General features: G+C 39.3%; 1 long non-coding RNA gene across 1 annotated transcript; it reads right to left on the bottom strand.

Annotated features, from left to right (window-relative positions):
- Positions 1–55,645: 55,645 nt before the first annotated feature.
- Positions 55,646–70,982, bottom strand: LOC125933685 (uncharacterized). Its single transcript, XR_007461068.1, has 2 exons — positions 70,551–70,982; positions 55,646–56,679 (listed from the first exon to the last, which is right to left on the bottom strand). It is a non-coding gene; the product is annotated as an uncharacterized LOC125933685 (long non-coding RNA).
- Between the last annotated feature and the right edge of the window lie 1,107 nt (positions 70,983–72,089).

Raw genomic sequence — 72,089 nt, 5'->3', positions numbered from 1 at the left:
TCTATGTACCTATTTTTCCATTATTCAAGAACAACTGGAGTGAAACAAAAGAGAGGACAAGAGACTTAAATTGCTATTTATGAAATTTATGAAATTACTAGAGGAGTGGGACTCTAGATATCTCCCTTTGCTTTCTGTCCTTCAGAAGAACATCTCCTGTTTCCCTCTCTTCACCTTATGAAAATTTTCCTTGGGTATCTTCAAAACAGTACCAGAATAAGATTTATAAAGAAATGTAATTACAGCCTAAAACACTAAAGCTATTTTCCCCTTCCTTCTTGCTTCCATCCTTCCCTTTCTTCTTCCCTCCCGTCTTTCCTTTTCTCCTTCTCCTCTCTCCCCATTTTTACCTTTCTAAAATTGACACTTATGTTTTTCAATTAAAATTTTTTTTTTATTTTAAAGAGAGAGCATGAGGTGGGGAGAGGGGCAGAGGGAGAGAGACAGAGTCTTAAGCAGACTGCACGCACAGCGTGGAGCTTGATGCAGGGCTCGATCCCATGACCCTGGGATCATGGTGTGAGCTGAAATCAAGAGTTGGATGCTCAGCCAACTGAGCCACCAGGATGCTCTACACTTATTTTTTTTATTTTACTTTTTTTTTTCTTTTAGCAACTACCAAATAAAGTATGAGAGTTGTGCATTCATCTCTGGTGACGGAGGAGAAAATCCAACACAGTAATACAATATGGAAATAAAATGTGAAATTTATTGTTTTATTGTATCTGAAATGTTTCTGAAGTAGAAAAAAGTTTCCAAAAGTGATTTTAAAACTAGTTGCAATGTAAGTTCAAGTATGCTGTCAGTTTAAGGACTTTTTTTTTTTAAAAAGGGAAATTTTAAATAGAAATAGGAAAATAAAAAGAAGGAAATATGAGAAGAAAGAAATGAAAACAGAATGATGGTACACATGGTCGACTTATGGGTAATTTTAAATAAATATTAACTCTAAAAATAATCATAATATTGATGAACAGGCATTACAAACAAGACGGAATTAAATCAGAGCATCAGTAATGTGAGGAAATACCGAAGCTAAAACAGTCAAGAGTCTTGCATTGTTTAGGGCAAGGGCAGAGGTGTTGAGCGTTTCATAGAATCCCAGATGCAGAGGAAAGAGAAACACCAATCATCTCTGAGACTGGGCGTCCAGACGGAGCTAAGAGTGGAGATGATAAATCTGTATCAGGAGCAGTTAACTCCTCATATTTCCTTCTTTCTCTCCCACAGCTAGGGAACTACCCTTTTCTAGTCTGACAGAAGACTGGAGATTACTCTCTGAAGAGACTGAACCAGAGGTACACTAACCTTGGGGACATGAGACCCATTAAGTGCAGAAGTACTATGTGGCAGTAAGAAGAAAAGCAAAGTGTACATACTAACCAGGAAAACCCTCGGTTACCTCACCTCAAGCCCACTCTCGGGCAAGAAATTCAAGATCTACTTTCAGGGCAAACTGACCAAGAAAATAGACCTACCAATAACTGATACTTGACCCAGTGGTCCCCTAAGGAAAACCTTTAGTTCACCACTCTCAACGTCCCTGCCCATAAACACGAAACAGGAAGCCACTTGGTAAGCACTTTAACAGTTACTTAAAATGTTAAACATAAACTTTTCATATAATCCAGCAATTTCACACCTAAATACCTACCTAAGACAAAAGAAAACCTGTGTCAAAGACTCAAATGCAAGTGTTCATACGGCATTAGTATTCATAAGAGCCATGAACTGAAGACAATCCAAATGTCTATCAACTGATGAATGAAAAAACAAAATGCAGTGTATATCCATTCAATGGAATACCATTAAGGAATAAAAAGGAATCAACTACTAGCTAAAACATGAATTAACCTCAAAAACATGCTGGTGAAAGAAACTTAATGCAAAAGACTACATATTAGATGATTCCGTTATGTGAAATGCCTAGAAAATGCAAATCTTTAAAGACAGAAAGTAGATTAATTGGGAATGAGGATGAGAGCAGAGGTTGACTAAAAATGGGCACAAGAGATCTTTCTGAGGTGATGGTAATGTTCTAAAACTGGATTGCGGTGATTATACAACCCGATAAATTTGCTAAAAATCATTGAGTTGTACACTTAAATTGTACAGATTTTACGGTATGTACATTTTGCCTTGATAAAGATGTTTAGAGAAAGAACATACGCCATTCATTAAATGAGAACAGGGCACTATGAGGTAGAAACAATAAAAAAGAACTCTTAGAAAGTAAACATGATTTTGAAAATAACTTTTTTAATGTAATAGATGTTTGAAATTGAAGTCCAGGTAATCTCCGAGAATACGGAACTGAAAGCCTGAGATATGAAAGGTGAAGAACCTAATCTAGGAATTACAACTTCTGACCAACAGGTGTTCTGGATACAGAACGAAAAACATAGGGAAAATTGTAAAATAAAGAAGCGTGAAAGTTTTTCCAGGACTGAAAAGAAGCATGAGTCCTTCACATTTTAAGAGTCTACAGAGACCCAAGAAGAAGGAATGAAAAAACAAACCACTCTCCCTAGACAAATTACCATGACATTTCAAAACATTAAGGAAAGGGTATTAAAATTTCCACAGTGCGAAACACAGAAAATGAGAAACAGATGGGCATTGGTTGTTTCATCAACACTAACTGCCATCAATGAAATAATGGCATATAAGTTCTGGGAGAAAATTATTTGAAACCTGGACTACTAGATCTCCCCAAGTTTCCAACGAGAGGACAAACAAAAGCCTTTTTAGCTATCAAGCGGCTCAGGACATTATCTCCCCTACAACCTTTCTGAAAGGAAGGAAGGTAAAGAGTGAGAAAGTCATGGGATATGAGAAATCATCAACATGACTGAGGAGCTCAATGAACATGTTCCCCAGCATGACAGTTATACAGAATGTCTAGTAAGCAAAGGATTCAAAGTAAAGAGGGAAGCCACTGGACTGAAAGAAGAAAATAATTCTTATATTATTAAGAAATGATGAAAATAAAAACAGAAATGTTTCTACTCTCAAGAGGTGAGTAAAATAATTACAACAGCTAAGAAAGCTATAAAATATGTAAGGAAGACGTGTCAAAATACGTTTCAAAGTAAGCTATGGCACGATTTTGAACAACAGAAGTGAAGGAAAGAAATTCCACTTAGCTTGGATGCTTTGAATTGTTTCCTTCAAGTGACATCGCAGTCAGGACATTGTACCCACCGATATATATAATGTATAATGCTAGCCCTCTATTTTGCATATAGTTATAATTTTGCAAATACTATTATTTTTTTCAATCTTAAGAGAGAATTCATTGAAAAAAACTGCAAGTGTCTGACGTAGTTATGAAACAGTATAAACTTCATTAACCTTGAGTATACAAAAAGAAAAGAGGAAAGGAGAAAGGAAGTAGATACTACTGTCCTCATCTAACATTGTGGGAAGCTGAGATACTATATTTAAAGTTGGTGGAACAAGAAATGTAAGTTTAAACATGACATGTAAAGTTACAGAGAAAAGCAACAGGACTGAAACACTAAGTATCAAAAATTGCAACAAGGAGATAGAAACTTGGATAAGTAACGGAGGCAAATCCTCATCTTTCACAATGAGGAGTTATGTGTTGAATGTAAAATCACGCAATAGTGATTTCTTATTTGGAATATAGGAAGATAACCCCCTTAAAATGTTAAAAGTGTTTCTCTTGATTATGCAATCCCAATTAAAATCCCACAAAGTTATTTAGGGGATATTGAAAAACTTTGTCTAAGGTTTATACGGAGAGGCAAGAGACTCAGGATAGGCAACACAATATTGAAGCAGAACAAAGTTGCAGGACTGACCCTAGACGACATCAAGATTTACTATAAAGTGACAATAATCAAGACAGTATGGTATTTGCGAAAGAGACAAACAGATCAATGAAACACAATAGAGAGCCCAGAAATAAACCCACATTAATATATTCAATTGATCTTTGACAAAAGGAGCAAAGACAATACAATGAAGCAAACATCTTTTAAACAAATGGCTGGGCCAACTGACCATCCATTTGCAATAAAAAATAAATCTAGACACATACCTTACATCCTTCACAAAAATTAGCTCAAACTGGATCATAAATCTAAATGCAAAACACAAAAGTATTAGACTCGTAGAAAATAACATAGGAGAAAACCTAGACGATTTTGAGTACAGCAGTGATGTTTTTGACACAACCCCAAAGGCATAATCCATGAAAGAAATAACTGATGAGCTGGGTCCCATTAAAATTTAAAACCTCTGTTCTGTGAAAGACAATGTCAAGAGAACAAGAATATAAGCCACCACCTGGCAGAAAATATTGCAAAAGACACATCGACTAGAGCACTGTTTTCCAAAATATACAACGCACTCTTAAAACTCGACAGTAACAAAATAAACAACCCCATTTTAAAATGAGCCAAAGACCTTAACAGACACCTCACCAAAGTAGACATACAGGTGGCCAGTCGGCCTAGGAAAAAGGCTTCACATCATATGTCATCAGAGAAATGCAAATTAAAGCAACAAAGAGATACAAATACACACCTCTTAAATGGCCAAGTCCAGAAGACTGACAATGCCAGATGTTGGTGAGGATGTGGAACAACAGGAACTCTCACCAGTTGCCAGTGGGAATACAAAATGCGACAGCCACTTTGGAAGCCGGTTGGTGGTTTCTCACAGAACTCATGCTCTTGCCATAAAATCTGCCAATTGCAGTCCTTGAAATTACCTAAAGGAGTTGAAAACATATCCACATAAAAATCTGCACATTGATGTTTATAGCAACTTTACTAATTATTGTGAAAACTTGGAAGCAACCATCATATTCTTCAGTAAGTGAACAGATAAAACTGTGGTACATCCAGACGATGAAATATTAGCACCAGAAGAAAATGAGATCGCAAGCCATGAAAAGACATGAAGGAATCTGAAATGTATGTTACTAAATGAAAGAAACCAATCTGAAGAGGTCACGTACTTTCTGATTCCAACTACATGAATCAAGACAGTAAAAATAAATTAAATAAATTAAATAAATTAAAATAAAATAAAATAAAATAAAATAAAATAAAATAAAATAAAATAAAATAAAAATCAGTGGCCACTAGGGATGTGGAGTGAGGAGTGGAAAGGGGAAGGAGAAAATAGTGGTGCACAGAGGATTTTTAAGGCAGTGAAAATATACTATATAATATCATAACGATGGACATATGTCATTCTACTTTATCCAAACCCATAGAATGTGCAACACAAAAAGTGAACTGTAATATAACCTATGAGCTTTGGGTGTTTATGATATGTCAGTGTATTTTCATTAATTGTAATAAATGTATCATTCTGGTGGTAAGGCTATGCATGGGGATATTGTGGGAAATCTCGGTGCCTTCTCAATTTTGCTGTGAACCTAAAACTTCTCCACTGAAATTAAGTCATAAAAAATAGATTTTTTTTAAAAAAAGTGCATGTCTTTGACAACTAAAATTAGGACTAGGGCTAAGGAAGGGCTTCTAATTCTTTAATACGTGGATTCATTCAACAGAACCTTATTGAGTACCAACTATGTGCTCAGCCTCATTTATTATTTTAGTTTAACATTGTGAATATATTACCTTAAGAAACATTAAAAATTGGAAAAGCTAAATAAAATAAAAAATGAAAACAAGTGGCCACTGTAATTTAGCATTCATAGTATGAAAACCTCTTCTATAACTGGAAATGTTTTGAAGATCCATCTTTATGTCGTTTCATAATGTATAACTTTGATTCTAGCTAAATTACTACTCAAATTGCTTTGTCTCTGACCGGAAAGCTGCAAACTAGAGCATTCACGTTTAACCATACTTTGCACTCTTTGTCACTTTCTTTGTTCACTTAACACTTAAACCTATTCAAGTGTTTCCGAAACCCAGAGCCTAGATCAAGAGCGGGAAGTCTTACGGTCTAAGATTTGGATGGGGTATTTGTGGATTATTTATACAATCATTTACTTCTAAAAATAAGTGAAGGAATTTTATAACTATAGAATGAGATTGTTGACAGAGAGGAAAGAGGAAGTAGAAATTATCTAGAAGAGGCAGTTTTTAAAATACCCACAGAACAGCGCCCTGCCGTGTTTGGCTTGCGGCAGTGCAGGTTCTGATAGGTCACAGGGCAAATCCAGCTTTTTGAACGATGGCTACTTGGAGAAAGGATCCATGCAACGTGCTCTCCGTATACATCCAGGAAATGCACAGCCAGGAAGACATTTTCGACGGTATGCGTTAAGAAAGACATCTGGGGAATTCTTCCACGAGGAACAAGATGGATTGGATCTTACCTCAGGCTTCCTCGTGTCCCACCTTTCCCAATTTCTTCCATGTTTATATCGCGAAGTTCCAAGAAGGGCATGAGATACCATGACAATAAACAGTCTGCACAGCAGAATCCCTCCCCCGTAGCAGTGAATAAAATGAAATGTATCTCTATGAGGTCTGTTTATGCAGTTTTCCTCAGACGTTTCGTTGGCAGAACTGAAGTGTAGCTTGCCTTTTCATAACTTAGGCTCTCCTGTAAAAATTATCTTCAATATACACTCCTTTGTATCTCTACTCCTTTGTATGTATGCATTCGATACATCCTCCTTTGTATCTGTAAACCATGATTCACTAAAAAACCAAACCTCTCCCCCAAACCCCCACCATGGACTCTCCTCCCCAGTCACCTGAGCACTTCATGTTCACTTTATTCTTCTCTTTGTCTTGTAGCTGAAGAAAAAAAATATGAAGTTCTATTTGTAGGAAGTTCAAAATGATGTAAAACATCAAAGTCCAAGTAAGAAAACTTCGTCTAGGGCCGGAGATAGATGCATTGCATAGATAGTAATAAAGCAGGAGGTGCTCACTTTATGCAATAGAGTTGTATTATACCGTTTATTTCAATGGTTTTAGAGAAAATACGCTGCTCCATATCAGGTGCAGGGGAATCTGCAATTACCTTATGGAAATAAAAGTCCGAATTAAGCTTAGATGACGAAATGAATATTTGAGCCATTAAGCGAATAGATACAGTTACTAGCTATAGTAGAAAGAGATAGAGTAGAAATAGAGAAGCAAGTATTTTTTTTTTAAATCAATGGGTTGATATTCTTATGTATAATTGACACACAATATCCTATTACTTTCAGGTGTATATCCTAGTGATGCAATACTTAGATACATTATGATATGATCCTCATAAGTCTGGTTGCCATCTGTCACCATACAAACCTATTATGATATTATTCATCTATATTTCTTACGCTGTATGTTACATCCCCGTGGCTTCTTTGTTTTATAACTGGAAGTTTGTATCTCTTCATCCTTCTCACCTATTTTATCTGCTGTTGTCTAGTAATCAACATTTTGTTTCCTGTGACCATGAGTTTGTTTCTGTTTTGTTTGTTTCGTTTTAGATTCCACATATAAGTAAAAACATATGGTATTTTTCTTTCTTTGTCTGACCTGTTTCACTTAGCATAATGCCCTTGAGGCCCACCTGTATTTCACAAATGGCTGAGTAATATTCCAGCATGTGTGTGTGTGTGGGGGGGGGGGTGCGGGGGGTACACATATACCACAACTTCTTTATTCATCCATTCATCCCTCTTTGGATGCCTAGGCTGTTTCCATATCTTAGCTATTGTAAATCATTCTGCAATGAATGCAGGGGTGCATCTATTTCTTCAAACTGGTATTTTCATTTTCACTGGAGACATTCCCAAAAGTGGATAGTCCCACCCACATGCTGGATCATATGGTAGTTCTATTTTTAATTTTTTGAAGAACCTCCGTCCCGTTTTCCACAGATGCTGCACCGGTTCACATTCCCAATCAGAATATATGAAGGTTCCCTTTTCTTCACATCCTCACCAACACGTTATTTCCTATCTGTTTTACACATGTAGCCACTATGACAGCTGTGAGGTGAAATCTCATTGTGGTTTTGATTTGTACTTCTCTGCTGATTCGTGATGTTGAGCATCTTTTCATGTGTCTGTTGGCAATCTGTGTGTCTTCTTTGGGGAAAAAAAATGTCTATTGAATCTTCTGTCCATTTCTTTTTAAACAGGTTGTTTCTTTTTTTTTCTTTTTTTCTTTTTTTTGACATTAAGGGATGGAAGCTGTATATATTTAGATATTGACCCCTTATCAGATGTATAATTGGTAAATATTTTCCTTCATTCAGTAGGTGGCTTTTTCATTGTGTTAATGTTTTTCTCCACTGTGCAAAAGTTTTGGGGGTGGATATAATCCCATTTATTTATTTTAGTTTTTCTTATCCTTGCCCAAAGAGATTGGTTCAAAAAAATATTGCTGAGACTGATGTCAGAGAGCTTACTGTCTCTGTTTTCTTTCAGGAGTTTTATGGTTTCAGGTCTTACATTCAAGTCTTTAATCCATTTTGAATTTGTTTTTGTATATGATGTAAGATAGTAGCCCAGTTTCATTCTTTTACATGTCCAGTTTTCCCAAAACCATTTATTGAAGAGACTGTCTTTTCCCCATTGTATAGTCTTACCTTTCTTATCATAAATTAACTAGTCATATATGTGTGGGCTTATCTGGGGGCTCTCTATTCTTATGCATTGATATACGTGTCTGTTTTCATGTCAGTACCACACTGTTTTGATTACTGTAGCTTTACAGCATAGTTTGGAATCAGGGAGTGTGAGAATTCCAGCTTTGTTCTTTATCAAGATTGCTTTGACTACTTGGGGCCTTTTGCAGTTCCATAAAAAATTTAGGATTCTTTGTTCTAGTTCTGTGAAAAAAAAATGCCTTTGATATTTTGCTAGGGATTGCATTAAATCTATAGATGGCTTTGGCTAGTATGGAAAGTTTAACATTAGTCTTTTCAATCCATGAGCATAACATATCTTTCAATTTACTTGTGTTATCTTGTTTCTTTTATCAGTGTCTTATAGTTTTCAGAGTATGAGTCTTTCACCTTGGTAACGTTTCATTCCTGAGTATTTTATTCTCTTTGGTGCAATTGTAAATGGAATGATTTTCTTAGTTCTTGTTTCTGATAACTCATTAGTAATGTACAGAAATGCAACTGATTTCTAGATGTTAATTTCGTATCCTACAACTTTACTGAATTCATTTATTACTTTTGATAGTTTTGGGTGGAGTCTTAAAGGGTTTACAGATATAGTACCATGTCATTTGCAAATAATGATTTTATTTTTTCCTTTCCAATTTGATTGCCTCTTTTTTTTCTTTTTGTTGTCTGATTGCTGTGGCTAGGACTTCCAGTACTATATAGAATAAAAGTGGTGAGAGTGAATATCCTTGTTTTGTTCCTGATATTAGAGAGGAAGCGTTTAGCTTTTCGACATTGGGTATGATGTTAGCTGTGGACTTGTCATGTATGGCCTTTATTATGTTGAGGTCCCTTGTATCCATACCCACTTTCTGAGAGTGTTTATCGTATATGGATGTTGAATTTTTTCAAATATTTTTTCTGCATCTATTGAGATGATAATATTTTATCCTTTGATTTATTAATGTTGTATATCACATTGATTGATTTGGGAATGATGAACCGTCCTTGCATCCTGGAATAAACCCCATTGGATCATGGTGTGTGATCCTATTAAAGTATTTTTGAGATCAGTTTTCTAATATTTTCTTGAGGGTATTTGCATCTATATTCATGAGGGGTCTTGGTCTGTAGTGTGTGTGTGTGTGTGTGTGTGTGTGTGTGTGTGTGTGGTGTCTTTGTCCAGTTTTGATATAAAACTCAAAAAATGCATTTGAAAGTATTCCATCCTCTTCAATTTTTTTGGAATAATGTGAGAAAAATAGGAACTGACTCTTCTTTAAATATTTGATTATTTGGTAGAATTCACCTATGAAGCTGGCTCATCCTAGATTTTTGTTTGGAGAGTTTTAGTCCTAGATTTTTGTTCTGGAGAATTTTTTAATTAGTAATTCCATTTCATTACTTGTAGCTGGTCTGTTTAGATTTTCTATTTCTTCATGATTCAGTCTTCAAAGGTTGTGTGTTTGTAGGAATTTAACCATTTCTTCCAGGTTGTCCAATTTGTTTGTGTGTAATTATTCATGATAGTTTTTTATGATCCTTTGTGTTTTTCTGGTGTCAGTTGTAACTTCTCTTTCATTTCTGATTTTATTTATTGGTCTCTCTCTCTTGATGAGTCTAACTAGAGGTTCAATGATTTTGTTTATCTTTTCAATGAACCAGCTTTTAGTTTTATTGATCTCTTCTATTGTTTTTGAGTATTTCAGTTATTTTCACTTTGGTCTTTATTATTTCCTTTATTCTACTCACTTGGGTTTTTGTAGTGTTTGTTTATTTATTTATTTATTTAGAGAGAGAGCAGGGGAGGGCCAGAGAGAGAGGAAGAGAGAGAATCCCAAGCAGACTCTGCACTGTCAGTGCAGAGCCCAACACAGGGCTCGATCTCATGAACCGTGAGATCATGACCTGAGCTGAAATCAAGAGTCAGAGTTGGACACTTAACTGACTCAGCCACCCAGGCGCCTCTCCTTTCTTCTACTGATTTTGGACTTTGTTCTTCTTTTGCTAGCTCATTTAGGTATACAATTATATTGTTTATTTGGGATGTTTTTTGTTTCTTGAGGTAGGTCTGTATTGCTATCATCTTTCCTCTTAGAACGGCTTTTGCAGTGTCCCATAGACTTTGGAAAATTGTGTTTTCATTTTTACTTGTCTCAAGGTATTTTTTGATTTCCTCTTTGATTTCTTCATTGACACATTGGTTGTTTATTGGTATGTTTAGTATCCACATGTTTGTGTTTTTTCAGCTTTCTTCTCTTGATTTCTAGTTTCATAGTATTGTCAGAGAAGATGTTTGATATGACTTCAGTCTTCTTGAATTTATTAAGACTTAATCTGTTCTGGAGAATGTTCCATGTGCACTTGAAAAGAATATATATTCTGCAGTTTGGGAATGAAATGTTCTGTATATAACTATTAAGTCCTTCTGGTCTAAGTGTCATTTAAGGCCAGAGTTTCCATATTGATTTTCTTTCTGGATGATGTATCCATTGATGTTATGTGTTAAGGTGTTAAGTCATTTACTATTATTGTATCATTGTTAATTCCTCCCTTTAGGTCTGCTAATATTTGTTTTATATATTTAGGTACTTCTATGTTGGGTAAATAAATATTTAGAAATGTTATGTCTTCTTCTTGGCTTAATCTGTTTGTCATTTTGTAATGCCCTTTTTTGTCTTTGTTACAGTCTTTGTTTTGAAATGTCTGATATAAGTATAGCTATCTCAGCTTTCTTTTCATTTCCATTTGCCTGGAATATCTTTTTCCATCCCTTCTCTTTCAGTATGTCTGTCTTAAATCTGAAGTGAGTCTCCTGTAGGCAGCATAGAGATGAGTCTTGTTATATATTTATATACTTATGTGTATTTACATATTTATATACTTGTATATATAAATTAATATATAATATATTTTAATATATGCTTGTATATTTACATCTATATGTGTGTAGATACATGTATATGTATAGATATATAGATATATATATGTAGGTAGAGAGTGGTCTATTTGACTTGATAATCACTTATGTTTTATATGCATTCCAAAAGCAGCACATTTTTACCTCCTCTCCAGTTTTATATTTTTGACATGATATTTTGCATCTTTTTATTTTGTGTATCCCTTACGTACTTATTGTGTTTATAGCTGATTTGACTACTTTTGCTTTTTAATCTTTATACCAGCTTTTTAAATGGCCATCCACTGCCTTTACTATGTAAATGCTTTTACCAGTAAGATTTTTTTCATATCTTTTATTCTTAGTTATGACCTTTTTTCCACTTAAAAAGGACCTTTAACATCTCTTGTAAATCTGATTTGGTACTAATGTACTCTTTTTGTTTTATTTGTGTAGGAAACTCTTTACCTCTCCTTTAACTCTGAATGATAATCCTGTTGGTTAGAGTATTCTTAGTTTTAATTTTTTTTTTTTTCCTTTCATCTCTTCAAATGTATCCTGCCACTCTTTTCTGGCCTGTGAATTTTTTTTTTTTTTTTTTTTTGAAAAATAAGCTGATAGCTTTCTGGGGTTTTCTTTGCATGTGACTCTTAATTTTTCTCTTGCTGCCTTTTAAGACTTTTGTTTTTTACAGTTTACATACTATAACATTTATGTGTTTAAATTATACAGTTCAGTAGTTTTTAGTATAATTACAGAATTCTTTTTTTCTTTTGAGAGAGAGAGGGCATGCTGCACCGGGGCCATCTTGACAGGACACCTGGAGCTTGGGCGTGGTGTGGACAGGGGGGCCCAGGGCACACTGCACCAGGGCTACAATGGCAGGGGGAGGGGGTGGTCAGCTGGAGCTGGTATGGACCAGGGACCCAGGGTGTGCTGAGGTAGTTCTAGTAGACTGGCTAGAGGGACTCTGCTCCTATCCCACTATCAAGTAAGAAAGGAACTGAAAAATGGCCACCACTAGTGTCTTTGACCCCAGAACAAGTTCCAGCAATTCCCTGACCTTTTGGTCACTCTAGGATTAGCAAATGGATTTCTTTCACTTATAGTCTAATTGCTCTTTAAATTGTTCTTTTTTTGCCGTGCTCCAGGGTGGGCAAGTCTATGCACAGGTTACCGTGTTGGGGCGACCTCCTTCTCTTCTACTCTTCTGTATGTGTACTGATGTTTATTGTTTGTTGTGCAGAAGCTGTTCAACCAGTCCTCAGCTCTTCAAGAGGAATTACTCTCTATATAGGTGTAGATTCATCGATACGGTGTGTCCAGAGGAGAACTTGAATTCAGAGTCTTCTTACACTGACATCTTGGCCATCTTGGAAGCTCTCCAATGGGCTGATTTTTTTTCTCACTGTGTATGCCCTGCATTCATGGTGGTCCAACCCTAGAATACCACATAGCTATAACAATAGAAGGACTTATGTGAGAGTTAGGAGTAATCTTCACTTTCTCATATTGAAAAGGACTGATTTGGGGGACTGGGTATTGTGTTATATTATAATCATCTAATTTAATATGTCAAGGTAGAGGGTTAAAGTCAGCCTAAATCAAGAACCAACTGTCAAATAGTCAAGAATTTCGCAAGCTGGTTGTTAAACCGTCGATAACTTGAAAGCAACCATAGGAGTGGTATTTACACCACAGGGAACAGTAAATGCTATAAAGTGGGTCCTTTTTTTTTCTTCCCAGAGAGCCAATGTATCAGCACACGACTGAGCACCAATGTCATGTACAACACATGGAAGGAAATGAGGATGCTTCAAAGGTAGTGGCTTATTCTTCTTGAAGCGTTTCCACTCTATCTAAATAATCTATCCACCTATTGTATGACAGTGGCAGAGTGTTATTATTATTATTATTATTATTATTATTATCATTTCTGTTTTACATATTTGGAAACTGAAATAGTGATGCATAATAATTAATAATGCAAAGTAATCCCTATCAGGATAAAACCAGGCCTAAAGCCCAGGCTTTTGGATTTGCCACAATATTTGTGCTATTCTGGTTTTGAGATACAGCATCACAGGACTTTATTTTTTGCAATTTAGGACTTCCAATTAATATTAAGAGATGCTATGATATTTTCAAAATTAATAAAAGAAAGAAATCATCAGAATTAAATATGCCATATATCACTTAATGAGGGATGGTTGGAAATGAGAAAGTTTGAAGATACGGTAAATATTTCCTACAGATATATTTATCTGTCAACATTAGGTGAATCTTCTGCTGGTTGTTTTTGGGTATAGAAAAAAGATATCAAAGAAATGGAACACGTACATGTTTCCCTGAGAAAGATTATTTCATTATAATTAGGAATCCTGAACAGACATGAATCGCTTAAGAATGTTTACAAAGCAAAATAACAACAAAGGAAACGCATTTTGTTCGAACTGGAAACCTATGCACTGAGGGGTTGATCAAAGGAGGCCTCCTGGAGGGAAGGAATTTTGAGGTGTGTTTTTCAGGAAATGTCAGCTAAAGCTGAATTGATGAAGGGGACAGGAAAAGATATTGGCAACTGGTGTGCTAGAATAGCTAAGCAAGGGCTTCCTTCCCCAAAGTATTTCCAGCCTTCTGGACATTGCCATAGATAATGATGCCTCTTCTAGGAATGAAGAAAGGAAGCTCAAACCAGACAATTTTATTACACCTTTTCCAGTCTGTTAAGAGAACAGAGGTTGAAAAATTAATAACAAAATTGATTAAAGCCTAGGATTTTCATTTTCCTTTCCACCACTTTCCTAAGTCATTCCAGTCATTCCTTAGTCACTTCCTTTTGACATTCCAGTAGATAAATCACTGTATCAGGTAAAAAAATATCTGAGAAAAATTTCCTCTTATTCTCTCTGAAGCTACATGACCATCTTGTTGTACCACAATTAACAAAAGCCTAGCAGGGGCGCCTGGGTGGCTCAGTCGGTTAAGCATCTGACTTTGGCTGAGGTCATGATCTCGTGGTTCATGGGTTCGAGCCCCGCGTTGGGCTCTGTGCTAACAGCTAGCTCAGTGTCTGGAGCCTGTCTTCAGATTCTGTGTCTCCCTCTCTCTGTCCCTCCCATGCTTGCTCGCTCCCTCTCTCTCTCTCTGTCTCTCTCTCTCTCAAAAATAAATAAAACAAAAAAAATAAAAAAAATAAAAAAAACCTAGCAGACAAACATCTAAACTCATAAACCAAATGGATTAGGGGATGGTGATTTGCATCACAAAAAGAGCCTTTTGTTTTATAAAAAGATTCACCATTGTTTTATTAATTTATTTAAGAGCAGTCTATATTTCAGGCACTATAGACACAAGGTGGTATAACACAGGATCCACCGCCTCCCGGATCTCAGAGTGTACAAGAGGAGACCAGCGTGTTCTGACATACTTATAGTCACATTCAATTGTTATAATAGAAGTTCAAATACCATAGGAATACAGTGATCAGGACAGTTAACTGTTACAGATGTTGGGCACATTTATAAACAGAAAGTGTTGATTCAAGTGGAAATGAATGGGTTCACCAGACCACAAAAGGATAGCTCTCCTAAAGGATGACACAACAGAAAAGTAAGCAAGTATTTTAAAAAAAAAATCCATGTGTCGCTATGGTTTCCCCTGTGTTCATGGTGTTCCAATCAAGAAGACCACTTCGATATAATAACCAACGGGCTCATGGGACATTAGGAATAATCCTCACTTTGTGTCACAGGAGGAAAAGGTGGTTGTTGTGGTTATAATCGGAGCGGAGAAACTGAAGTTTCTGGAGACAGATAGCTTAGGTAGAAGCGACGGGAAATCACTGAGCATTTTTAACAACAAGAATGGTGTGTTCTGCTTTCTGATGTTTTAAAAAGATCATTTTAGAGATGATAACGAGGATGGATTGAAAGATAGCATGCTTCAAATCATAGCTTCCTTATCACGTTTAAAATGTAATTTTATTTACAAGAGTTCTGTGCGCAGAGAGCAAATGCTCAACCCAGCCCCTGTAGCAAGTGGGCCACACCTCAGGTATGTCAGGTGACATCCAATAAAGCACAAAAGTTTTAGTGCCACGAGCTTCTATTTTTCGGTGGCACAAAGCAGTTCTGCTTAGAGCAAGGGTCCCAACTTTCAGCCTGGTAAACTGTGATTGATCTTGTACCATCCACACCATAAATATTTTCAAAGTATCAACACATTGACTCCGAATCGTTCAGACGTATAACTTCCCACTTATTTATCTTCCATTTCCCGACCAAAAATATTAAGGTTTTTGAAACCTTAAGGTAACTTGTCTTTTCCTTTGCTTTGAGATATGGCCCTTGAAGCTGAACTATCGGCCAAGCTGGTGTAGAATTCAGTTCCTCCTTGGAGATAAACAAAAGAAAACTTACAAGGAGATTTCTCAAAATGAGGACAGCAACACATAGGGGTAGGCTCTACGTATTTTTCCGAGGAATTTCAAAGTTGAGCTTAGAGTCTGCCTCTGTTGGCTAGCGTCCTGCTGAATGAATGATTTTCAAATCTAGAAAAAAATAAAATAATTAAAGAAAACTGCTTCTGAGGGTACTGTAAAGGACTGAAGGAAGCCGCGATTGTTCAAGTTAATGTTCTGGTATAGCCAGAGATTGTGGCAGGTGGTTGTTTTATCCTTGTGTTTTACATCATCTTAATTTAGAAATCATCTTTTGGCATTTATGACCCCGCTTCTCCTGTATCAGTATAGCACATTACTATCCTCTTTTTCATTTTTTACTTTAAAAAAAAAGGTGAAAGACTTCTTAAAACTCAGTCTCAAACTTCTTCAACCAAAGAATCCAGGAAAATGATGCCCTACCTGCCATTTATAAATAACCACGTAGATCGTATTGTAAGTCAGAGAGCCTGAAAATCAATTAACTCTATTCCTTTCATATTTTTATCTGTTGTTAACAGATCTTTTGTACTTTCTTAGCCAAGGACGGGAGGAAGAATGTCTGGCTATGGCAATTTATCTAGTATTGACTCAGACTATAGACTGCTGAAAATTTTTCAGCCATTGGCTTTTAGAAAAATAGATCTATCTGTAAGGCCGCTTGCATTTGTGAGTTCATTTCAGTCACAGTTTGATTTATCACAACTCAATTGATGTTAGGCCATGACTAATTCCTTCAAGACCTCAAAGCTACTGAGCTTTTATTGCACAAGAATTTAGGAGACTGTCCAGTCACTAGGTGGGTAATTTGCAAATTGTCAATCAGTGGTGTTGAGGGTGATGGGAAAGTAGCCTGGTCTGCATAATTGTTGAAAGAATCATCTAAAAACACTATTTGAATGCTTCTTATTGGATCAAGACTAGATTCCATACCCTAGGATCCAATCCATTCAACTTACAGACCTCACTAGATCTCTCTGAGCTCCTCTCCTGCTCTTTCCTGGTGTCAACTCTCTCACTAGCTTGTACCCTGTGGTTTGCCTATTCCAATATTATTTCATACCTTTGTCTTTGTGGTTCATATCCACCCTAGAATAGTCTCTTATGTTCTCTCCATTAAATTAAATCCTTGAGGCGCCTGGGTGGCTCAGTCAGTTACATGTCCGGCTTCGGCTCAGGTCATGATCTCACTGTTCATGAGTTCAAGCCCCACATTGGTGCTGACAGCTCAGAGTCTGGAGCCTGCTTCAGATTCTGTGTCTCCCTCTCTCTGTACCTCTCTCCCACTTATGTTCTATCTCCCGCTCTTTCAAAAATAAATAAACATTAAAATTTTTTTTTAAATAAACTAAATCCTCAAATTTATTCAAGATCTGGAGTTTAAAAGTTCACCTTAGCAAACTTACACCATACTTCAAAGATACTTTGGTACCCACAAATGCAGAAAATATAATACCCTAAATCCTTTGTCATGTATTTTTAGCCCTTTCATTCATACATCATAGGACTTTATTGCTGTAAAGGACTCCAGAGGTTGTTTACAGAAGGGGATGGTGAGAACCAGAAAGATTGAAGGATTTTTTTCAGTTACATAAAATGGTACAGTGATGACTGATGCTTGTGAAGAGAGTCTGGAGACTCAGTGATATCATGAGATTAACTCATAGTCATCAAAAGATGGTTGAGTTGTGTTCATTACAGCCTCACCGTTAAATCTGAGTCTCAGAAAACAAGCATTCCAGGTAATTCTGTGTGTCATCTCCCAGTCCTTCAGAAGAGGTATTCTTCAGAGCATCACATTATGTTCTCACTCCACGAGCAAACAGAATCTGTTGTGTTCTGGAAAGTTTCCGCAGTTGTTTTGTGTGGATTAAGGTTCCTCTTCCACTTTCCCATAGCAACCATTTCCTTTCTCAGAGCACATATCTACCATTTTTATCATTGAATTGAACTGTAGTTACCAATTATTATAACAATGATATTATAATTGGATTATAAAATCTTGAGGGCAAGGATGGGGATTGTTTTGTATCATTGTATCGCAATGTTTAGAACAATGTCTTGAACGCAGAAAGGACGGTAAAATATGTTGAATGAATGAATGAATGAACGTTTATGCCTTTTTTTTCCAAACTTAAATGCATAGTCTACAAGAGAAGTTTTAGTTCTTGTTAGCTTAAAGCAGTCATTTAAAGCTTAAGGCTTTTAAATAAAAATCTACTAGAGGAGCACCTAGGTGGCTCAGTCAGTTAAGCGTCCAACTTTGGCTCAGGTCATGATCTCACAGTTCATGGGTTCAGGCCCCGTGTTGGGCTCTGTGCTGACAGCTCAGAGCCTGGAGCCTACTTAGGATTCTGTGTCTCCCTCTCTCTCTTTGTCCCTCCCCTGCTCATGCTCTGTCTCTGTCTCTGTCTCTCTCTCTCTCAAAAATAAATAAATATGTAAAAACATTAAAAATCTACTAGAACATGAGTCACACATTTAAATGCCTATCGATGCAAACAGGGAACACAAATGAACACAGCCAGGCTGGGTGTGAGAAATACAATACTACGGTACAAGCACAATGATTAGAAAATGATATTAATAATGATTAAAAATGTGGCAAAGAACCTAAGTCTCAACTCACCTGGCTGATTCTTACCATGTCATAATGGAAACCCAATGATTTTTACAGAGAGACTAAGGTTGAGATTTGAAGGTAACATATCTCCGTGTTAAAATATTGCCAATCCATTCACTTTTAAAGAAAAACACTGTGTGGACAAAACAGATCTTTCTACGAGCAGCCCATTAGCCATCAGTCCTTAGACTTCCGGTCTAGAATCAAAGAAATGCATCTAGAAGCTCTGTAGGGGTCACGGAACCCAGTACTCCCCATCTTCCTTGTTGGGAATGCCTGTGGTATGTGGACAGCATCGTGCTCCAAATGTGCCACCGTGAGAATCAGAGGAACAGAGAGCCCTTTACTCCAATCCAGGACCTACAACGGCCAAGAAAAGATAGCGCAGATATAAACTGCTGGCAGGCTCTGCACCTTGACAAGCCAGTAATTGGCTTGACATTTTTAAAATAGGAAAGCAACGAGACTTACGCACTCTGAATTGACCATGAAATGCTCTCGAAGCAAAATTGCCACCAAGCCTGTCTGAAACATCTTCCCAGAAAAGTAGGAAGGGGGAGGACTAGGCTGGGGGAAGCCACTTTCTTAAGCTTACAGATGCTGCTTTGGCTACGTATTTACGAAAATTCCTCCAAGAGTGGCGTGTAATTTGATTGAGATCTTTTGTATATCATGCAGAGGAGCACGTGCGCAAGGAGGGGCTTTTTCAGAAGCATGGTATAGTTTAGAACATACAGTACACTACCTGTTATACAGCTTACACAGCATGCCGTGCCTTCATAAGCCCAAACGGTTTTCAACTACAGAAAGTCAAATCTCCTACTTGTATGGGAACTCATATATTTTTTTTAGATAAAGACAAACAAACAAAACCACTCAGGCAGCTAACGCACACACGCACACACGCACACACGCACACACGACATCCTGAGCTAGGTAAATAGCATTGTTTTGTTAAGAACAGAGCTGCACCAAACTGCCTTGTGTGTGGATGGGCCTAAAAGGGCATTCAGTCAACTCCAAGTTTGTTGATCAGCCCAGCGTGAAATGGAGAACGCTGGCTGTCAGAAATAGCATCCCATTAAAGGGAACTTGGAAAGAATCTACCGACCGTGGTCATGTTCGGCCGGCTAGCACCGCGTGCTGCCATCCCTCGTGAGACAGCCTTTTTGAGCTCCTGTGGTGTGCCAAGGCACTGTGTGGACACCAACGCTCATCTCTCACCCTGTCCTGCTTGCATGTTGCTCCAGAGACATCCATTTTCAAGATTAGGTACTCCAGGTACACGGCTCCTCAAAGTGCAAAATATAATCATTTCGAAAATGTTGATGTTTTCTCTGAGCCCCCTGGGCGTTATTTGACAAACAAAACAGAGGGTCTCAGCCCAAGCCCAGAGCACAGATTCTTTTCATGAAACAGCCGAGCTGGGACTCGAGTCTCAGTGACTGAGTTTCTGCTGACCATGTGCTTTCTGCTATTCTACCAAGCGTCTCTTCCCTAGCCACCGACAGCAGTCATTTGTTTCCCAGCTGGCCTGTTTCCAGTTTGGGGGTTGGCTGGAGATACGAGAGTGTTACACTAAAAACAATTCTCAAAACTTGAGTCAAATATCCTAGTTTGACATTACCTTATGCAACTCACTTCACCTTTCCTGGACTTGGTTTCCCTTCTGTAAAACAATTAGATGATATCTGCCCTTCTAAGTGCAGAGGACTGTAATGAGAATCACAGCAATTTACACGCGCGAAATCAGAGTGTAGAATTTATCCACGTAGAAACAGACCTTCTTAAGTCAGAATTCCCTATCAGTATTTACTTGGTTTTGCTCACTCCAAGATCTTAATGATTAATTGTAAGTTGGAAGACTCAAATCTAGCTATATAGAGCAGGGCATTCTTTAAGATGATAGACATAACAACAACAACAACAACAACAACAACAACAACAACAAAAAACTCCTGTCATTGAAAATGATCAACTTTGCTCCGGAATTCGAGTATACCATTCACTTTCCATATTTATATACAGAGAACTAGATTCTGGTATCATTCTCTAGTTGACTCCCACTGACGAATGGGTAGTAACCTTATCTAGTAGGGCTAAAAGATCATTCTAGTCTGCTCTAGTCTTCGTCTCTGAAGTTACAAACCTAGACATCATCGCTTACTCCCATAACCCAGTCCCGTCAATTCTGCCTTTCCTTTCTCTTGAATCAGTAGACTCTGCCTCAACCCAGTCTGAATAGCCTTTCCTTATCTGGATTATTTCCCTGACCTCCACACTGGTCTCCCTGCTCTAGGCTGCTTCTGCTCCAATCTTTCTATCACACAACTATTCTAGTTTTCCTCCTAACGCACGCATTTGACCAGGCCATAGCCCTGCTCAAAACCCTTCAGGGACCTTCCATTGCCTTTAGATGTTAAGACTAAGCTCCCTACCTGGTTTTCAAACCCCTCTAGCTCTCCTGCTTCCTTTCCTGTTTATCATCTTAAACATGCCACCATATACCCTTTTGCTTTTAGGCCTTCCCATGTGCTATTTTTCTCTCAGCCTGTGATGCTATTTTTTTTCCCCAATCCTGGTGACAACAACATGTAACTGAGCAAAATCTAATTCATCCACTTTATTTTATTTTAACATTTATTTTATTTTATTTTATTTTATTTTTTACTTTATTTTATTTTTTAACATTTATTCATTTCTGAGAGACAGAGAGAGACATAGCACAAGCAGAGGAGGGTCAGGGAGAGAGGGAGACACAGAATCCAAAGAAGGCTCCAGGCTCTGAGCTGTCAGCACAGAGCCCAACGTGGGGCTTGAACCCACGAACTGTGAGATCATGACCTGAGCCGAAGTCGGACGCTTCACCAACCAGGCGCCCCACCCCACCCCCGGCAGTTTAAATTTCATCCAGTTTAAATTTCACTTCCTCACAGGACCCTGCTGAACCCCCAGAGTGGGTTAGAGCACCCTTCATTTTCCCTCTAGTAGCAGTGCTTTATACATTATGGTGACGTGTCTGTCCTCCCTGCTAGACTCTGAGAACCATCAGATGGGTGGGATCTATTTCATTGTAGCACTGTATCCACCCTGCCTAGCACGGTGGGGAACACATGCCAGGGTCTCAACATCTACTGACAGAGAAGTAAATGACGGAGTGAGTTAATATCTTTTGCCATTATCTACCCCCGCCCCTTCCCTCCCTTAGTCTACCTCTTGCATGCTTTAGTATTTGCTTCTTTTCCGGGGCTTTTATTTATAATCGCGTATAGTTTTTAATTTTGCTGATGTTTGATGGATAGTCTGTAAGTACTGATTTTGTTCGCTGATTTCCCTTCATAACTATACTTCACCAGACCCTCCACTTCTCGAGGAGTGCTGTGAAATATTAGTCCTCACTTCTAAAACGAGAAGGGGGGGAGGGTACATATCTACTCTTGTTCAAAACCTGTAAGCCATTTTGGTGAATGAGGCACGTTTTAAAGCATACTTCACTAAGTAATACAGTGCACTTCCACAGGGCTATATTAAGAAATTTAAAGGCCCCAAACAGCCTTAAATCTTGAATGCACTGCTCCACCTAATTTGGGACAGACTTCTCAAATTAAATACAAAACTTTGTGGCAAAAGTTAGCAAGGATTTTTCTAATTTTGCTTTTGGAAAGATTTTCTAACAAGTGATTTATTTAATTCGCAATTAGCTATGATTTTCAGCTAGTGATCATTCATACTTGGGAATATTTGTGAAATGACAAAAACCGAATCTCCCTGTTGTTTTCAAATGCAAGGACTTGTTAATGAATCCTAAACTTGGCAATATTAAATTTGGTAGAGTTTTCATTATTTTTCCAATGTGTAGTTTCCATATTTCAGAGGCAGTAAAAAATTGTAGGACTTAAATATTTTAAAGGCCCCTGAAAAGTGGGTAGGCATTAGTTATTATGCTTATAGTGCCCAATGGATCAAGTGACCATATGGTTATAGATATAAATGTAGATGAAAGTACACAGAGGAAATAAAAGGTCTGGGACTATATACAATGAACTGGCAACGGTCAATTGTAGGAAGGGAATTGGGATTGGAAGTGGAGGGTTGAGGAACACTAGCTTAATTCATAATGTCTGCATATTTCACAGAGAATATATTCTTATATTTGTTTAAAATACATTTTGAAAGAAGACTTCACATTTTTTAAATTAATTATAAAGAGAAGGCTGGAGTAAGAGATGTCAAAGGCATGAAAGATTTTTAAGTAGGTATGGGTATTTTTTAATGATAGAAATATTTTTTTAAATTTTTTGAGTTTATTTATTTATTCTGAGAGAGACAGAGACAGTGTGAGTAGGGGAGGGGAAGAGAGAGAGAGAGAGAGAGAGAGAGAGAGAGAGAGAATCACAAGCAGGCTCCACACTGTCAGCACAGAGACCGATGCGGGACTCGAACCCACGAAACTGCAAGATCATGACCTGAGCCGAGACCGAGAGCTGGATGCTTAACCAATGGAGCCACCCAGGTGGCCCTAATGATGGAAATCTTTTTAAGCTGTTTTTACCAGGCTGTAACATATTTAGGTAGATGAAATAGTGTTGATTTTATACAAAACAAGTAAAAAGCCTCCAAGATAACTGTCCAAGAACTTCGATATAGTATCTGACCATATCAGGTATTCTTGGAATGGATAATTCGACATATAACTTTTAAAGTAAATCTTCACATGGCTCATACCTGATTTTATAGCTTCTAGACATGCATATTGGAAAAAGAAATTGATTTGAAACTTCTAGTATTAAAATGATGATACTTCAGTGGTAAAAATAAAGGGACCATGTTTCATTAATGTTGTCACTTAGCAGTAGTTTGTTATTTAGCGTTTATTCTAAGACTGGAGTTAGTTGCAAAGCATTTCCTAAGGATACTAAACCAAGCATATGTTACCACGGAGGAAGGTGTGGAAATTTTATGTAACACGACCTCATTCTCTCAACATATATTTTATTTTTTTTAATTTATTATGTTTGAGAGAGAGAGAGCATGAGCTGGGGAGAGGGGCAGAGGGAGAGACAGAGAGAATCTTAAGCAGACTCCACTGTCAGTGTGGAGCCCACCATGGGGACAGGGGCTCCATCCCACAACCCGGGGATCATGACCTGAGCTGAAATCAAGAGTCAGACACTTAACTGACAGAGCCACCCAGGTGCCCCTCTCAACATCTGTTTTAATGATTACTTTCGCTGACATTTGCAAGCAAACATGGGGCATTTAAATATCAGCAGAAAAAGTGCATTGTGTGTTTTTTTCTTTCAGTATTTTATTTTTGTAATTAAAATTAAGTTGATGTATGTCGTATTAGTTTCAGGTGTGCAATGTTTGACACCTCTATACATTTCTAGTGCTCACCATGATAAGCGTGGTTACCCTCTGTTATCAGACAATGTTATTACAATATTATTAAGTTCCCTGTGCTGTGTTTTTCATCCTTATGACTCATTTATTTCATAACTGGGATTTTGTACTTCTTAATTCCCTTCGCGTATTTTGCCCCTACCCTCTGGCAGCCATCAATTCTCTGTGTTTATGAATCTGTTGGTTTTTGTTTACTCTGTTGTTTCGATTCCATATGTAAGTGAAATCATGTGGTATTTGTCATTTTCCACTGAGACCTCCTTCACTCAGCATGATATTTTCTGGGGCCATCCATGCTGCTGCAAACAGCAAGATTTCATTCTTTTTTGCGGCCGAGTAGTATTCCATTGTACATATATACCGCATCTTCTTTACCCATTCATTTCTCGATGAACACTTTAGGTTGCTTCCATATCTTGGCTATTGTAGGTAATGCTGCAGTAAATATAGGAGTTCATTAGTGTTTTCATTTTCTTTGGGGAAATACTTAGCCGTGGAATTACTGGATTGTATGGAAGTTTTGTTTTTATTTTTTTGAGGAACCTCCGTACTGTTTTCCACAGTGGCTGTATAAAATAGACGTTCCCACCAACAGCGCACGGTAGCTCCCTTTTCTGTAAATCCTCACCAAGACTTGTTATTTCTTGTCTGTTTGATTCTAGCCATTCTGTTTCGTATGAGGAGATATCTCATTGTCCTTTTGATTTGCGTTTCCCTGATGATTAGTGATGTTGAGCACCTTTTCATGTCTGTTGGCCATTTGGATGTCTTCTTTGTGAAAATGTCTGTTCAGGTCCTCTGCCCATTTTAATTGGATTATTTGGCTTTTATGGTGTTGAGCTGTATGAGTTTTTTATATATCTTGGATATTAATCCCTTCTCAGATATATTATTTGCAAATATCTTCTCTCATTTAGGAGGTTGCCTTTTTGTTTTGTTAATGGTTTCCTTCACTGTGGAAAAGCCTTTAGTTTGATATAATCCCAATAGTTAATTTTGCTTTTGTTTTTCTTGCCTGAGGAAACATATTCAGAAATATGTCACTAAGGCCAATCAATGTCTAAGAGATTACTACCTATGTTTTTTTAAGAGTTTTTTTGTTACAAGTCTTACCTTTATGTATTTAATCCATTTTTAATTTACTTTTGTGTATGTATAAGAAAGTGGGCCAGTTTCATTCTTTTGCATGTAGCTGTCCAGTTTTCCTAACACTTTTTTATTGAAAAGACTGTCCTTTTTCCATTGTATAGTCTTTCCTCTTTTATTGTACATTAATGGACCATATACACACGGGTTTACTTCTACACTGACTATTCTGTTCTGTTGGTCTATGTGTCTTTTTAACTGCCAATTCCATGCTGTTTTGTTTACTATAGCTTTATAGAATATCTTGAAATCTGGGATTGTAATACCTCCAGCTGTGTTCTTTCTCAAGATTGCCTTGACTATTTGGGTGGGGTCTTTTGTGGTTCCATACAAATTTTAGGATTATTTGTTCTGGTTCTGTGAAAAATGCTTTTGGCATTTTGACAGGGATTGCATTGAATCTGTAGGTTGCTTTGGGCAGTGTAGACATTTTGACAATTTTAATTCTTCCAATTCATGAGAATAGCGTATCTTTCGATTTATGTGTGTTGTCTTCCGTTTCTTTCATCAGTGTCTTTATACTTTGCAGAGTGTGGGTCTTTGACCTTCCTGGTTAAATTTATTTCAGGGTATTTTATTCTTTTTGATGTGCTTGTAAATGGGATTGTTTCCTTAATTTCTTTCTCTGCTAAAAAGTGCGTGTTTTAATGCATCCAAGAACATTCTGTTTCACCCATTCAGACAAGATAGTATTATTTTAAATGTCATAGTTTTTATATAGTCTAACCCAGTAAAAAATATTTTTCTAATAATCTGGCAACCGCGTGATGGTTTTCCTTTATGAGTTAACTAATTAAAATTTTTTTGAGGGTTTTTTTTTTTAATAGCCTTCTTTGGTCCTCAAATTTCCTTTGCGCTTGGACATTATTTTCAAATCTAAAGTCTGAACTGACCATGATGAACATGAGGACAATTTTGTGTTCCATTTTTTAGTGTGAGGAAAATTATTTATTATCCTTTTATTTCCAAGAAAAAGTCTAGAGAAAATGTCAATTGATTCCTTCTGGCAATATTTGAGAACTGGTAAAAGTATCATCCTAAAAACATGGAGGTAGCAAACAATGTTAAAGAAAAAAAATGTTGGAAAATATTAAAGCCTAATTTTCCAAGCAGACATATTATGAAAGAAGAACATGGAGCATTTATTGTAAGGATAAGATACAAGAACAAAGAAATACATAAATCAGTGAGAACAAGATCATCAAAATGTAGGAATATTCAAAAAGTGGCAAGCAGTAAGAAATTAAGCAGTAAGAAAGTAAGCATTATTGGGGGAAAAAAAACCAGGAGTGACAACAGTAGATGGAAATTGGAGCTGTGAAGAGGAAAATTGAGGAAATTAAGACAATTAACAAATTGCAGTTTTTAGTAGATTGTAGCACTTAGATAAGGAACAGTCGTTTCAAAAAGAAAGCTGTTTTTAAATTCTGACTCTGTTAACTTTGTGACTTGAACCAGATGCTCCGTGAAACCATTCAGCTCAAATGATCAAGTGGAAAATTACCTGCTTTCCAACAGGAAGCCTTGGTCATCCAACTTAGGAACTTGGTTCTATTTTGGCATTGTATCAGTATTTGAGGTAATGTAGAAAAAAAACGGTCAAATTTGAGATAAATTCTGAGCCATCCCAGGTGGGTGTTCTCGGCTGGGTTTAGCCAAAAGCACCTTGAAGTTGCTCTGCTTTGGGGTTTGGATTTGGCAGAGCTAGATATTTTGTGACCTCAGATCTGCTTCTCTGAACCCTAATGTTCATGATGTTCCAATTTCCCTCTTCATTTTAGACTGACTGAAATGGCCCTCTTTTATTTTGAGTAGGTCTTAACTCGTTTTTAAATGTCCTGGAGAGAGACGTAAAACTGAACCCAAACATCGAAGTCATATATACAGGGCCACCCAGACCCCTGATGGGTCTTATAGGCCTGTGCCCAGCTTGGCAACTGATACATGTTCCAGGCGTTACTCCTTCAAAGCCCCAGAAAGCAGTAAACTCCCTCTAGATTTTCTAATTTTCAGTGTGGAGAAGATGAATTTTGGAGGAAATAAAAATGTTTTCCAGCTCCTGACATGAATATATTAATGAAATCCCAACTTCAGCATCTGGCATTTGGAGGCCAAGGAAATTACTCCACATCTGGGAAGTCCTGGTACATAGCCCAGTACCTGGGGGGTTGAGCAGGCTCAGTAAACACTCCCAGAATGAGATTCAGCAAAACTCAAAGCTTATTACCTTTCCTCTACCCTCCACCAGATCTAAGAGAACATTTAAAAACAGATCTCAACACTGCCTGACGCTGCTGAAATAAGGTGGCTATTCAAGTTATTTTAACTTACAGAAGTTTCAGTTGTCAAAAATATTATTGCTATGATAGCGAGGTTATGAAAAATTAGAGTGGCTAGTTGACTCTTTTTCTTTAAATCCATCCTAAGTCTCGGACTATGTTCAAAGGCTTACTTTTTTTTCTGTGTTCACCCAAATGAACTTGACCAGGGGGCACTGAGCCATGTGTGGAGTTTTTTTCTTGTTTTACCTCCCCTATGGCCTTCTCATTTTAATCACCCAAACAGGCCAACGTTCAGTTTCCCTTTTCAGCTGTCTTTGTGGCTGTAAAACAGGGAAAAATAAATAAAACATACCTCTCATCATGATTCCAATTTTATGTTGCTGAGTTCACTCAGATGGACTTTCTGAGCATGGCACCTGTTGGCCCTTTATTAGGAAGGAATAGCCCTCAAGCCTTTCTCCTGCCCAGTGATTTGTTTGGCATCTACCCTGCTCTGGTGTCCACTCATCTTAGATTTTCCAGAAGAGTCTCAGTTTTAAATATTGTGTTCTTCTGTTGTTTTAAGACGCTGAATGTGAAGGGCCACCCCAGAACTCTTCCTGGACCCAAATATCTGCACAGGAGTTACGGCAGTGTGCGGTCAGGCACTACTTAACAGCAGTCTTCACGATGATCTTTTCCCATGGTGGTCTAGGTTTGGTATCCCAGGGAACCAAGCTTTTATCTTGGTAAAAACTGAATTAGCCCAGCCATTTCTGCAGTGGGTCAAAGGATTGTCTGTTAGCAGATAGAATCCTATAGAGGGGTACCTGGGTGGCTTAGTCAGTTGAGCATCCGACTTCGGCTCAGGTCATGATCTCACCATTCTTGAGTTCGAGCCCCGCGTCGGGCTCTGTGCTGACAGCTCAGAGCCTGGAGCCTGCTTCCGATTCTGTGTCTCCCTCTCTCTGCCTTCTCCCCTGCTCATGCTCTGTCTCTCTCTCTCTCTCTCTCTCTCTCAAAAATACATAAGCATTAAAAATTAAAAAGAAAGAAAGAAAGAAAGAACCCCATTGTACTCACAGCCAATCACAGATATTCTTGGAGTGGATAGAATGGTTTAAAATCTCTTCACTGTTCTCAGATGAAGCAGAAACTTTCTCATATGGGCCTCCAGAAGTCCCTTCTTTCTTGATATCCTTTCTTCCTTCCCTTCCTACCATCAGTCCACCCTCAATACCTCCTTTGTCACTGGCCCTGTGTGTGAGCTCTGGGAAATTCATCCCTACTTTCAAAGGTGGAATGGCGCATTCTCACTATCTTCCTAGCAGAGCCCTTTCAAAACCAACCTATCTCATGCATAACACAGATGTATTATTCTGCTAGAAAAATCCCTCCTTAGCAGAGGTGTGGATGCACAGGAATAGAGGTGGTGAAAAGTTCCTTTTACCACAGAGGAATAACGAGAATTTAGGGAGGAGAAAACATTTTGCCTAGGAGACCCCACTAATATATATTTTTAAATCATGGTGATTGAAGGTGGCACATTGCCTATCAGGATAATGGTAGCTAATATCACTGAGTGCTTTCCTTAAGATAGACACTGAGCCAAGTGCTTTACTTGGGTTATATTATTTAATCCCCAAAATGACTCTAAGTAGTAGGTGCTGTTTTTGTTACAATTTTGTTGATGGGGAAACAGATTAGGAAGATTAAATTGCTTCCTTAGAATTAGACAGCCCTGACTTTTGGTTCAGAAGATGCTGTGCACTGTCCACATGATAGTTACTTGAGTGTAAGAGTTAACCCTAGACTGAATTAAAAGGACCTGGAAGTTAAAGAGTTTTATAACCACCCACCACTTGTCTACACACACTCGCATAGAGATTAGAATAGTGATCCGCACACATTAAGTACTAACAAATGTTTGTGAAGTGTGTAAAGGCATAGCAGGACTTGCATAGGTGAGTGAAGGCACGTAACCACAATTTTAGAGCGATAGCCAAGTGTTCACTCTGTAAGGTTACACATATAGAAATAAGTGAAATATAGCAATGACGGGGAACATATTTAAAAAGAGACATGAAAGACCTTAGCCAGAAATAAAAACGAGATAAATATCACCCTGGGCCAGAAGTGGAATAGAAATGCAAAATTGTGAGCTGGCTGAACCCAGAAGCCCACCAGGCTCTGGGTCTGGACACGGGCAGTGGCTACCAGGAGGCAAAGATCTGCGGGGTAAAGGGAACTGGAAGTTCTCCATCACATACAGGGCAGGGGCCAGGCTCGCAGCATGAAGGCAGGGCCTGAGGTGGGGCTCTCCTTAATCAGAAAAAAGAGACTAAACAACAAAAGCAAGCTAATGTGGCAAATGTTCTTCCTCCGGGAGCTCTGGTCTTCAGAGAGCTGAGGTCTTCAGAGAGCTGAGCTCTGGTCTTCAGAGAGCTGAGGATCTGAGCTCTTCAGAGAGCTGAGAAAGCAGCATGTTGGTTCATGGAAATTTGAGACAGCAAGCCAAGTTGCCTGCTGACTGTGCAAGGGGATCTCCTATCCCCAATATCACAGCAGAACAGGCATCCAAACTACTCTTACTCCTCTTAATTTAGAGGCTCAGAGGGCCAGGATAAGGAACTTGAAAATCCGTTAGCTGAGAGAGAGAGACCAAAATACTCTGGAATCTAATATTTAAAAAGCCGACAAAATCGACCATATACACATTCTTACAGAATATTTTATGGACTCAATTTTATAGACTATTTAAAAAAATTTTTTTAACATTTATTTATTTTTGAGAGAGACAGAGACAGAGTGTGAGCGGGGGAGGGCCAGAGAGAGAGGGAGGCACAGGATCTGAAGCAGGCTCCAGGCTCCGAGCTGTCCCCACAGAGCGGGGATGCGGGGCTTGAAGTCACGAACCGCGAGATCATGTCCTGAGCTGAAGCTGGACGCCCAACCGACGGAGCCACCCAGGTGCCCCAATTTTATAGACTATTTTTGACAAAACGTTTAAATAAGTATGCTAAATGTGTTCAGGAAGAAATTGAGGCATTCCTTCTTTTAACAAGAAAAGGAAAAAAAACTCCATAAAACAAAAACAAGGAAAAATGAAACAGGTACAATAGCAAAGAAAAACAACCAACTCGGACATGAAAAATGTAATATCAAAATGAAAATTAAATAGGGTAAGTGCCAGAAAGGACAGAGTTGAAGAAAGACTAGTTTATTTGGACAACAGTCGATAGAACACAATCTGTTTTTCAGTTCACATCACAAAGAAAATACCTATTAGGTCTTGACCTTTACTTCCTAGAGGCAGCCTAACATCTATGATACATGGCTTTTAATCTACTTCAGCCCTTCCAGTCTTAGTTTAGCAACCATCCCTGATGAGAGCTTTCCAAGAGTAAATGCATCCCGTTTTTGTATATTAAGGATATTCAGTCACTGTGAGTGTATGTAGCCCCCGTTGCTGCAATGCTAAAGCAATGAGAAGTGACTTGCCCCTTTCACTCTTCTCAAGTACATTCTGGTGACCAAAGATAGGAGTAGAAGATCCCTGAATGATTCAGTGACCACACCTCCCTGTTCTAACAGATCCCAGAGTGTGAGGGACCCAGTCTGGAAGCCCCGTCAGCCCAACATGCAAAGGGACACATTCTTCAGCGAAAGAACATCTATCTCTGTTGCCGGGAGTTGCAGAGGAAAGAGTTTGGGGATTCAAGGAGGCGTTGGTTACCTTGTCTGGAGAGAGAACTGGGGCTGATATGTTCTGTGCAGTCCAGGGCAAACTTAAGCTCCACAAGAAGGGTTGTATACGTGACTCTGAGGAAGTCCCATCCCTGGTTGTGTTTCTAGGTGCGTGGGGGATAAGATGCACCCCCCAAAAACGTACCTCACCAGGCACTGTATTCTAGAGCTGTAGTCCCTGCTCGAGAAGCGACCACTTTCTGACTGGGAAGGCTTGCAGCTGAGGGTGGCACGCCTCACCTGAGACAGTGACTACCCTCAAAAGGAACCTTCTGCTGGAAGCATGGAAACTAGAAGTACATTGGGGACCTGAGGCCACAGAACACAACATGTGTGTTGAGTTTTCTTTCGGTTTATTCAGGCTTTTAAAAATACCGTGGACGGTCTACTTGCCATCTGGAAGGTTGATGGTCGCCATTATTGAGGATTTGAGTGGAACTAATATTCCCTGGGGCCCTTAATGCATTTGATTTGGAGCGTACTCTTAGTGGTGGTTACATCGAGGAGTGTTGCCTGTTCCTTGACTTTGTAGAGTCTCAGACTGAGCGTCACCTCTTTCTGGCTCCCCTACAAGGCCACGATAGATCCAAGGTGTGCATGCTGGTCTCTGGAGCATGTCTCCTGTCCCCGCCCACACCTGGTCTGCCCAGTCATCTCCTCTGGTCAAGCTTTCCTTCTGCCCTTCAGCAATTCTCACCTCCAGAAAACTCTGCCGCCCCGCCTTCCTATCTGGTGTAACAATTCCTTTTCATTTTTTCCCGTCTCCGTCATTCATTTTCTTTTGTTTCCCTAGACACACAGAACCGGAAGACACTGTAGGGATTGTCTAGTTCAACATCCACATCTTACAGATGAGAAAGCTGAGGCCCAGAGAGAATGAGTTATTATTTTGTTTTAGTGAGCCCTGGGAAAAAAAGATCCTTGAAGAGGAGTCTGGCTCTTCTCAGACAGCTGGCAATATTTCTAGGACTTTACGTCAATAGGGTTTCTCAGAGTGGCAGACTCTTCCTGCAGCCCTTGAGAACGCCCCAGAAGCCCAGCACTACAGGTCATTCTGAAAGTATCTGCTCTCTCTCAGGAATAGGCTGAGTCTGTCTCTGAACTTTTTGGACTCTTTGCATCGTCTGACCCAGTGTGCTTCTTCCTCAGCTTCCTGATAATCCTAACATCATCCAGAATGTTCTGCCTCCAGCCTGACCCGGTTCTTCATCTCATTGCTTCTGTCAAATATCGATCTCTTTGCCATGGAATTTGCCTACTGATGCAGCAGCTGATTGCATCATTCTGCTCCTCATGAGTGTCTTTTGATGCCCCCTCGTGACCATGAGCAGGGAGCAGGGGCTAGGTTACCCTGGGATCAACCCAGCCCCCAGCTCCACAGTGGTTGACACATCCATTGCACCTGCGTCCCGTGCCTGCCAAGACATAATATGCGGAGGAAGATGTTTGCAGATTTTAGGGCTGATGAGGATGAGACTCTCAGAGAGTTCTTGCTGGACATCTGTGACCCAAGGCTTCTCCTTAGGGGGAATAAAGTGAGACCGACTCAAATGGCCTTAGAACCATAGAATATTAGCTCTGAACTTGTAAGTAAGAGTTAATCGAGACAGTGGGGCGCCTGGGTGGCTCAGCTGGTTAAGTGTCCGAATCTGGCTCAGGTCATGATCTTGCGGTCTGTGAGTTCGAGCCCCGCCTCGGGCTCTGAGCTGTCAGCTCAGAGCCCGGATCCTGCTTTGGATTCAGCGTCTCCCTCTCTCTGCCCCTCCCCCACTCATGCTCTGTCTCCCTCGAAAACAAACATTAACATTTTTAACGAGTCAATCTGGATGAGAGCCCAGTGGGTATCAGATTTAGGAAAGATTCACATCATTTTAGGAGATGATTAAAAACTCAGACTTGGGGGCCCTACCCACAGAGAATATTTACTTGGTCCACAGTAGAGCCCAGGAAAGTGGCTTTTTAATAAACGCAAATGATTTTAATTTGGAGCCCCTCGATATGCACACCTCCTGATGTTGCAAATAAGAAACTGAGGGCCAGGACCTGTTGGTCTCCTACCCAGGTGCAGCAGGCTGAGGCTCCCCAGCCGTGCAGAGAGGAGCTCTCTATCTTTGATCTCATGCCTCTACATGGCCAAGACTCTTCCCCCGGTGGGCTGTTCTCCCAGAAAAAGTACCCGGAGGAAGGAGGAAACCTAAGGGCGTGAAGGAGAGTGGCACAGAAAAAGAATTGGAAAAGCGGTGGGGACGGCTACAAGGGCTTCGCCCTTTCACCCAAAGAAATTGCCAAGCCAAAGCACCCAGTCAACTCTGGGGAAGCAGCCATCAGCCACCTGCCAACCCACTAAATGTATGGTCAGTCACTCGCCCAATGAAACACGACACAAGTGTCTACTGAAGCCTTTCTGCCTCCCAGCCTCGCCTTCCTCCTCCTCCATCGCCCTGCTCCCGCTCTTCTTCCTTATTTCACTTCCCTAAGTGTAGTGTGAAATACGACGTTGGAGAGAGAAATTAATACAAAAGTTGCATTGTGTACACGATGTCCACCTTATCTGACTGTTTTTCCCCAAGAGTTTTAAAAGGTGACATCATGCAAATGCAAATATGTCAGGGTGTCCTCTAGTCCCCGGAGGCTACCAGGAGTGATCCGGCAGCACAGTCCCGCCTTCTGGGCATGCCTCACACTTCCTTTTCTCAAAGTGATGCCAGGGGTGGGTTGTTGCACCTGCAGAGAGTGTCGAGGAGGAGGCGGTAACGGTTTTCTGGCAGAAATGCTTTTGTGAAAACGATTCTGTCTTTCAATCTGAGTTCCTCTTTAAAATTAAAACAGCCATTCAGCTCGTTTGCACCTAGTGTGCAATTTCAAATTACACCCTCTTGCAGCTTTCCCAGTGCTTGCCAAGACCTCACAGATGAGAGGATGTTTTATACCTTCAGTATCAGTTTTGTTCCACGCACACGCATTAATCACCAAATGCCAAGAAGCGGAGAATCTACGGGCCAAAACAGGCAGCATAAATTACATTTTAAGGTGCCCAGATAAGAGCAAAGTCAACATCTCCATGTAGCACCTCAAATCTCTTCTGGCATTAGACAGTGGTATAAATTTGAAGCTATAAATAAAAGACATTTCTGCACTCGTGTTATACTAACATCATAAAAGCAAACCACCTTTTCCCCCTTTGGAATGTGCCTGAATTTGAACCAGAAGTCAAAATGGTTTTGGAGAAACAGAAATGTGCAAAATAAAAGCACATTTAAGCCAGGATTGGTTTTTTTTTTTTTTTTAATCGCTAAAGGAAAGCCATCATCACACAGTGCAGCTGCTTGAGAGTTCCAGTCACACTGTGACAAAAATTCCTGGGTAAATGATCGTCTCCACTGTGTTGGATAATGTTCCACATGTGGGTTTACTTAACATGTTACAGTTACAGTGGTGATCATTCCTGTAATGAGATATCTGGTTATGAGAAAACAGCGGTGGGAGCTCTAATGATAAAATACGAAGAGTGGCCCTGCGTGGCTTTGGGAAACCCCACATGTATGTGTATTACAAGTGTCAGTTCTCAACATGTGCCAGATGAGATCTGGACCTCGCTGCTTTTGAAAGGGAGGTGTCTCTCCTGGGTGATCCCCACCAGAGACGAAGTGAATGTTCAACAGATGATGGTAAAGGAAGAAGCAGTCATCTCTGTACAAACTGAGCAGACACTTAGGAGACATGGCTAATGACTAGATACCTCTGGATTTTATGGAAACTTTCAGTGGAAATTAAGTACTACTTAGCGTGCCTTACTTGGGTATTGAAAGTGATTTTATTTTGGTTTGGTAGGAGAAACGTTATTTTATTCATAAAAATATCATGCATCATTTCGGGGCACCTGGGTGGCTCAGTTGGTTAAGCGTCCGACTTCGGCTCAGGTCATGATCTCGCGGTCCGTGAGTTCGAGCCCCACGTCGGGCTCTGTGCTGACAGCTCGGAGCCTGGATCCTGCTTCGGATTCTGTGCCTCCCTCTCTCTCTCTGCCCCATCCCCGCTTGCACTCTGTCTCTCTGGCTCTTAAAAATAAATAAAAATTAAAAGAATTTTAAAAAGATATCATACGTCATTTATTAGAACCAACCCCCAAATCATAATCTGTGCATGCAGCAATATTCCAACAATTCTGGGCAAAAGGTATACAACCATATGACTAAAAATTAGTATATTGACGTCACTAGATATAAAATGCAATAAATTTGCTGATGAATCAAGTTCTACACCTTTCCTGTCATACTGTAAGTGCAAATAGCAGTTTTGCCTTCCAAAGAATGCTGGCGCCTGAAAAGCCAGCCATAATATAAAATATATGTGAATGAATTTTCATATAGGACTCTGGACAAAGTGAATACATCACACAAAATTCAAAAAGGTGGCAAGGCACAATAAATTAAGCGAAAATAATTCATAGATACAGAGCCAAAGTACACATAAATAATAATAATAACTGATTGAAAGCTTTAAATTCCATAATAAATTTGAAAGAATTCCCAATGTCACATATATGCATGCAACAAAACCAAATAGTTCCCTGACTCTGAGTAAATAGGAAACAAGGGAAAACATGAATCCTACTAGAGATTACCTTGAACTTTTTATTATAAGGATTCGATTGGCTTTAAGATCTAGTTTATTTTGAGGCAAATAGATGTCTCGAATGTTAGCAAAATAACACCAAATCTACTTCTTATCAGTTATGTGGCTTCAGGTTTGTTATTTTTTGTTTAACAAACACCTCCCCTGCATGCCAGGTCCCACCCTGAGGAGTAGTACGTCACTACTGTCCTGATGTCCACCCGCGAATCTCGGGCGCCTGGCCCGACAGTTGGCCAGGAGCTCATTGGATATGGGAAAAACTTGCTGTATTGGGGGGAGGTTGAGGGATGTGTGTCACCGCAAAAAATCCAATATATTTGGATAACTGTAGTAATGGCTGATAGATTGCCATGTTTTTGTTATTTTAATTTTCTCTTGGGCAAAAAGGCAACAGCTGTCAACGTTTTCCGTTTTGGGGTGAAATACCTGTAAGTGTTACTAATCCAGTACCATCAGTTGATTGACTTGGCCAGAGGACTAGGGGGCATGACTGTTAGTGCTGTTTTACGCCCCAAAGCAAAACACCCTGGCAGAACTAACAATAAAGAGGCAAGATAAGTAATGTTAAGACAGAAGGGGAGGCCGGTGCTGACGAGGCGCCTGTGGTCCAGGACATAACGGTGGCAGGGAACAAATTGAAACAAATTGAGTAATGAAGGCTACATATATGCCCGAGGATTAATTATATTGAAATTGTATATCCACTTAATCTCTGTCTCATAAAACAAGGAATTGCACATTTTAGAAAATTTTCCATTAAAAATGAATTATAAGACTTAAAAGGTTTAAAGGTATCTGAACACACAGAAATTCTTAATTCCCTAAGCACTCTGGATTGTGGAACACTTTAAATAAAATACTGTGTAGATTGAGTTGGATTATATGTCAATAATGTCTCCTTTTTAAAAGTCACTTCTTTTTCACCTCCTCACCTCCTGTCTATACACCGTGAGCAGTTGTTTGACAAACATAGTTTTTCAACTTAGCATAAATTTCCCATTTTTTTTTTTTTTAATCACAAACTCTTTTGTTTCAGTCTCCCTTCTGTCTTTCTCTCTCTTTCCTTTGGGAAGCCATATTCACAGTGCAGACAAAATGTCTGCCTATTGAACGTTCTTTATTACAAATTACAAAGTATGTGTGGGACACATTGTCTCTCTGAGAAGGAAAAGAAGAGATTCCTACACCCCGGCTTTCTGCTGCCCTCTCAACACTAATCCTCAAATTTGAGCTTAAAGACACCCTACACCAGATGAGGTGGCCTTCTCTGGCCTTCTGGCCTTCTCTTCTTTGCTGGCTGGAGGCAATAACGGTGTTGTGTTATTTTCTCCTAGTTCCAGCCCAGGGCTTGTCCCACTACAAAAAGAAATTCCCCTCCTAGCACCCACTTCACTTCCCTATCCCCAAAGGAGGAAGCAGAACTTTCTGGACACATTACGATCAATAAGAAAAGGAAGTTGGGGCAGGGTGGGGAGCTGGATGGATCTTGCTTGTACACAACATAATGAGGATGCATGAATATTTCAAATACAATAATTGTACCTCCTCAAGGGGAAAGCCCCTAAAATAAACATAAAGCATTAATAAGAATCAGATCCCGTTTGCTTAACCACAATATGGTTAACAATCCAGATGTGAAATATGGAATTTAGAAACACACGTATTCAGAACTAATCTCTTTTCCTTCCTGAACATTCAGATTGGCAAGCTACAGAATTTAAACACCTTCTTTAGTCTCCCTGTGGCTATGATTATGAAATTTCCAACAGTGCTATAAATATGTAAACAGAATGCTGTGAAAAAATGACTTCTTTTGCATACGAGTGCATTCAAGATGTCTACCATAGAATTTTCTTCAAACCCAAAGCAATGCATAGCGGTGCGCAGGCTATTCTTTTTCCTATTTTAGGAGCCGTGATGCCAGCACGCTGACCTGGTCAACCAGAACTCAGGGACTCCACCTCACCTTTCCGAAATTTCCTTCTGTGTTCCCTGAGGGCCCCTGGGAGCTGGTCACCTCCTGGGAAGAATACACTGGCAGTCTGTGCAAAACTTTGTACCAAAGACCTTCTGAACTTTGCACAGAGCACGCTCAATGAAACACACCTACTTGGGTAGCAACCTCCCTGTAATTGACATGTAATTCCAGTCAGAGCCAGCTGTAGCCAAAATTGTGACCAGGCACAAGTTGCTTCTAAAACATTCTGTACGCTTTGCCCTTTGGTGACCTTCAGTACTCCCATTATTACAAAGGAAGTTTCGAAGAGTCAGTGAAGTTGATTTATTTATTACAAATAAAAAAATCAGTGGTCCAGCTCAAAGCATGCTTATGGAGAAGTGCTAAAGAGCAGTTTGGATGTAGAAATAAATTAAGGAACGATTTACATCCAAGCCAAAATCCATATACAGACCTCTGCCTAAATGTAAAGAAACTTTAGGGCTTACGAAAAAACTGAGGTGGGGGAAAAGAACACTTGTCATGAGAAAGATAGCTTCAGTTGTTTTTCAAAAGGCCATGTGGTTGAGTTAAAAACCCATCAAGTCAATGAACTATCACTTTCTGAGTTCAAAAAATGACACTTTTATTTGCTTAGTTTTCCTTACATTTTAGTGCTTTTAAACTGGAAATCTGCCCTTCATTTTTTTCACACTTAAAAAATCCACCTCATTTTCCAAATCTTTGCCTCTCCTCTTCATCCCATCTACCTGCACTTAATTCTTCCCCCTTTCACAACAGCCTTAGGAAAGGGAAGAAGAAGAAAAAGGATTTAGAGCCATAAGTAAAATTTTGATAACAGTTTCATCAAGCTTCTGCAGCCAGAAATGACAACAAATCGAGGGTTTTCAGATACTCTGAACAGCATCTGACACTCTGAGAAAGAGGAGTGCTGACTAATCTACCACTCATTGACCTGGATTGGGCATTTAATGGGAACTAGAGGAAGAGGTGACCCAGTTATCAAATGTTCCAGAAGCATTCTGATGTTAAGGTTCTGGTGTGGGGACTCCTGCACTTGTCCTGCCTCTGACCTTCCCATCAGCCCTCTCTAAGCTCCTCACTCTGAGCAAGCCCTTCCCCACTTTTTCACAAATATTTATTGAGCAACTGTTATATGCCGGGTACTGTTCTAGGTCCCTGCCTTCACGGAATGTATATTCTAATAGGGAGAGAAAGAGGGAGAGAATAGCATCTTATTATCCCAACAGTTAAGTGATAAAAAAAAAAAAAAAGATGTTTTGAAAGACTGAGTGACTTCAAGTATCAGAAGGGCACTCAGAGAAGGCCCAGAAGGCCATTAAATATTACATGTCAGCTACCTTCCCTCTGAGGTGCTACAGCTCAGAAGCTGTGTCTTCATTTCTGTCTGAAGAGATGAAAAACTTTTTAAAAGAATAGTCAAATATGCAATAATATGCAAGTATTTGCACTTGGAATATAAACGCTAAGAGAACATAAGGAAGCTGAGAAATAAGAATATTCTAGACAGAACTATTTGGTGAAGTTTTGTAAATGGCCCCCATTCTAAAAATATAACATCCTTGACCCTGCCCCCTTTTGCCCCATGGACTGAGAAGTTTGCTGCAAACTTACCAGGGGAGACGTGGTGTCTTTGCAGAATCCCCAGGAAATGCTGCCACACCAACTTCTGCCCCTAAGAGACATGGTGCCCTATGAAGGGATGAGATGGGCTGTAGTCCAAGGGTGATGAGTGACAGAAAGGCTGTCAGAGACTTGGTGAGATCTAGTCATAACCTTGCATGGAGACCAAATGGCCTGAGTGTTCCCCTTACTTGAGAGTAATCTCATTCCCCAAGAGGAGAAAGGTTGCTTCCTTCGGTTATTGAACTCTGATGATGGAAATGTGGTTCCAATTTGTTTCAACTATGCTGTGTTTCCAGTCTTATATTATACTTGACATTAATTTTTTCTAACCTTTTTTTCTTCTTTTTGATCCTGAGCAGCTCAGAAAGTGAAACATGGCTGCAATCATACAAGCTTAATGTGCTGATCCCACTCTTTATGGAATATCCTTTCTAAAAGTCTAAAATCTGGGCAGAGTGGGGGAAGGGCAGTATAGGGGGTATTTGGTGAGCAGCATTACAAGCCCACTATTCCCTTTCCCTCAGTACAGTGCATTTCACAGACTCTCCCAGACCTTGTCACACATCACGACCCTGATTTAGGACAGAGTTGCTAAAAAGAAAGGGTTTCTGTTTTTATTTCATCATTTGTGTTGATACATCCTTTTGGCTTTTAACAGAAAAAAAAAAAAGAACCAGCAAGATTAAACTTCTTTCTGGACCTTTATTCTTAAATAGCTTTTGGATTTTCAAGGTAACTGTTTTGATGCCTAATTTTCATTTTTTCCTTGAGAATCTTAAACATTTTTTTCCTTAACTGGAAAATCTTAAAATAAATGCAAAGTACCTTATTTAACATGTTGCAGAGGGAAAATCTACATAAAATATTATAATTGCTTAGCAGTTTGCAGGATGACCCTACATCAGCAGTTTTCACTTTTTAATGGTGGTGGAAACCATTTTTAACACTGAATCTTACAGGAACTACCAACATATACACTTGATCTTAGCCAAAAGGCCCAGAAGCGATTGGAGTACCAACATATAAAGTCAATAAAACTTGATTGTTCTCATTAAAATGGGGGTGGAAAGACCTAAATGCTCTCTTCTTTCACACATGCACATCGCACAAACGAGACACACACGCATACCACGCACTGAGGAAGTTCCTGATGTGTGTCCCCAGAGTGAAAACCACAGTTTTTGGTGGGCCTCACTCCTTCGAGCCTCACAGTACCACACTTTATAGGTGGCCATATTGGTTATCCTGAATATGATTATCTTTTGGGTGTGTCCAGCATTTGATTTTTGCTTGTTCATCTCCAAACACTACCCAGAAAATTTAAAAGGCACCATATTCAACTCATTTTCCATTTCTCTTTTTATGCCCTTTTATGAAAATAGAAACAAATTACTGTAATAAAGTTGTTTTGAAAAGACCCTAGAAATTTTACCTGGATCTGCTCTTAGACTTCAGTTGTTTTTTTTCTTTGTCTCCTAACGTGTTAAACGTTTACTCCTTCTACATTCGAGGCAGTTAATTGTCTAAACCAACCAGATTAAGACAGCATGGCTAAATGAAAAGGACATGGGCTTTGGGGTTCTCCCAATTCAACCAATTATTGTGTTAGCCCACTGTGCCTCAGTTCCTTCATCTGTCAGTTGGGGATAATGCCTAACTTGCAGTGTGGTTGTGCAGTGTGAGGCTCAATGGGATGACTGATATGAAAATGTCTATCCTAGCCCTTGGCCCCAGACACCTTGAAGTGGGAAGTAGAGGGGGGAGGGGTGTGGCTAATAAGTTTTCGGTGGCTTAACCATAGAGTGCAGGGTAAAAGTCTGACATCTAGTGGTGAGACTGATAGTTGCATCTCATCTTTTAAGATTGAGTCTCCGAAGTTCCCAACTGGGACCTGCATCAGAATCGCCTGGAGAGCCAGACCCTCCTCGCGAAGATCCTGACACTGCAGGTCGAAGCCAAGATCAGGAAAGATCTAGTTTTAAGAGCTCCCCAAAATGATTCTCATACCACCTGCTAGCCATTAGTTTGAGGTCACTAACCTGAAGGTTCAGAGAAGAGAGGCTGGTAGGTGAGAAAGGTCTTCATTTTAAGCTTTTCATAAAAAGAGATCTTATGCCTTCAGGGGTGCAAAGTACTTTACTAAAGAGTGGATTTCCAGGTGTGCAAAGTCAAGCAAACCTAAATCAAACTGAGAATGATCTCGTAGAGAAAGAGCACTAACCATCGCTCCTTCCATATACATACATACATTTAAATTATGTATTTAAATTATATATTACACATATAATTGTATATTACACATATATTATATAATTGTATATTATATATGATATAATATACATATTATATGTTATACATATATTATACATTATACACATAATATATAATTTATATATAATATATAACATATATATACGTATAATATATAATTTACACACACACACGATTGAGGCAAACCTACCAAAAAGCATTACTCTTAACATCTTGTTACAATTTATTGAGAAACACAGAAAATTAATTGTGGAATTTCTACACATTTGACAAGCATTCATCCAACAAATATTAATTTACCATCAGCTATGTTCCAAGAACCATGTTGGCCCTTAAGGATATAAGTTGAATAATAGTGATCCAGTATATTTTCCTAGAGATCTCATTGGCTACTGGGGAGATGAAATAGTAATCAGGCTATTAAAATGGTGTCTTAAGAGTGTTAAGACATAGAAAGGAAAGAAAGGTATGGAAGTACGTAAAGAGCCATCTGTATTAGTTTTCTGTTGCTGCTGTAACAAATTACCACAACCTTAGTGGTTGAAAACAACACAAATTTATTACCTTACATTCTGGAGTTCAGACATTCAAAATGAGTCTTATGGGGCTAAACCATGGTGTCTACAGAGCTGTGTTCCTTGGCAAAGAACCTGCCTCCTTGCCTTTTCCAGTTTCTAGGAGCTCCCTGTGTTTCCTGGCTCATGGCTACATCACTCTGACTTTGGCTTCCATTGTCACATCTTCTTTTCTGATTCTCACTCTCCTGATTCTCTCTTACAAAGACCCTTATGATTACATTGGGCTCGTCTGAGTAATCCAAGATCATCTCCTCACCCCAGCGTCCTTAAGTTAATCACATCTTGCAAAGTCCCTTTTGCTATGCAAGGTAACATAGTCACAGGTTTCGGCATTAAGACATGGGCGTCTTCGGGCAGTCATTATCCTGCCTACCATATCATTTCACCCAGACGTGGGGAATTAGGGTGAGGGGGCCTTCCTAGAAGAGTTGATATCTGAACTAAAACTTAAATTACAAAATACTGTATTTCTAGGAAGAAAAAAAATGGTGAGATGTGTGAAGAAGGGGATCAGTCATAGAGAGAATGAGATTTCCCAAACAGGAGACATGTGAGAAGATCCAGAGGTGAAAAGAAGTACCCTGTGAATCTAAAGATGGTGCTTTAGGGCTGTGTGGTGGGTGGAGACAGAGGGGATTAGAAGGCCCTAAAAATAACCAGAGGCCAGAGTATGGAGAATAGTGGTTTGGAAAGCTGGACTTTTCAGAATTTATCCTATGGGTAAGACAGAGCTAAACTAAAGAATTTTAAGTGGAAATAGTTCACTCTGGTGCGAAGTGAAGCTTGGAAAAGGGTATGGTTGGAGGCTGACATACATAGAAATCCAGAGGAGAGATGATATAGCTGCCTCAATTTAGGGTTCAGTGGTTAATGACACTGGTTCATGCTACAAGGCTCCTTCACCTACCATCTATGTGACCTTCTGTGAAATGCTTAACCTCTTTATTCCTCATTCTCCTTATCTCTAGAAGTGAGAATAACGCTAGAGCTCCCTGGAGCTAACCCAGTTGTATTATTCTGAGGAATAAATGCAGTAATATAGTTAAAGTACTTACTGCGGAACCTGGTACCTAACAAAGGTCCAATAAACGTTAACAGTTGTTATTTAATGACAATTTCAGTAGCAATGGAGACAACTGAGCAGAATCAAGAGATATTTAACAGAAATAATGCATAGAACTAATGGTAGGTTGCTAAAGTGGGTGAGGTAGACCAGGAAGCCAAGGCTAGGTTGGCTAGACACCACCTGGTGTCTAGGTGGGCAGTTGATTCAATGGTCCTGTGGATGTCCTGTGCTCCAGGACACAGGGAAAGAAATGAGTTGTGGGTATATATGCATGTAGGGGATGAGAGAGGTGATTAGTTCAGTTTTAGACATGTGGAGTTTGAAGATGATTGTGAGAGTCTTAAGAGGAGAGATCCAATAGACATTTATTGGATATGTTTAGAAAGATTTGAGCTGGACATCTATATTCGTGAGTCATTAATTGAATCCAAGAGAGTAAATGAGATCACCTGGGAGCACATATAAAGTAAAGAAAGGAAGACCTAGGATAGAAGACGTGTTTATGAAGAGGTCTCTGTACCTTCCTTCTCATGGCATTTGTAACTCTGTGTTGTAATTGCTTGTGTAATGTCTCTGCCACATAACCCCTTTAGACTGTCAACTCCCTGAGGACCCTGGTCACGTCTAACTTGCTCACCATTGTATCTCCAAAGGGTAATCGCTGGCTGGCATGCAACCATACTCAATAATATCTCCAGTTGAATGATTAAATTGTAGGATACTTCAAAAAAGTATAAGTGTAATATAGAGCAGGAAGAGGCCACAAAAGGTCTTTGGAAGTCTCAGCATGAAGACAGTTAATATTGTCGCAATTAGCATATGGTAGTTTTAATAATGAGGTATATGAGAAGTTGGTAAGTAAAGGTAGAACACTCACTCTAAAATGAACTGTGAAGGAAGAATTGACAGAATGGTTATTGGATGATGATGATGATGATGACGGTGATGGTGATATGCAAAAGTGAGCCTTATGGAATGAGAATGCTATTAAAAATGGGATAAGTGGCCATTTACGTCCCTGGGTGATTCAAGTATAATCTTGTCTAGTGACAGATCTTTTTCTGGTCCAGAAGTTCTGGGGTGATATCCTAGGTCAAAGCCTGAAATATTCCTTTTCATATGTTTACATATTCCACAAACATTCATTGAGTACCTACTGTATATCAGGACACAAAAATAAGTGAGACCACCTAAGAAGGAGTGATATGCTTGCTATATCACTGGTATAAAAGGAAATATAAGTAAATTAATAAGCTGCAATATTGATTTTATAATCTAGATATAGGACACTCTACCAAAATTGCTTTGTCAACGTCAATAATGACCTCCATGTTGCCAAGCTAAACAGTCAATTCTATGTCCTCATATTATTTGACCTGTCAATAACATCTGAGACAGTTGATCACTCCCTATTCACTTTATTCCCTTGACTCCCTCGTTTGATTTTACTGCCTAGTCCTAGTCCTCTTTAATCTCCTTTGATGATTCTTCCTCTCTTCCATGATCTCTAAGCATTGGAGTGCCTCAGAGCTTAGTATTTGGATCTCTTCACTATCTATACTCATCTCCTTGGTGATCTCATCTAATGTCTTGGCTTTAACTATGCTGAAGAATTTTATATGTTTACTTCAAGCCTGAATTTTTTCCTTAATTTCTAGGTCATGTTATCAAATATCAAACTGACGTCTCCTCTTGGATATCTAGTTGGCATCTCAGACTTACAGCGTCCAAAATCCACTTCCTAACTATCCTTTCAAAACCCGCTCTTCACATAGTCTTCCCCCTTAGTCATGGCAACTTGGTCCTTCTAGTTGTTCAGGCCAAAATGCGTGGACTCATCTATGAGTGAGTGAGTCCATGTTGGATTATCCTCCACTCAAACCCTGCTTTTCATCTCAAAGAAAAAGCCAGAATCATGATTACCTCTCAGACCTCAGATCCTCCCCTTGATCACTATTCTTGAGTCCTACCAGCTTCCTTGATATTTCTCAGACATGCCAGATATTTGTTTTTCTGCGTGGAACAGTTTCTTCTCAGATAGCTGAATGGCTCATCCCTTTACCTCCTTTCAGATCTTAGCCCAAACTCAAAGTTGGGAAAAGAGGCACAATTGGCTCTTGTGAACTGGTATTGGCAGACTACAGTGCACCACTGGAAATCTAACTTGCGTTTGGTCGTTCAGTTTGTTACCTCTGTGAGACTTAGGGATCTATCCCTTCAAATGCTTGAAAGATTGTGATAGCACTAAAAAATCCACCTTGAGAATACCAAATTATGTCTCGTTGCTCATATAGACCTCTTCTCAACAAAGCACAGAGAAGGTGGCTTGATTGGCCTTTGGTTTAGGATGTGAAAGTTGGACCAGAGGGAAAGGGGAGAGAATGGTTACCCAGTGAACTTCACCTGTGCTCTGCTTTTGAAGATCTGCTCATTCTGGGTACATACCTAGATAACAAGACAGTCCTTTATGCCAGAGCCTCATAAAGTGTTTCATTCAAAAGCCCTGGTGGGCAAGAATCAGTCCCCAGTCAAAGCAGCAAATAGACCCACAAAGCTGAAACCCAAAATGAGAACAAGTTTAGATGGGCAGATTTATCTAACCCTCTATAAAACTTAAAATTCTAGGGCAACTCTTTTCCCTTATTAAGGGTTAGAAAGAGAGCACTTGCTTCTTGGAGAAGGCTCTAAGATGATTTGAGTAGGGATTAAATATATATCCCCAGACCCAAGTAACCTGCCAGTATGAACCCAGAAATAGGAATAAAGTTTGAAGGCACTTTTTTAAAGTGCTTAAATTGTGCTAGATATGGTGCACGCTGTTTTACATAAATTAGTTCACTTAACCTCCGCATAAACTCTCAAATTAGGTATATTCTCCCTATCATGTAAATGGGGAGACTGACACCCAGGGAGTTCAGGTATATACTGGCCCAGGTCGGTGATAAATGATAGGATCAGGTCTCTTCACTCCCAAAGCCCTGCGCCTTCCACTGTACCAGTACTGAAGACAGGTAAAAGGGATGGGAACAATATTTCCTACGGAGGAGGAGGTTGAGGGCAAGGCTGATTTCCCTGTTGAACAGTTCTTTATCCACCCCGACCAGCCTCCTTGTTTCTCTCTGGTCACACCTTCCATAAAAACGACTGTGGATCACGGCCACTAGAGGGCAGACATGCCTGAAAAGTTAATCAGAGCTACAAGGAACATTATCCCATCCGTTTCTCTCTTGGTCTCATTGGGACCAGGACCAGAAGAGGCACTCCTGGGTCTGGATTAGAATTACCATTTCCATTTTCAGTGTACAGATCCCTTCCAGAGAGTATTCCATTTCATCCTTGGCACAGCCTCATCAACTAGTGCTTTTCATCATTTTCATTTTACAGAAACACTTAAAAAGGAATGACACAGACGCCTATGATTTCACTATAACATTTTTCTAGATTCTAAAGTCTTGCTAGAACTGTGAAAAACACTTATCTCTCAAGACAAATTTGTCTGATGGGAGAAGCAGCCCGAAGCAGAGAGTGTAGACGCTTAGAGGAAATTACCCCTATCTTCTTCAGTCCTAGGTTTCTCACAAACAAGAAATGTTAACTAATTGAAGGGAAAAAACAACTGAAAGACTTATTGTGTAGCATTCACTACCTTCAAGATTTTGCAAATTGGGCTCATTGACATTATTATCCCATTGTATAAGCAAGGTGTCTGAAATTCAGAGAGAACCACATTCTACCATAAAGTTTTTCAGTGAAAAAAAGGTATGACTTGGCCTGAATGTTTATTTTCAAAACTCTTTTTGCCACACCTCATGATAATCACTAGAACCGGAGGCCCCAGAAAAATCAAGGTCACAAGAGACATAACCTGATAATCAGATTCTAGGAGGTGGGGTAAGTTCAGACTGTCACTGACAGGAAAAGTCATCTATGTTATGTTCACCTTACTCAGACTGACCCTAGTTAGAGAAAGCTGCTAACCTCCCCCTGTTTTCAGGGTTTTCGAATGTTATAGATAATAATAACGCATTGGGAGAACACTTTTGAAGGCTTACGTTAAAGGAAGGAAATTAAAGGAAAATTTAAGAAAAACAGATTCTAACTAGATGATTAAGATGACCCACCACGGAATAACTGGTAACAACTTGTATCAAGCCACATTGATGACATCTGAACTAAGACAAGGGCAAACACTGGTTTGAAATCTCACTGGATGGTGGTGTTTGAGTGGCTCAGTTGGTGCGACGCACTCAGTTGAGTGGCTCAGTCTGACTCGTGATTTCGGATCAGATCATGATCTCATGGTTCATGACCTGGATCCCTCTGTCAGGCTCTGCACTGACATTGCAGAGCCTGCTTAGGATTCTCTGTCTCCCTCTCTCTCTCTGCCTCTCCCCCACTCGTGTTCATATTCTCTCTATTAAAATAAATAAATTTCTTAAGAAATACATTTGAAATCTCACTGGATGAAACAATAAAGGGGTAAAGTGTCACAAAGAGTTTATTCCACTTAATTCTTTAACCAGATTCCAATATTCTTACTCCAGTGGCCTCGAGAAGATTCTTTTAATTGTACTTGCTAGTCATTTCTCTGCCCAACCGGTGTAGTCCATGCTGGTGGACTCTTGGTTGCTGCCTCTTTGGTTGATACTCCTTTTGAACCATTTCATTCTCAAATCTGGCTTCACCCTAGGACACTATCTTGTGAACCCCCTTAGCACCATATTCTGCAATCCGAGAACCAAGTCCATACTAACCCCACTTCAAATCCAGCCCCAAGAATCCCAGGCTGTATGAAACTCTGGTCCTACTTCTCAGTACAGGAGTTCTCCAGAAAAGGAACCATTTTTATAGCATCAACTCAATGTCATTCAGAACGTATTGCTTTAGTTTCATTCAACAAATATTTGGTAAACACATTCTGTGTGTAAGAGTTGTGCTAGGTAGGTATAGGCAAGGGTACAAAGAAAAAACAAAAATCTATATACTCATAAATTTTGATAATATATTGCAACTGAGGATTGTTTAGGGAAGATAACCCTAATATAGGATGAAATGGGTTGAATTCATCATAGGTAGAAAATGCTATAGGTGTCTGCATAGGTGTCCTGTCCAGCGATTAAAATCAAATTGGAATGATCAGAGGTTATTTTTAAAGTAGTTGCCATTTAATGAGCATTCAAAAGGATCAAAGAGAAAAGTGTTTTGTTTCAAGAGGTAAAATGGCACCCACTAGAGCATGTGCAGAGAAAACACTGGAAGTACATCTAGATTTATGGACTGGCCCAGTGTAGCTGAGGAATGGAAAACTAGGGTCCTGCAAAGGGGGAAGTGTCAACCATGAGGCTTCCTGAAATTCAGGAAAGGGGATACACATGAACTGGCCTTCTCAAACAAAGGGTACAATATGTTCTAAAACATCTAGTATTGAGCAAGATTTAAAGATAATATTTCTACTGGGTGAGCTTGTGCTGGATGGAGCTCCTTAGTCCTGAGAGATTCACTTCATTAATGTTTGCCTGGAAAATGTCTTCATGCCTCCCGCCACAGTTTATTAAACTTTTTCCCGTCGCTCCAACAAGTTATACAACTTCCACCTCTTCTTCCAGACCTTGACTCATTTCCTAGAAGAGGAGTAATAATTTCACCTTTTAACTAAATATATCATCCAACGCTGTGTCTCAGAGCTCACCTCCTACTCTCCCCAGAGCCTCCAGGCCTCCCATCCTCCACCCCATCAGACATTTTGTTCATTACTTACATTGAACTATGCTCGTTAAAAGTAGCTTATGCCCATTTCCATGCCCATGGTGCTGCCTGTCTCAGGTGGTGTGGTCTGTGTACTGTGGTTTTCCATATAGCAGGGACCACTGTCATTGTGTGGCTGGAAACAGAGCTCAGGAACATCTCCAAGGCCCAGCCCGCTACTCTATTAAGTGCATGAGATATGCTTTTATTTTTGAGAGAAAGCATGAGTGTGAGCGGGGGAGGGGCAGAGGGAGAGAGAGAATCTTAAGCAGGTTCCACACTCAGCACAGAGCCTAATGCAGGGCTCGATCTCACAACCGTGAGATCATGACCTGAGCCGAAATCAAGAGCCGGACACTTCACTGACTGAGCCACCCAGGCGCTCTGAGAGATGCTTTTTATGGTTCAAATCTAACATACTGATAGAAATCTAAACCTCAGTTCATAAACTCTTTTGAGAAGTAGCTCAGGAGTGATCTGAGAGGCGGTGCCCAGAGATGGATTCATTCATTGGTCATTTGCTGTTAATTCCCTGGCCGTTTTCAAGTGGCAATATTTTGGGTACTATAAGAATTTGCTACTTCTTTCAATGAGACATTTAGAAATGGCTTTTCCCATGTTGGGAATATATCCAGTGTCCCCAGAGCAAGGATGAGACATGGCCCTTCTAATTGTGTGTTCATTTCCATAGAATGGCTTGTCCGTAATAGCCAGGAAATCTTAGTGTTTAAAGTTCAAATAATTTTCAAAAAATCTTCATTGACTTAACAATCAGACATTTTTGGACAGCCACAGAACTGACATGTACTTTTATGTCATGTGTGGTGGAGAAAAGACTTTACTAAATAAACAACTTCAGTCAGTGTCCCCCCCCCCCACCTCAGCTTTCCCATCTCAATGAACTATCTTTTTCCAATTTTACGTGTATTTTGTTCTCTCATTTAATTGATCTGATTATTAGCTGAAGACTTCAGGATTAATTAAAAGATATGCTGACTTTGGTGCTTCAAGTAATAGAAAAACAAAGAGAGATTGCAAACATTCTGATAGTATGTAGAAGTGGGGTGGGATTCTAAGACGTTTGTTCCAGATGCATAATTGTCACTGTTGTTTAGAAGTCAGAATACCAGGAAGGACATGACCACAACAGGAATAAGGAGAGATGGTGACAACATAATGACTGTATGGAATTTAAGAAGCATATATAAGAACTCTCTGTTTATTCTTTTTCCTATAATTAACTTTACGGATTAAACTGTCCACACCTCAAATGGGAATTTTATTTTATTTTCACCAAACATTCCTTTGCTCCTCGAATGGTTTAACTTTATTCGTGTGGTCCAACGTAAGGCCAAGCATTAGCCGGTTATCGAGTGTGTGTTTCAACACACAAATGCGCGCGACAGTTCCTTATCTCTATGGCCACGTGCTCATAAATGCACCCGGACGCACAAGAAGGAAGGAGTTCATCATTCTCAGTTTGGGTTAACATATTGCTGTGGTCTCATGAGGAGCTTGAAGCCAGACACAGTAGGCTTGCCTGTCCTCAAGCCGCACGGACTCACAAAGACCAGATCTGTTGAAACATACCCAGTCCACCCACCCGTGTTGGAATCATTCGGCCATCGGCACATTCCCTGTTCTGTTTCTTCTTGTGGATCCCTAAACTCCACGCTTTGCACACTGCATTTTTTTCCTTCTCGGTCTATTCCGAAACCAGTTGGTTAACATTTGAAAACAAACACATCTAGGTTAGGCATGCCTCTGAATGTGCTTTTTTTCTTCCTGTATCCCCACCCACGAAAGACAGCAGTTGCCAAGAACTACCACACTCTGGCCTTGAAAAGCATAGTGCCTGGTCCCAAATCAAAGATTTTTTTTTCTTTTTGGTTGTTGGTGGGCATCCTGGAGCTAATCACATGGAATTGTTTTACAGAACAATATTCTAAGGAGAAAGCTTACAGAGAGCAGAGTGAAGACTCATACGCTCCTGGCTTCTCGCTGCCCACAGGATATATCCTGCCTCTTTAGCTCTTCATCCCGGCATTCAAGGCCGTCCTCACTCAGGCCTCGCTGCCTCTCTAGTCCTTTTCCACAACTGCTCCAACACGAGCCTTCTGCTACCTGCTCTCTTAATTTTGCTGATGACTCGCTCAGTGCCTGAAGTGCAGTTTTCCTCGACTTGCCCAAATGCTGTTTCACTTCCTGTGCCAACTGTTCTCGTCCCCTCTCAAACCTTCCCATACCACTTGGCTCTACTTCCTTTCTCTAAATTCAGATACCTATGTATCCACAGACTTTATTTCCCAAATGCCATATACTTATGACTTTGTTTTGTCTTATCGACGTTTCATATTATTTGATTTGTCATGACCTTTCTTCTCAAGTAGACTCTCAGTCTCTCGAGCGCATGGGCCCTGTTGTTCACGTCTTTGTCTCCCAGTGGCACCGAACAGCACAAGTAAGAACTCAAGACATATTTGTAGAGACCAAGTAGCTCAAGAACCTCCAGAAGCCTTATTCCTCATGAAAACCTGAAAATAAATATATATATTCAGTGATGCCAACTCTCTGAAGAAATAGGGGGGAAAAAATGCCTCTACTCGTGGCCTGAGTGTCGTTGGCAGGTTCCAGCCCTTCCTCTTCATTCTGCCTCCAACCCCCCCTGAAAGAGGACCAGGTAGAGACTCTCTAAGCTGCCCCTGCTCTGCCCTCTGCCCTCCTTCCACTCCCCACACCTGGACTTCTTCTCTGGGCCGTGATTCATCTTTCGCTGTCCTTTGTTTTTCCTCTAGAGAGAGCCCATCAACCCCTAGCAATGATCAAGTCTAAATGCCCTGTACCCCAAGTCTGCTTCCCCCGCCCCCCCGTTATTGCATAAGGCATGGGACACGTCCCACTGGTTATTCATCCTTTCCCCCCTCCCACTCAGCCCCCTTCCTCTGAAGTCCTTATATTCTGCCCTCTTGCACTCCCCTTTACCTACAAATTCCCCTGTGTCCTCAGACAGCTCTGGGAACCTCCTCCTCCTTTCCACACCTTAACTGTGACAAGCTCTCTCCTGGTGGCACCAATTCTCCTGCAGTGCCAGGAAGCTGCTCATTTTCTCACACCCTTGTTCAGTGAGATAGGATAGATCACAGCTTGGTACTGAGTAAGGGCTCCAGAAATGGTAGTTATTAGTATTCCGTCATTACAATTATCATGTTGTTATTCCTCAGATCAAGAAATGAGGTCATGCTTCTCCCTACTCCCTACTCCCTACTCCCTACTCCTCTACCTTCCAGTAAAGACCCTGCCCTGCGAAGTGCATGCTACCTGGGCGTATCACCCTTGACTCACTCTTGGAACTATCAGTGTGGCCTCTGGCTCATAAATGTGGTCTTCCCCGCTGCCTCCAGCAGCCCCACCTCTTTTCACTTCCCTCCCTCCGCATTGTAAATTTGATGGTATAGCGTCTCCATCCCACTCTAAACTCTAACTCTAAACTCTCTTCTCCATCTTCCTTTTCTTCTGACCTTCCCAAACAAATCTCATCCCTGGATGGTATCAGATCTGCTTTCTCTGTACCAGCACCTGGGCAAGTAAGCCCTGGACTCAACTTATTAATGTTCACATAGGAGGTTTTTTCATGTATTTTATAGGATAGAGTATTTTGTAGTTTTCTTTCTATAATATATCGTTCAAAGCAACATTTAATTCCAGAGACCCTGACACCAGTGAAGACAGGGACCTGGCCACAGCCTTCTTAATGCCTGATAACGTGGCTGCACCGTATTAAATTGGGATGAGTTTTATCTTTTTTGTTCTGTAAAAGAGTTTTAACAGGACAGGAATTCACCTGCCCCTTAAAAGTTTGATAATGATGATTGTTGATTGATTGTCATGTGGAGTTTTCACCTTTGAAAGTAAGAATCATTAAGAAATGGAAGTTATTTAAATGGACACAGATTCAGTAATAGAACCAGGAAGGAATAAGTGACTCTAAGCACTTCTTTGAGTTCTAGATTGTTCTTCAACTACTTACTGTTCATCGAGAGCATCTTCTGGGCCTTTGTTATGGGATTGCCTGGTTCCTGACCATAAATGGAAACAATTATTTAAGAGATGGCTAAGTGGCTTACTTGGGCACAAAATTCCATTCCTCTTACCTCAAGACTATCTCAAGATGGTCTTGTAACTTACAAACCCTGCCTGAGTTTTCAGCCTGCCGGTGGCCTGCTCTACAGATTTCAGACTTGCCAGCCTTACCCCCAATCACATGAGCCAATTTCTTGAAATAAATCATGCATATATATGATACACACATACACACACACACACACACACACACACACACACACACACACTTAGGAGTACAAGTACCTAAACCCTCAGGTGCTTTCAGACAATAAGCTCATGCAGTTTGGGGGGGGGCGGGGATCTTTTTTTAAAAAGTAGTGAGACTTGGGAAAGGGCTCAAAAAATCTTATAAAATGTTTTAAATCTATATAAATGTATCTATTATAAATCTATAATGTAGAAAATCTATAAATACTTGGTGCATTATGCTTAGTGCCCTCATTCTTTTTTGGCTCTGATTTTTCTTAAACTTCATTCCAATTAGGTATGATCTCAATTTGGATTTTTTTAAGTTATAAACAAAACTGGGGGGGAATATGGGCACTGTTAATCTCATTGAGGTGAAATTATATATGGAATGTTTGACTCTTTTTGTAATGAACATATGTTGCTCTTATAATAGAAAAAAAGATTCTGAAATACAGAAATACTTGCTTTTATAGCATACGACTAAAGCAAAGTTGGAAAATTTGAATAATGCGGATGAAATTAAAGAAATACTGAAAAAAAAAATTAAGAAATTAAGAACGGAAGGGCGTAGGAATATAAGCTGATTTCTTTAACACCAACAACAAATGTACTTGCAGGGTAGACGGAGGGACAGAAGTACAGATAATAGGATTAACCGTCACACAATGGAAGGAAACAGATTTAACTTTCTGGGAGAGCCAAGCCTCAAAGGTCTGAACAGCAGTTAATAGAATATGAGACTCTTATTAAAAAGTCAGGCTGTTCATTGGTGCCCAAGGTCCTGGAGTATTAGCACTATGTCAGCTCGTAAGCCCTAGTGGGAATACCCCAAATGAAATGGAAGCATGAAGGTAGAAATGGCTGCACAAGAAGGAAAGATTTAGGAACAAAATGCTATCCAGAGACACTGAACGATAAAGGGACTGAGAAAAATGACTGCTCTTAACGCTGCTTTTTTTCTTTAAAAAAAAGGAATAGGCATCCATAATAAGTTAAATTGAAATGTGTTGAATATTGAAATGTGTTGAATCTGACACCACCACCACAGAAGATGAGAAAGAGATTCAGAAATATATGTAAACTTTGAGAAACTTTACCAATCAAATGCCACCCAAGGAAAGAAACCCTTCTGGGATAAAAATCCTTCTACCGAATTGTGTAAAGGCTTTATGAGTTTTTGAGAAGAAAGGCACCCTGGAAATTTTAGGTTATTTTTATCACTTTTATTGAAAAGGCCACTTCTCTGCTCTAAGGCTGGATTTTTTGATGCAAGTTCAGTGGCTTTGGGGTGAATCTGAATGAAGTTTTCAGAGCAGCGAGAAAAATCATGCAGTGTTAAGATGCCAAGCTTCCTCCGATAAATCTTTTGAAAATAACTGATAAAGATGCTTAGGGTTTCTCTGAATTCCCATGAGGTATAGCATTCAGAGAAGCTGGTAGTTTGGAACAGTGCTTTCCTTTGATTACGGTTGAATTCTAAAATGCCACATAGCAATATAAGAGCAAAATACATTCGTTTTTAACTCATAGTGGACAAAATACACCCCGTCTTCAATTTGAAACTCAGGAAGTAGATGTGGATGTATCGGTCAGGTTATCTTATTGGCTGTTCTTAGTGATCAATACCAATGCCATGGTCATCAGTTATTAGGGAGAGAAATGATTGCATAAGCCATTTCAGACGTTTGGCAAGGGTGTATCAAATACCAGGAGGAAGAAATGGGATAGAGAAGAAATAAATACAGCAAAAGTCTTCCTAAATCAAGAGACAAGAGATCCAGTCTGGCTATGACCTACATAATAGCACGCAGTAATTAATAGCATACCATTCTAATACAGGAAGAAAAAACTAGAGTTTCTGGAGTTTGGGCAGTTTGTGAATTGTTGGGTTTTTAGGATTTTAATGCTGCTTTGTAACACTGTTTGAATTTTAATTTTTTAAAGAATATTTAAGTAACTCTGTACCCAACATGGGCCTCAGACTCATGACCCGGAGATCAAGGGTTGCATGTTCCACTGACTGAGCCAGCCAGGCACCCCACTCTGGACCTTTTTTCACAATTTGAACTTTAAACTTCTCCTATGTACTAAAAGTCATTCACTTAACAATAATAATAGTCAGCATATACCATGCTTTTTATATAATAGACATTATAGCTTACAAATACCCTGCCACAACCTTTTAAGATAGAGGATTGTTTCCATCACCATTTTTCAGAAGAAAAAACTGAATCACAGGGAGGTTAACTTGCCCACGGATATACAACTATTTAGTGACAGACCTAGGATTCAAACCCAGTTAATCCAGCTCTAAAGTCAAGGCCTTCATACTACTCTATGACACACTTCAGTTCATATTTTTATTGATCATTCATTAAGTACATGGCGCTTTGCTTATTTATGTAGATGATGTGAAGTATGAGACAGGATTTAATCTTTTAACTAAGTAACATTCAGCATCTTTCTCCTTTCCAAAACCCCGTGTGTGTATACATAGCATTACTTAGCATTTTGCCCCCATCTTTGGTGCTGTCTGTCCTGAAAACCCCCAATATAGTGAAGATAGCTCACTGGCGGAGAAGAGCTCATAATATGACACCTAATATTCATCTATCCCCACTGTAATATCTGGGTCAGCTAGAGCAAACAAATGGCTCAGTGAGGACACTCTGGGCTGGAGACTTATGCTGCAAACTGCCTGTTGTGATGTCAACAATGAGAGAGCACACCCAGCCTCCATGCTTAGCCCACCTCCCCATTTCTCCAAGAAACTGACACCAACCCCAGGAAAGTATTAAGGCCAAGATCTGGATCTTTTGCTACAACTAAAAGTCTAAGAATAGCAACATGAATTATACACATATGTTGTTGAGCACTGCCCTATATAGCACAGAAATATTTTTATTAAAAATAGAGACTATATAAATCCATTATAGCAAGTCAGAGTATAATTATACGGTGAAGCATATGAAATTGCCAACATTCAACCTTTTTGACCTACAAAAAACCTGTTTCCTTATGTACAATGAGTACAGTACATAGAGTATCATGTATAGGACACAGAGTATTCTTAGCCAGTGAACCAGCTTCCCAGAAGGCGCTTTGCTCAGTCTGAATAAGGTTTAACTCTTTGGTCTCTCTCCCATTATTGTAAATTCTTGTGGTTCAACTCTGACAAAACTAAACAGGGTACGCAGGTGACAGTGCCTCGGCTGCTGCAAAGCCTCATGGAACAGCTTCAGGGTGATGTGAAGTGCTGGCTGAGTGGCTAGTGGCCTTCCCAGGAGAATGTCAGAGAAGCAAAAGTGAAAATCAGCTGCCACGTAGAGGGCCATGCAAGACCTAAGACACTATGGAGCTCATCACGTCGTTGCGCTGGAAAAATGGAACAGAGACATGTCACAACTTCAGGAAGTATGACAAGAATGAATAGCTGTCAGGATTGCCTTTTCATAGGGATGACCCCCAGCAGCCCATGTTTCTAGAAAGCATTCCCTATATTAAACACATATGCAGAAAATCATAATGATAGGTCTATGCTTTGTGGGGACTGTGATGAACAAGGCACCGTGCTAACTGCTTTGCACGAATGCATTAGGGTTGTCCAGAGCGACGGAACCAGTGGGATATGTATACAACTGAGATCTACTTTAAGGAATTGCCTTACACAGTGGTGAGGCTGACAAATTCAAAGTCTCTGTGGCAGGCCAGCAGGCCAGAGACTCTCAGGCGGGAGCTGATGCAGCCATCTTGAAGCAGCATTTCTTTCTTCTCAGGAAATCTCAGTGTTTCTCTTAAGGCTTTTCAACTGATTGGATGCCACCAATTCAGGTTGTAGAGGATAATCTCCTTTACTTGATGTCATTGGATTGCAGATGTTGACCACATCTATGAAATACCTTCACAGCAACCCTTAGATGTAGTATTTAATTGAATAGCTGGGTACTATGGTGTAACCAAGGTGACAGCTTAAACCAATCATCACAACACGTATACCATTTTTGTGCTCATGAAAAATCTGTGAGGATGATACCCTTTTATCCTCATTTTACAGATAAAGAAACAAGCTCAAGAAGGTCAAGAACTTGCTCAGGATAACACAGTTTGTAAAGGATGGAGTCATGTTTTGAAACTAGGGAATGTAATTTCAGAGCCTCTGGACTTAACCACCGGGTCCTGCTGTCTCACCAAGCAGTGAGGATTTTATGCTAAGGATTCAGGAGTCGAGAAAGCAAAAGCCAGCAAAACGTAAAGCCAAGAAGAGGTCGGTATGAGTGAATCACAAGCTTTCCAGCATCATTGGCTCCCTGGCCATCTCACCATGCTGCGTACACATGCATGTGACCTATTAAGTGAGCCACAGTCTACATAGAAGGAAGATTTTACTATAGGGCATACAGGGGTACCAGCTTGTGTGGAAAAAAAAGGCAGATCAAATCGAATTACGCATAAGACAGAAATCAGGGGGATGAATGAAAAAGTCCTTCTTTCTGCCATTCCACATAAACTCCTTCCAGGGTTTTATTCCAACTGGAATGACAGCATTAGCACAATCTGGGAAAGCGATCCCTCAGAGCTGTGACAATGTGGACCTAGAAGGACGTAGGACTTGGGGACTCCCTGGAAAATCAAGTAGACAGCTAGTTGGGGCGGGATTTTATGGTTGCCCAGAGGACTGTTCCTCACTTCGCAAACACCTCTCTCTCTCACTGTCACCCTCCCTTTCCCATAGGCCATAGTGGCACTGGCAGAACCTTTCCATGTCCCCAAACCTCTCAGCTCTGCTTGCAGATATTTTAGCAGACCTTGTTCCCACCTTGGGAGAAAAATAGAGGCCGACAAAGACAATCTTCCTAAACATCTTTTTATACCACCCCCAAACATAGATCTGTACCAATCCTCCCCGGCTTCCTCTATAAGACCGCCCCTTGTCTTGTGTTCTCGACTGCAAATATCATTGCCATCTATCCACTCTAGAACACAACCCATCAGTCATCATTTTCTTCTCCCTCTCTTATATTTTCAACCTTTTTAGTTTTTTCTTTCCCCTCTGCCTCCAAGTAGAACAAATGCTGACACCACCTTAAAAAATACCTTGCATCTAGATCATTGTAATAAGCATAAACAGATGCAAATACTTTACAAATGGGAAAATTTGATCCAAGGAGTTGGGATCAAAAAAAAAAAAAAAAACCAACTATATTCTGATTATAATAAACACATCTTACATATAAGAATATAAAGATACTGTAACATAGGGGCGCCTGGGTGGCTCAGTTGGTTAAGCGTCTGACTTCAGCTCAGGTGATGATCTCACGGTTTGTGAGTTCAAGTCCTGCATCAGGCTTTGTGTTGACAGCTCGGAGCCTGCTTCAGATTCTGTGTCTCCCTCTCTCTCTGCCCCTCTCCCCCACTTACACTCTGTCACTCTATCACTCTCTCTTTCAAAAGTAAATAAACATTAAAAAAAATCTTGTAGGATATTATTAATAAAAAGATAGAAAAAATAGATTCCTTCCAAACCCTAAGCAAAATATATCAGACAAAGAAAACTTTGAGATGAGAAATATTACGAGAAATAAGAAAAGGAAGTTTTATAGAGAGAAAAAGTTCAATTTACCAAGAAGATATAAAGTAGTCTAAATCTGTATATGCTTAAAGAGACTATTCTAAATTTGCATATTCTTCTAAATATAGACAACAAAAATTAGCAAAAGAGGAAACACGTATCAATAATGTACTGTGGGTTTTGACATACCGCTACCAGTAATTTCCAGAGCAAGCAGGCACACATACACAGTGAGATTTCAGATGGTTTGATGAACATGATCTGACTGAAATATCAATAAACTGTGCTACCAATGAATGTAGAAATGCACTCACTATGCCTACAGATACGTTCAGCCGAAACAGGCACACGCATGTTCCCAAAGACATTTACAAGAGTATTTATAGCAGCACTATTCCTAATTGTCAACAACTGCGAACAACCCAATGATATCAGGACGGATGAAATAAATGAATTGTGGTATTTAAAATGTAGACATACCTCGCGTCAACCCTGCTTCTCCTCGAGCTACCATAACTTTCCTTCGTTTGCTTCTCTGACAATCGTTAAGTAAAAAATACTTTCGGAAAAAAAAAATACCAGCTGTTTCCTCACTTCCGTTGCACGGTGCTCAGTCCTTAGCAATATTCCCAGCCCCCGTGATGCCACAGAAATTGTTCTGGTCTCCATTATGTTGGTTCTTATTCCTGTTCTACTGGGCTGGTTTCCTGGCATCCCCTGAAACTGATGGTCACTCCCTTCAACCTGCAACTTTCGTTTTCCTTCATTTTTTTATGTAACAATTTTTTTAATGTATTTAATTTTTAATTTTATTTTAATTCCAGTATAGTTAACATACAGTGTTATATTAGGCACAGGTGAACCATACAGTGACTCGACAATTCTATACATCACCCACGGCTCATCACAAGTACGTTCCTCAATTTCTTGATTTCTCTCTTGGTTCTCTGTTGCTAAAGCCTTTTCTTTTTTCTTGGGTTTTCAGTGTCTTCTGCGACCTCTGGTTCTGTCACTGCAGGTGCACTGAGACATGAGGCCTCATCTCTGCGCATGCTGGCCGATGACAGTGCCCCAGTTTTGGTGCACAGCTGTGCCGGGGCAGTAGGCACAGTTACGTGATTGAGCGTGGACTCTGAAGTCAGGTGACAAGCTAACTCTGCAAATCAAGGCCTCTAAACCCAACCCTTCTCCTGAGCTTTAACCAGAGGGGCCCTAAAAATAAACTTAAGCCGGGTCAGATCTGTGCAGTGAGCCACTGTCGCATTCCCTTTGCGTTCATACACTGTTGAAAGGCCGTATCCTGTTCTCGTAATACCAGACCCGATTTATGCACTTCTCAGATTTGCTTGGCTATGTCGCCTGCTTGGGGAAACAGATGACCCTCCAGGAAGATGGCTTGGCGCCAATGGCACTCTTGTCAGGGCGGAGAGGTGATGTGAATCTACTGAAGAGAAGCTGCCCGACCTCTGGCCTTGCCCTCCTGATGGAGGCTGACTTCTCATTGCACCAGGCTCCCCAGCACTTGGCCCTGCCTCAGCAAGCAGCTGCTTTGGGTTTCCCCTGTTGCTAGAAACAGGACCAAACCCACCTCATCTCATACCTCTGACCTCACACTACGGGGCTCTCTTTTCCTGCCCTTGTGCTTTGCCGTCACTGCTGAAGTACAGATGCCAGAAGCTTCCTAAGCTCCCCCCACCCCATCCCACCGGCTTTCCAGGATGGGTCTTTCAGAAGGCAGTGTGCAGAAAGGCAGGCATAAAATGTTGCCGGCTCGTGCCCTTTCACTAGCTAAATGCCACTGCTCTTGTGGAAAAAATAACCCAGAAATGTTAGAGAGTTACACCCCAGTGGTAGAGAGAGGGGGAGACTTTGTTCAGTGAGCAAGAGGAGATAGAAAGCAGCCAACAGATTCTTCTTCCTCTCTCCTCCCTAAGAGACTGTTCTGGGATCTAGTGGCTCCATTTCCCCCTCTCTGGAGTTGTCTGAGCAACCAGCTAAGTTTCCAGGTAATCTGGACAGCTTGGAATGCACTCCTTTGCCCTTGCTTTCTCTCATCCCCTACCTCACTTACCTGGTTCCTTCACTCTTGCTTCCCTGTATCGCACCCCCTCAGCAAAACTTTGGCTCTTAAGTTTTGACTCAGGCTCCATACCCTAGGGAAACCACACTAAAATATTCACAATACAAAGGAAAAGGGAGCATAATCCTCTTGATTCTTTACTAAGTGCCTGGGTTTCTCGCTAAGTGATCTACACTTCTCTCTCTGAATCCTCACAGAATCTCTGCAATAGGCAGTATTTTTCCCCTATTACAGTGAGGAACGGAGGCCCGCTGAAGCTTAAGAAACTTACCCAAGGTGGCACAGCTAGGTGTGACAGAGCTAAGGTGCCAACACCCATGTGTCTGGCTTCCGAGACAGTATCCCTCTCCCTGTTCTTTACTGTTCCTAGTATCAGGACATTGCATTCTGGGGATTCTGTGAAGGTTCCATGTGGTAACCCATTGTTGGACTTTCCAGAAGCTTTGAGAATGATTCAGTGAAGAACATTTTAAGTATCCAAGCACAGCACCATAAGAGAGTCCCAAAATGACAGGGTGAACGATCAAATCAATAAAAGCAGATGGTTAAAACACCCTTATTATTAGACATTTAGATATCGCTTATATTCTCATTTCTAAATGGAATCCCATTAATGAGCCAACGAAAGGTCGTGAAAGTAGCTGTTGCAGGAGGGGACACAGACATCCAAAGAGAGAAACAAAGGAAGAGAGTTCCACCCCACCCAAGCCTAGCTCTGTGCTCCATCCATGTGTGAAATCACTTGGTCAAGCTCATCTAGACCATCCAGATCTGTCTGTTCTCCTCATAAAGATCTTTGAGAACGAGGAGTACAAAGATTTAGCTAGAAAATTAATCTTGAAATGAAGCAGAGGGGTCCTGACTGCCAGAGACTGACAAAGGAAGGATTTCCTCATCCTGCACAGACTGTTACTGGCAGAGTTCTCTGTGTGTCCGGAGGTTCGGGCCAGGATTGTGCTTTGGAAATTGGAGAAAGACCGAATTTGGACCCTAGTATAGCACTCAGCCCCTCTCCAGGTTGTGAATTACAGACTGGACCTTCTCACCCTGTGTCCCTGCTGCAGGAAGGAGATGTTTTTTGTGTGATTACAAAATCAGACTGTTTACAGATAATTATTTTCTCTTGGTCTGAGAAAGTGCTGGAAGATTGACCTCTTGAACATGCTTGTTAATTCATAAATGCCTACTTATAAAAACAGGTGGATTTGTCTAAACACGAGGAAAGCATTAATACCACTTGCCTGATACTGAAACTCTTGCCTTAAAACTTGCTAAGCGTTCTGAGGACCTCCAGGAACTCTGCTGTGCCATAGGAGGTTAGTTTTCTGAGCATCATTGCCAGGAGAGGCCTTTTCCTTTTCTGTATTGTCCCTGCATGCTGTTCAGTCACATAGCTGCAGTGCCAAAACCGTCACCTAAAGAATCAGCACTTGTCTCTTAAAATATGTAAACCTTTCATCTCCCAACAAAACCTGTTCCAAGAGCTTAAAACACATTGTCTCGAGTTGTAATATCACCTGGGAGTCTTGGTGAAATGACAGAACATTCTGATTCAATAGATCATAGTGGGGGGGGGGGCGGGTGTTGGGGCTGAGATACTGTATTTCCAGCATAGCTTCTGGATATGTCAGTACTTCCGATCCATGAACAAAACTTAGAATACCAAGAGCTTAGAAGACCACCTTGATTTTCTCTTGAGTGTTTTGAAGATCATTTGGTCTCTAGAAAAATGTGCCCCTTGAAACTGCCTCCTTGTTACCGACAAGCTGTTCTGGGCACCACTGCAGGAATGTTCAAACAGATGGGGATAAAGTTAGAAACTGAGAACATCACACAAGAGCCGTTCTCATTGGCCACATTGTTTTAGCTCTCGGCACACGCACAAACTCAATGCTGACCTAAAGGCTAATTCTCAAAATTACACACAAAAATGGATTTTGCCAACACTACTTGACTAATATACTTGTTCCTGAGACCACCAACCTCGTTTTATTCAGTCTCAAATTGGTTATTTTTCTTTGGGCAGTTTCAATTATTGTATAGGATAAGAAGATTTAAATGTTAAAACACATAAACAGAAGTAGCTCAATTGTGTATTTAAATTCTGTATTTGTTTTAACAGAAGAAATACTTGTTATTCTGTCTCTATTTTAGGGTTTTCATTTTCTGCCTGGAGAATTCAGCCATTTTAATGTCAAAAAAAAAGAAAAGTATTGTGGAAATTCGGCTAGTCCAAAACATGTTTAACTGTCTAGAACAGATGAGGGAAAAGGGTATTGAATTAGGCAGCTTTTTCCAGATGCTTTAGAAGTGCTTAGTTAATATGCATTGCCTTTTACCCAAAAAGCATAGCTATGTGTTATCTTATATAGAAAAATACCTTACTTAGAGAAAAATTAAAACAAACATGTGGTTGTATATAAACTGTACCAGTTCTTAGATTTATCCCTTACATTCATTGTTAAAAACTGCCTGCCTAGATCAAATCTTTACCACAACATTTCTGTCATGTCCCCCTGGTCATTATCCCTGTTTTTAGAGGCTATCTATTCTAAGTAGATACCAATTCAAAAACAATTTGCCAAAAACTCCTTAATTTAAGGAGATTAAGACCTTAGGAACCATTTATCATATCACTCTCCTATTTCAAGACATTTGCTCAAAACCTGTCTTTCTCAACCCACTACTCAACACCCTTCATCAAATAAGTTAACAACCAAAATCTTAGATTTCAGAGACCAGTATATTCATTCCTCAGCAGAGGGAAGTTAAGGTTAGTCTTGATTATTTTCTCTTGTCCATACTGATCTGTGCTACCTAACTATGAATTCAATTTCCTTAAAAAACACAGAACTATTCAAATTATTTCTTCTTCAGTGAGTTTTGGTAGTTTGTGTATTCAGAGGAATTTCTATTTCATTGAAGTTGTTAAATGTATGTGCATAGAGTTCTTTTTTTTTCTTTAATATTATTGTCAAATAGGTTTCCATACAATACCCAGTGCTCATCCCAACAAGTGCCCTCCTCAATGCCCATCACTTACTTTCCCCTCTCTCCCATCCCCCCATCAAACCCTCAGTTTTTTCTCTATATTTAAGAGTCTCTTATGGTAGAGTTCTTTATAATATTCCCTTAGTACACTTTTAACATATGTTGGGTCTGTAATGATACCATCTTTTTCCCTCCTGATATTTATAATTTGGTCTCTCTCTCTCTCTCTCTCTCTCTCTCTCTCTCTCCTTCTCTGGTTAATCTGTACAAAGTTTTACCATTCTTATTGAACATTTGAAAAAGTCAATTTCTGGTATTTATTTCTTTTCTGTTTTCAATTTTATGGATTTATGCTTTTATTATTTATTTTTTTTCTGATAACGTTGGTTTAGTTTGTTCTTTATCTAGTTCCCTAAAGAAGAATTATATCATTAACTCTTGTCTTTTCTCATATATACATTTAATAACATATTTTCCCCTAAACACTACTGTAGTTTTACCTCAACAATTTTGATATGTTGTATTTTCATTTTCACTCTGATACTGCTCTCCGGCCCGTGGATTGTTTCTTATCTAATTTCTTATCTAGATTATTATCTAATTTCTAAGAATTGGGAGATTTCCAGATATTTTTGTTATTGACTTCTAGATTAATACCATTTTGATTAGAGGATATATTTTGAAAGATTTTAATACTTTTAAATATGTTAAGGTTGTTTTTATGACCCAGTATATGTTCTGTCTTGATAAGTATTTCCTGTGCACTTGAAAAAAATGTATATTCTGCTATTCTTTGGTGGGATGGTGTTGTTCAAGTCTTCTATGGTCTTGGTAATGTTTTTGTCTACTTGTTCTGTTACTGAAAGACAAAACTGAAAGCCTCCAACTATAATTGTAGGTTTGTTTATTTCTCCTTGCAGTTCTTCCAGTTGTATTTTAATACCATTTTTGGGGTTTTGTTTTGGTTTTCTGTGTGTGCATACATATAAAAGATTGTATGTCTTCTTAGTGAATTGACCCTCTTATTACATAATGATGCCTCTTGGTAATTTTCCTTGTTCTAAAGTCTACTTTGTTTAACATTAATAGAGACAATCCAGCTTTCTTTTGTTAAGTGTTTGCACATTACATATTTTTCTTTTCACTTTTAACCTATATATATATCAAGATGTTTTCAGTGGGTTGGTTTCTCAACAACACATATTTGAGTCTTAGTTTTTTGTCCAACTTAATGATTGCTGTCTTTTATTTTGTGTGCTTAGACCATTTATATTTAATGTAATTATTGATAAGTTGGTGTTTTAGTCTGCCATTATTTTGGTTTTTTCCCCCTCTATTTTGTATTCCTCTCTTCCCCTTTTGTGAAAACGTTTGACATATTTAACTTTATATTTCATCTTAATTTATCTACTCTCTTTTTGTCTTTATCCCTTTGTGTGGTTGGTCTAGTCATTGCTACATGCATATGTCCCTTTTTATAGTCGATTAAAATTAATATTTTACCTCTTTGGGTTAAATGTAGAAAATGTACCCTCCCCCTTTTATGTTGTATGTGTAGTTGTCATATGTATTACATCTCCATACAGTAAAACCTACCCAGGCAATAGTATAATTTTGGCTTTGTATCATCATATGTATTCCGGAGAACACATGTACATACGTATTCCATATGTAGAGGAGAAAATAATCTGTCATATGTACCTAGTCATTTACCACTTATGTTGCTCTTCCTTCATGCCTAAAGTTCCAAGTTTCCCTATGGTACAATTTCCTTTTTTCCTGAAGTTCTTCCTTTAACATTTGTTTTAGAGAAGAAATGCTTTTGACTAAAATTCTCTTCGTTTTCTTTCAACTCAGACTGTTGTTATTATTCCTTCATTCTTCAAAGGTATTCTTATTGGATAGAGAATCCTGGGTTGACAGTTCATTTCTTCTACTACTTTTAAAGTGTTGTGTCCCTTTATTCTGTCCTTTATTGTTTCTCATGAAAAATCCACAGTCATTCAAATGTAGTGTGTAATTTTTTTTCTCTGGAAGCTTTCAAGATTTTTTTTAATGTTGGTTTTCAGCAATTTGATTAAGATGTATCTGGCCATGGTTTTCTTTGAGTTTATCCAGTTAAGCGTTCATTAAGTTTCTTGAAACTGTAAACTTATCTCTTTTACCAAATTTTGGAAGTTTTCAGTCATTATTTCTTCAAATATTTATTCTGCACCATCTTCTCCTTTCATAGGTTTCAACTGGCATGAATTTTGTATCTTTTTATACTATTCCACAGGTCCCTGAGACTCTGTTAGCTTTTTTTCCAATAAATTTTTCTCTGGTATTCAAATTGGATGTTTTCTATTGCTCTATTCAAGTTTATAGATTCTTTTCTGTGTCATCATTACTTTACTTTTTTTAGTTCTAAAATGTCCATTTTATTTTTTACAGCTTCTCTTTCCCTGCTGAGAACTATTATCTTTCCATTTGTTTCAAGGTTGTTCAACCTTATTTCATGAAACATAGTTATTATAGTTGCTTTAAAGTTTTTTAGAGGATTTAGATCACCAGGATTCACATCACTACATGGTGGGCAGCTGTTGAGTGTTTTTTCCTTATGAGTTATTGAGATTTTCTCTTTTTTGCATATCAAATGTGTTTAAATTGTATCCTAGACATTTTGAATATAATCTTATAAAACTCTGAGTCCTTTTGAAGTCCTTTTCCATCTGGGATGTAAGACTTCCAGTTCTAGCCAAGTTGAAGTAAGAAACTAGTTTCACCATCTCTTGGAAACAAACCCACCACTAAAAGGGCAAAATATATGCAACAGGGGTTTTCAAGACACTGGATATCAGGCCATTGAGGACAGCAATCTGTAAGGGACAGGAAACAAATGAGGGGAGCTCTAAAATTGCCCCTTTTAATTCTGTAAGAGAGTTCTTAGACCATGATGCAGGGGGTGGAAACCAAAGCAGATTGCAGTGGTTTCCCAGAGTTGAGTAGATTAAGCTGAGCATCCATGGAGACCAAATTGGCTAGCATTTGCAGTACAAATAACAGAGATGGGAGAGATCTGCAGGGGACCCCCTTTGAGTATCCTCAAGAGTACTGTTCAGTGCATATGTGTGACGAAAATACTTGATGTTAGCAAATAACCACCCCAGAAGGATCAGAGGAAACAGTCTTTGGAGTTCACACAGGACCAGAAATATGACCTCTTTTCACCAGCCAGAATGGGAAACCTCATATCCCATGAAACATCTAGTAAAATACTCAGAAGTATCTTATTTCAGTAGTGAACAATAATTAGCCTTAGGTTAAATGCTGCTCTTATTCTACCTAAACAAATCTTAGAAGCAAGACACAAAAAGGCCAACCTGTTTCTTAATTGCATCCCAGGAAAAACGATTAAGAATATTTATAGGAAAACAAAAATGTCCGGTACCTAACAAGGTAAAATTCACAATACCTGGAATCCAGTTTAAAAGTCACCAGCCATGCAAAGAAGCAGAAAAATATAACCAATAATGAGAGTAAAAATCAATCCAGAATTGATATAGATGTTAGAGTTAGCAGAGACATTAAAAGTTATTATTACCATATCATACATGTTCAGAAATTTAAGTAGAGACATAAGATATTTTTTTAAATCCAAATCAAATTTCTAGAGATGAAAACTACAATGTCTAAGATGAAAACTACATTGGATGGTATTAACAGCAGATTAGATATTATTAGAAATAAAGATTAATGAACTTGAAGACAGCAATAGTAACTATCCAACCAAAATCAAGAGTCAGACACCTAACCACTTAATTGACTGAGCCACCTAGGTGCCCCAAACTCTTCCTTATTTCGAGGATATTATAAAACAGATGTAATCAAGACAGTGTGGAATTGGCATGAAGATAAATCAATAGAAAAGAAGATTCTAAATATATATGAGCATATCAACAAGTATAGACAACTGATTTTTGACCAAGGTACAAAGGCAGGTGAGTGGTAAATTGGATATCCTATGTGAGAGAGAGAGAGAGAGGGAGAGAACTTCAATCTATACATCATACCATTTATAAAAATCAACTCAAAATAAATCATAGATTTAAGTGTAAAATCTAAAACTATTAAACTTCTGGAAGAAAACAAGAAAATGAAAAAGATAAGCTACAGACTAAGAAAAAATACTTTGTCCATTTTTAATATTGAGTTCACTATTTCCTTATTGAGTTTCAAGAATATTATAGATAAAAGTCTTGTACAAGATGTGCATTTTGGAAATATTTTCTTTCATTTTGTTGTTTGTCTTCTTATTCCTTAAATAGTCTCTTTTTTTGTCTCTGAATTTTTTTTAAATTCTCTTTAGCTGGGGCATCTGTGTTGGTTAAGCATCTGACTCTTGGTTTCGGCTCAGGTCATGATCTCATGGTTTGTGGGTTCGAGCCCCTCATCGGCAGTGTAGGACCTGCTTGGGATTCTCTCTCTCCCTCTCTCTCTGTCCCTCCCCTGCTTGCTCTCTACCTCTCTCTCTCTCTCTCTCTCTCTCTCTCTCTCAAAATAAATAAATAAACATTTTTTAAAAAGTAAATAATTTCCATTTGGTTAACATACAGTTTAATATTAGTTAAAGGTGTAGAATTTCATGATTCATAGAATTTCATGATTTGTAGAATTTCATGATTCATCACTTACATACAACACCCAGTGCTTATCACAAGTGTCCTCCTTAATCTCTGTCACCTATTTAACCCATCTCCCCATCCATCTCTCCTTCAGTAACCATCAGTTTAAACAGAGTCTTTTGAAGAGCAGACATCTTTAATTTTGATACGGTCTATTTTATCAATTTGTTCATTCATGGTTCATGCTTTTGGTGTCATAATGAAGAAATCTTGCCTAACCCAAGGTCACAAATGTCCACTCCTTGTTTTCCTCTAGAAGTTTTATAACTGTAGGTTTTACATCAGAACTATAATATACTTTATTACATTGTGCAAAACATAAAGTCAAAATTTTTTTAAGTTTGAAAATATTTATAAATTAATAAAGAATTTATATCCAGAACGTATAAAAATACTCAAAACTCAGTAATAAGAAAATGTACAACCCAGCAAAATAAGCAAAAACAATGAATAGATGCTCCACCAAAGAAGATATACAGATAGTAAATGAGCATATGACAAGATGCTCAATATTATCAGTTATTAGGAAAATGCAAACTAAAAGCACAGTGAAATACCACCAGTCACCTAATAGCATGGCTAAAATTGAAAAGACCGGTCAAACCAAATATTGGCAAGGATGTGGAGGAAATAGAACTCTCATGGGCTGCCTTTCATAGGTCAGATTTTTAAATGGTACAGTCACTTTGGAAATGAGTTTGGTAGTTACTTGGAAAAGTTACTATGGGATCCATCCTTCCTCTCTCAGATAATTACCCAAGAGAAATGAAAACACATGTCCACACAAAGCTGCCATTTGGGCTTTTGTTAATAGCCCCAAACTGGAAACAACCCCAAATGTCTATTAGTAGAGATAAACAGACACATTTTGTATATCCATATGTGTTAGTCTAGACCCACATGTATTAGTGTATATCCAGATGCATTAGTTCCTTAGGGCTGCCATAACAAGTGTCCTGAACAACGGGTGTTTATTGTTTCACAGTTCTAGAGGCTAGAAATCCAAAACCAAGGTGTCAGGTTTGGTTCCTTCTATGTGCTCTGAAAGAGATCAGTTCCAGCCCTCTCTCCTAGCCTCTGGCAGCCTCAGGAATTTCTCGACTTGTAGTTGATGTTCTCCCTGTGTGCTTACATCATTTTTCCTCTGTGCATTTCTCTGTGTCCAAAGTTTCTTATTTTATAAGGAAACCAGTCACATTGGATGAGGGACCACCCTAATAACCTCATTTTAACTTGATTGTCTCTGTACTGATCCTATTTCCAAAGAAAGCCACATTCTAAAATACTAGAGGTCAGGACTTCAACATATCTTTCATGGGGAGGGGTGGGGGGAGACACATTCTACCCATAACACTATGCAATGGGTTACTATTCTGCAGTTAAAAGGAAGAACATGATTCTGAAAACATTTATGAATGAAAGAAACCAGATTTTAAAAAATAGTGCATACTATATGATTCCATTTATGTAAAATTCTACAAAAGGTAAACAAGCCATAAACTATTTACTTTTGTCAAAGAAGGCAGATCGGTGATTACCTGAAGCATGGGATATGTAGAAACTTTTGTCGGTGATGAACATTTGCTATTTTTATTGTGATAATTGTGGTCATGAAGACAAAATGACTTAGAGGCAAAACAATCAAATTCAGTCAGTGGAATGAAACAACAGGGAAAAGTAGTCCAAAGATCGGCACTGTTGGGTGTCATTATCCAGGACAAAGGAACCAGTGGTTCTCCCCTCTAGCTTCACCATCGTGTCACTTATGCTCTTTGTACAGCATACCTCAGAGATATTGTGAGTTTGGTTCCAGACCACCGCAATAAAGTGACCATGACAAGTCCGAAGATCTTTCTGTCTTCCTAGTGCATGTAAAAATGACGTTTACACTGTTATAGTCTATTAAGTATACAGTAGCATTGTGTCTAAAAAATGTACCTACCTTAATTTTAAAATACTGCTAAAAAATACTAATCATCTGAGCTTCCAACGAGTTGTAATCTTTTTGCTTATGGACGGCTTTGTCTCAATGCTGATGGCTGCTGCCTGTTTCTCTGGGGCAGTATTCTATGTAAATGGATATGAGTATCAGTTTTGCCAATGACTGGATCCTTGGCCAAGATGTTTTCTTTCTCTGGGTCTTAGTTTCTTTGACTGAAAGACAGATAATCATGTCTGTTGCAATTCAGCTAGATTTAATAATACATACAGTCGTTCCCTGTTAACACAAAGAAGAGATTTTTTAAAATTTATTTAATAAACTGGCATAGTACTCTTTGTCAGCCATTGTTCTAAGCGGTATTCAAATACGAATTCATTTCATTTTAATACTAATTGTATAATGTAGGTATTATTCTCCTCATCTTTAAAGTTTGAAAAACCTACCCAATGTGACAAAGCCATAACATGGCAGAGTCGGGACTGGAACCAGAGAGCAGTCTGGCTACAGTCTGTGTTCTTAACCACTGTGCATTACTGCCTTGTATTTGGGGTTGAATGTACACTTTTAACAGGAAAAAAAAAATCCATGTCGCTCACTAAAAATGATAGCCGTCGTGTTGAAGCGACGGTTTTCATTATCCAGCATTAAATAATACGTCTTCTTAGTTACTGTTCCTATCTACCAAAGTTTCTAACACACAGTAGGCACACAGAAATATCGATTAGCTGACTTGTCACATAGTCAGTTCTCAGTTAGCCAAACTCACAAAACAGAGATCAAACAAGTACTAGCAAATCGTTTCTATTTGGTCTGTGAATATCTAATATGCTAGGGCAAGACAGAGAGGGTTTTTGCCTACAATTCCCCTTCCTAAATGTACTTCCCTGGCGCATTTACTAACTTGTCTCTCAGACATTCTGCAAGCTGTCAGTAGATTTTCTTTAACTTTATCTCATTAAAAATATCATTTTCTATTATTTCTGAAGTCCTTTTACTCCCTCAGCCACTATGAGTCTGTAACTCATCCCTTTGTTAGCTCAGGGATGGCCAGTGGGTTTCATCGGGAGGGTCAACTCTGGGCAGTTGTGTCTCCCTTGGAACAATGTCTGGGGCCGTGCTAAGGCTGTCTCCTGGCATAATCATATGTAGCCATATTCACAGGGGACTAAGGGAGCCATTGACATAGGGCCACACTTATTCCCATCCCTGTGTCCCACCTCCTTGCTCAGTACTACATGTCCAGCCATCAGAGTACAATAATGGTGAGGGACTCACCAAACACCACTGTTGGAGGATCCTCAAATGGTAAGAAAGACACCTTCACTTTATGAAATTGAAGTCCAGTAAAGATAGAGCCAGCAGCGTTGATTTCTGCTGGTCACTCTTCAGAGTCTGCTGGGATCCTACTCCTTCTATTTCCTCAGCTTCAAGTGGCTGGCCTCTCAAATAAGTGATGCAAGAATCCAGGATCATTAGAGATCCCTTTAACCTCAACGTGGAAGCTGGAGATGATGCAAGGCAAATCAAGGGTGGAAACGG

The sequence above is a fragment of the Panthera uncia genome, assembly GCF_023721935.1.
Source record: "Panthera uncia isolate 11264 chromosome A1 unlocalized genomic scaffold, Puncia_PCG_1.0 HiC_scaffold_16, whole genome shotgun sequence".
Lineage (NCBI taxonomy): Eukaryota > Metazoa > Chordata > Mammalia > Carnivora > Felidae > Panthera > Panthera uncia.
Note: the sequence above shows the minus strand (reverse complement) of the source record. Positions and strands in the feature narration are given on the sequence as shown.